This window comes from Equus quagga, chromosome 14 (genome assembly GCF_021613505.1).
Source record: "Equus quagga isolate Etosha38 chromosome 14, UCLA_HA_Equagga_1.0, whole genome shotgun sequence".
NCBI classification, from domain to species: domain Eukaryota; kingdom Metazoa; phylum Chordata; class Mammalia; order Perissodactyla; family Equidae; genus Equus; species Equus quagga.
This window is the reverse complement of record NC_060280.1, coordinates 54295737-54367825: the sequence shown is the minus strand read 5'-3', so window position 1 is coordinate 54367825 and position 72089 is coordinate 54295737.

Sequence of the window (72089 nt, the reverse complement as noted above, 5' to 3'; positions counted from 1 at the left end):
ATAGACGTAAAAAAATCCAGATTTTTTTTTTTTAATATTTCAGTTAATTCTTATTAACACAACACCTTCAGTTTAAACATCGCCAATGAAGTTGTATCATTTAGGACTCGTTTACTGGTGAATTCAAAAAATTCAAAGCAAACATGATTTCATGGCAAAAGGTATATGCTAGTTCAGACATGGTTAATCATTGACTCCAACAATGTCAAAAGAATTCAGTTTTTCTCCCCGTCTCCTATCATCTTTTTTCTATTTTTTATTTTATTATCAAAGAGGCTCTCTTCTCTTTGACACATGAGGATTGTTGCTGCTCTGGAATTGTATTCTCAGAACTCCACGTCCAGCTTGTTGTTTCTCATTGGCTTGACTTAAGTCATGTGCTCATCTTTGAACCAATCATTGTGGTCAGGTAGAAGGAATGTACAGATTCATTTCAGGTCTACGCCTGGGAATGACTTAAATTTGGCATCATTCAATACACATGGGCTGAATGATTGGGACCCGTAGCAAAAATGAAATTCTTTTACAAGAAAAACCAAGAGTGTATTCTAACTGGTAGAAAAAAAAGTTCTCAGAAAACATCAAATTATTTGATCTCAGATAAATTTTATTTCTGATAAAATGTTCTCTCTAAAAATATACAATAATTTCTCCATAAATAAACATATATCTAGATGGAAAGATAGTTCAGGCTGGAGTAAGCTTGAACTATGATCCCTAAAAACGTAATGAATGAAAAGGCTAGTGAAAAACTCAGGGCATTTCTGCTTATCTGCTAAAATCAATATACCTTCAGTAATTTATACTAGAGCTTGCCTTAATGATAAAAAATTGAATGAGGTAAGATAAGCATATGAAAAAATATGTCTACTGTTATTCATTAAAATAATAGATTGGACACTGCAAAACAATTAAAACAGTTTGTGGGCAAGTTTTCTTTTCAATTCAGATTTGACTAAGGAGAATATATTTGGAATTTAATAAAAAAATTCTAGCTTCCAATGATCTAAGAAATCTTCACAGGCTAACTCCAGCAGACTACAGCTGTAGTACAGGAGGCATAACATCTAGTCTCTATATTATCAACCTCACTTCCTAAATTATTTCAACCAATATAACATTAATAACAGAAAAGGAGACTTAATATCCTTAAAGGAAGAGAAATGTTCAGATACATGGGAAAGAGAGGATATTAAGCAGATACAGAGTAGAGAAACAGGAAGTGAAGTTATTTGTAATCAATAACCATAATATCATTTATCATTAACAGATTCTGCACATGCCTATACATTATTAGCTGAAACTTGAAACTAAATTATTCTGTAATTTTGTTAAAGACATCATTTCTGAGTGCTACTTAATTATAATTGAATTATAATTTTTAAAATTATTATGAAGTATTTTAGACATAGAAACAGACATGGAGGATGATACAATGAATAACCATGTATCCACTCCATGGAAATTAACCATTGCCTAAGAAATAAACCATTACCAACAGAATTTAGGTCCCCATGGACTCCTTTCTGACTTTGTCTTCCTTCTTCTTCATAGAACAAAATAAACAAAAACCTTGTAACTCAGTTACTTAGCTATAAAATATTTGTGAACAAAATATTTCAAGATCATTCAAATGAATTATTTCAAATGTGGGTTTACTGTGACTATAGTCAGTCCAACCTGGCACATGCACATGCACAGATACACGTGAAGGGAAGTTGAGATAAACACACATTTTATTTATACATCCTTAGCGTAGCCTCTTCCCTCTAATCATGTTTTACAATTTTTGGTAGCTATGACTTTTATTAAGCAACTTATTTTTATTGTTTCTTGCTGATTTCTCTCTTTAAATCTTTTCAACATCTTTATGAGGTAGATATTACTATATCCATTTGAAAGACAAGGGAAATTAAAGATCAGTGGATGTAACTTCCAAAAGCTATATAGAAAGAAAATGGTGAAGCTGAGACTTGGCCTTAGGTCTATTGATCCAAGTGAAAGCTCTAAACCTTATCATTTCTTTATGTTTGCTTCTCAGTCACAGGCTATTCTTTTCAAGGTTTCACATAAGCCTTTAATATCACTAAATGTTTCCCCTGCATTCTTCTTTGAAGATGACTTGTTTTATATATTTGTTGTGACATCAGTTGTCATCCTGACTGTTATCACCCTACAGGAACTGTGTCATCTTTCTCTGGCTGCTGTTATACCTTTAAAAAGATCTTTCGTTTCCACTAATTTATCTATGATGTGCTTATGTATGGTTTTACATACTTGAAAATTGAGATTCCAAAATATCCAAAACTTGTCTAATGTCAAGCTGTTAATTCTCAGAGTCAGGATTATAATCTGTGCCTCTATGACACAAATATTGGTCTCAGTAATGGGCTTTTCCTTTTGGCATTCTGCACAATTCTTTAACATCCCTAACACTTCCTCCAAATTCTATTTTCTTCTGTTATCATTCTGGGAAAGATATTCATGATGACAGGTAGCTTAGTCAATTACTTTTCTGTCATTATTGGCAATTAGCAAAATCCAGTCTATGTGAGAACTTTCTACAACAGAGGAATTGGTCTCCTTAACAGCAACAACAAAATGACAGAAAAAAGAGAGAGAACTGTAACTAGTAATTAAAAAAAAAAAAGACAAGCAGTATTTCAACCAATTGCAATACATAGATTTTATTTGAATTCTTAAACATTATATATATATGTGATAGTTTTGGAAAAATGAACTGACTAGATATTTGATTTTTAAAGAAATTATATAACATTACTAATATTATTATCAATATTAATAAATTATTGTTATTATTCAATACTAAAAGGCAATGAGCTATCAAGCCATGAAAAGATATGAAGAAAACAAATGCATGTTACTAAGTAAAAGAAGCCAATCTGAAAAGGCTACACACTGGATGATAGCAACTATATGACATTGTGGAAAAGTAAAACTATGGAGACAGTAAAAAGATCAGTGTTGGCCAGTGGTTAGGGAGGAGGAGTGGATGAATAGGTGGAGTACAGAGGATTTTTAGGGCAGTGAAACTATTCTGGGTGATCTTATAATGGTGGATGCATGTCATTATACATTTATCCAAACTCGTAAAATGCACAATATTAAGAGTGAACCATAATGAAAAATATGGTTTTTGAGTGATAATGATAATATCAGCATAGGTTCATCAATTGTAACAAATGTACCACTCTGGTAGGGGATGTTGAATGGAGGAGGTCATGCATGAGTGGGAACAGTAAGTACTTGGAATAACTCTGTACTTTGTTCTCACTTTTATTGTGAAACCAAAACTACTCTAAAAAACAAAGTCTATAAAGAGAGATTACTTTTAATTTACAAGAGCATGTTAATACTATAGTGGTTATGTTTATTAAGAGCTATTATAATTTAGAGATACATACTCAAATATTATTTCTAAAATGTTTAATGCCTGGGACTCCCTTCTAATTAATCAGAGGACAAGGAGTGTGAGTGAGGCTATGGGAAAAAATATTGTCATGAAAGAATAAACGCTGAGGCTGTGATGGGTACATGGAGGATCATTATACTGTGCTCTCTATTCTTGTATATATTTGAAAGTTGCTTTAAAAACTGAGATTTAAATCATTTTTCGTAAGCCTATCAAGATTTTCCACTAGACTCATTGGAGTTCTAACAGGCTCAGGCTTACTCCTTATATTTTTATTTAAAAAATAGCATTCTCATCACTGTCATGAGGAAGAACATGGAAATTATTTCATCTGTTCTTTCCTTCTCAGTAATACTTATGGGTAGACATAAAGAACAGGGCTAAAATAGTGGAAATCGACATTTATTATATAGTTCAACAAAAAATTGCTAAATGAAATTACATTTTGAGTTTCTTGTCAGCAATTTTTACCTTCAATTTTAGTTTTTGACTCTCATTATTTTGCAATGTTTTGAGAACCCTGATGTATTAAAAATTTAGTATTTAGTCATTTGTATTCCAGATCAATAAGATCAAGACTATTTGGATACATAACAGCTCTGACCAATACCTTCCAGAATACAGGAGAAATGTAACCATAGCTACTGCTAGATGTAAAACAGAAGGCTTAGTATATTCTAATGAAAATGACAGAAAGGTCAGACATCCTCTTCATTTGTGTACATTGTGGACATTCTTCTCTGATTACAATAGGCATGCAGAATGAAGTCTGACTTTGTGAAGCTTTCTTCCTTGCCGTTCCCCATCAAAGGAACTAAAGGCTACATGGGGAGGAAACTCCACCTCACTATTGTGCAGCTGGCTCATTAGGAGTCTATGTTGAGTGAAGTTTAAAATTGCCTCTTTTAATTGGAAGCTTCTGCTGGACTGCAGTAATTCATAGGCTGGGTGACAGTAAAAAGTAATTGTTCTCACATGGTAGACTAGAGTGTATTTTTATTCCACTACTAATATGTTACGAGCTAAATTGTGCCCTCCTCAAAATTTGTATTGTTGAAGTCCTAAACCTCGGTACCTCAAAATGTGACTTTATTTGGAGATAGAGTCTTTAAAATGGTAATTAATTTAAAATGAGGTCATTAGAGTGGGTCTGACTCGTTTATGACTGGTGTCTTTATAAGAGAAAATTTGGACACACACATCTAGAGAAGGAAGACCATGTGAAAACACAGGGAGAAGATGGCTATCAATAAGCCCAGGAGAGGCCTCTGAAGAAACCAACCCTGCCAATACCTTGATCCCAGACTTCTAGCTTCCAGAATAACGACAAAATAAATTTCTTTAAGCGAACCAGTCATAGCACCTTTGTTATTGCAGCCCTGGCTAACTAATACATAATGTTAAAAAAACAACTGCTTTTTAGTCTTAGAGAAAAAATATCATATACCTTAAAATACAATTTCAATGGCCGCAAATGTGAGTAGCTATAAGACAATGGAAGAATCCAATCAATCCTTCTGGTTGGATCCTAGTGTTACCCACCCTGGGCTAACAATTCAATGTTTTTAATAACTGGTTCATTAGGCGGCTTTGGTTGTGGCACCCTTGTTTCTCACCAATTGATTCCAATAATCATGTAGTAAGCCATCACCCATTGATAGGTACTATGCATGTGATCCTAGCACCAGGGCTTCCCATTGGCCAAGTAAGCAATTCAGGAGTTTGGAGTGAGTGTAGAAAATCCAAAAACTCTATTTTATTTTCATTCTTTTTGAACATTATCAAGATGTGAAGCTATATGAGACAGCATAAGAGTATAAAAAGTGTAAACAGCAACAGGCTGTAGTAATAACGGAGAACCACTAAAATCAAAGAATTTTATTCTCTTGCATTGATTTAATGAATTACAGGCTTACTCACCAATGTTTTGCATTGAGTCTCTCCCACACACACATGCAGGCAGACACGCTACAGTACAGTATACTGAATATGGTGCAGGATTCTGGAGCCAGCCCGCCTGGGATTATATCTCGATGTCACAATTTAATAATATACAAGTTAGTAGGAACTCTCTTATCATATTTTCTTCCTCATAAAATGAGACAAATATATCTTACTTAAAAAGTTTTGGGGAAAGTTAATTGAGTCTATAGATGTAAAATGCTTAGAACAGCACCAACCACACTGTGGGCAATTAATAAATGTTTACTATTATTATAGTAGATTGTGAAGAACCATGAGGACCACCAAACCATTACCCCATTGAACTACTGAATGTGTGTTTACACACTGATGGGCTTTCTCAAAATATTGCTAGAAATTAATTTCTTAGAGAGAAATATGTCAAGCTTTTTAACTTTCTTACACTTTAGGTAACTCTGTTGTACTAAACCTAATTGATCCTGCTCATTAAGCTCTCATGGTCCCCACCCATATCTACACTTACTATTGTTCTAAGATATTTCTTTTCTAAAGAAGTTTAATGTTTCTGCTTACTACAAAAATTAACAGTAGTAACAATAATAGTTGTCATTCGTGGAATAATTATATTGTGCTAGACACCAACAAGCTCTAAGCATGCACTATTGTGTTGAATATTCCTAACAGTCCTGTGAGGTAATTACAAAGAATATCCCCATTTTACAGATTTGGAAACTGAGTTCAGACTTCAAGTAACTTGCTTGAACTCACCTAGGTAAGTAGCAGATGTGATTTGAACCTGCGCATCCAGACTCAAGAGCCAATAAAATTAACTGCTTTACCATATTGAATCCACACTACAGCATCTTCCCTCCACTAAGAATCCACTGGAATTTTCTCTGCTCCTGTAAGCTTGTAAGATGCATTTACCCCCACATAACGCCATTTTAAGAAGACTTAAATCCCGGTATTATTTAAGTATAATTTTGGATATGTCTAATTATATAATATTACAACAAAGCGCAATCTTCAATAATTCTACAATTGAAACACATCTTAATAAATGTATTTCAGTCATTCATATGCATTTACAAGCTAAAGATATCAATCTCTTATCCAGATCTGCAGCCATTAATTACGGGTTTCATGAGCTAAATCTTTTTCTAGGGAATATTTAGAAATATCTGCTATTTTTCTGGGAAATGTTAGCTTCCCCACAGGCTTTCTTTGCTCATCTATTCCTTGGCCTCTAAGAAATGTTTCCTTTCTTTTTGAGTTGCACCAAGGAGTTTTTAGAAAATAAAAACACATTTCTCTCTCTCCTCGTAGGTTTATCATTCTGATGACTTTCAGAGCTTTCATTTAAGCTGTGAAATTATAAATTCTCATTATGCCTGCTTCTGGCTCTTTGGTATTATTTTGGTGGAACAGAGGCAGACCCCACAGGCTAAATCGATTTTAATTCTATCTTCTGTAATTTGTCTGCTGCACCTCTGAAAGCTGGTCTAGAAAAAAAATGCAAGCAGAGTTCCCCCTTCAGTCCCCTCTGGCACGTGAACTTTATGGATGTTGGCTCCACTGTTCTGTTTTCTGTGACCAATATTCTTCTTTTCAGAATCTCTACCACTTTCCCCTTGCAATTCATCTTCTAAACCACCTCCAAATGCTTTTTGATTACCAGCTCTATGCTTGAGCTCCTTGCTGAATTTTGAGAGGCTGAGTTGAGGAGATATGCCTCTTTAAAGCCGATGAGTACTTGTCTGAACAGGCAAATTCTGGGAGAGTTGAATGATAATTAGTGAATGGGATTGATCTAGATGTTTGTAGTGGATGCTGCGATGCCCAGGTCACATGCCCCCTGCTTTATCTGCACCCCTGACCCAGCTGCTGACTGCTCACAGGTGAATGCTCAGGGACAAAGCTTGGGCCCCTTTCCTTCGATTTAGTATAACTCTAAAGGGCTATTACACTCCCAACTCCCATGGAGGATCAACCGAAGGCCTCTGTGATAACTGGACTGCAGTTCCAATTCTCCTCACCCCCAATTCTTCTTTCCTCAGCTCCTTCAGCACCATTCTTGAGTGAACTCACCATAAACCTCCTTTCTGCAAATCACCAGCTCCGAGTGTCTTTCCAGTGCACTGGCCTAAGAGAAAGTTGAAATGAATCTTTGCTGACCACACTTAATTCTGTAAAACCTCACCAGTATTTTTTTTTCAACTAAGCTATTCATATAATTGCCTTCCTTTTCCAAATCCTATTTCCCCTACCTTCTAAAAGGCAAATAGGCTACAATGAAATATGGAAAATGCTGTTTATTGGACTTATTTAATGGTGATTTGATACTATTACGAGCTAATGCAATTTTAAAAAGAAATCAACAAGCCAATCTCTCTCTATCTCTTTCTCTCTACCACATGTACACAATTTTTCTCTCCCTTCATGACTCAGGTCATTGAGGCAAACAGGGATGTTGTTAGTTACAATTTATTGGTAGTGAACATCTCTTAATTGAGGGTATACCTTCTTCTTTCCTCCCATTAGAGACTCAACTGTAAAAGGTTAATGAATCCATATAATATTCTAATCCCAAGTATAAGGCCCTCAAATAATTTGATATAGATAAATGAATGATCTAAAATTTTTAACTTTTATTCAGACAGCTGGAAACAGCAATTATATCCCCGCTTCAAGGGTCTCTACTACAGAGAATTATTATATTTATATAATTTATAAACATCATATAATAAAACGATAATAGTCATTATTAATTTAAAAGTTATAAACCTGCCTTCCCCTTCCCAGCAGCATTTAGGGCCCAACTTTGCTGTCACATTTGAGTATGGTGATTGACATTCGATGGCTCCAGTTCAACCAAGCCTGTTTGTCTTTCTCAGGACCTATCTCCTGATCACTTTGGCCAAATTTTCCTTGCACGTTTATTCTCTTTAAGACAAACATAACCACAATAAACATTCTGCTAACTTTTTTTTTTTTAAGATTTTATTTTTCCTTTTTCTCCCCAAAGCCCCCCAGTACATAATTGTATGTTTTCAGTTGTGGGTCCTTCTGGTTGTGGCATGTGGGACGCCACCTCAGCGTGGCTTGATTAGCAGTGCCATGTCCGCGCCCAGGATCTGAACTGGCGAAACCCTGGGCCACAGAAGCAAAGCAGGTGAACTTAACCGCTGGGCCATGGGGCCAGTCCCTCTGCTAACTGTTAATTGAGTAAGAAGTAATCATCCTCTGCATTTGCTGAAGTGTTCACAGACAGCTTTCCTCCCAGCCTCCTGCAGCAGCTTATCATGGTGTTCCCCTGCCATCCCTGTCCCAGGCCCTTAGCGGCAAAGGTAATTATATTCTCACCGGCTTACCTTGCAGCTTCCCTGGCAGGCAAAGGAGTCAAGCTCTGAGGTGTGTGATTCCCCCGATTCACTGAAGGGCATTCTGCTTTACACAGAGTGTAGCTCCAGTAGAGACACACATGGAGAGGTGGCCAGGAGAGGACCCACAGCGGCCTGTGAGCCTTGGAGAGTCCCACAGAGGGTGGTGGCTGTCACAGAGAGACCACTTTCACGTGCTGGAATTTCCTCTATGGTGCCAACATTTTTTTAAAACTCTACCTTTACTCCACTCAAACCGATTTGCTTATTAATTTTGTGGCCTTTTAGGTGATTTGTGGGTTGTTCCCCTCCCCTTCTGACACAAGCTTTTTTTTTTTCTGTCAGGAGTTTTAGATAATCTTTCTGCTTTCCAATCTCTTCTTACAGGCAGCCCTGTGGTAGGTCATCCACCTCTCTGCCCCTCTGATCTTAAAGCAACCACTAACACACAATTCTTGCTAAAACGAGTCACTTAAAACAATTTCATGCATATTTATTGAGGTGAGCTCTAATACATTTTGACAGTTTACTTTCCTGAATTAGTAAAGCCATTCAGGTCAATAGCTCTCTTGGTCACACTTGGACTCAGGAATTGCTGAATCATAAAGATTATGATTATGTACCCCATGGTCAATCGTAAGCATAAGAATAGCTGACATGTAAGAGAAAAACCTAGAATCTTGGGTTAGGACAATCTCTGTGGGTGGATTCTATTAGCTCCGCTGATTATGTAAGAGTTAATTTCTAGCAGCCATGAGTGAAATACACACACACACACACACACACACACACACATGCTACTGCATTTACATACAACACACATTTATTTAACTTTATTGCTAGCCACTACTGATTTGTTTCGAATTGGCAGTCAACTAAAATCCTAAAGTCTTTTTCACACAAATTGATGTCAAGAACTTTTCAAATATTGTTATACAACATTTTACCTATTTTTTTTCAGCTTTTTGTCATCTGAAAATTTTATAAGCACACATTTTTGTCTTTATTCAAGTCACTGATAAAAATGTTAGACAGGACAAGGTTTAAGACAGAGCCCTCTGGGATCACTCTTGGGAAACCCTCATCTAGTCATCTGAACGGACTATCATTGATTTTTCTCTCATCTAGCCTACATTTCTCCAATTGGTAAACAAGTAAATTGTGAGAGATTTTAACACTTTTCTGAAACCCAGATAATCTTGTGACCTTCCTCTGCTTGGCCAGCCTTATTAGATACCATTTTATTTAAAAAGCCAATAGGGTTGGGCTATGTTTCCATATTGATTCTGCATCTATGCTGTTTCCCAGTTATGAGCCCTTCTTTATTTAAGTTCTTAGAACTCATTCAGTTTTTTTTTTTTTTTTTTTTAAAGATTTTATTTTTTCCTTTTTCTCCCCAAAGCCCCCCGGTACATATTTGTATATTCTTCGCTGTGGGTCCTTCTAGTTGTGGCATGTGGGATGCTGCCTCAGCGTGGTCTGATGAGCAGTGCCATGTCCGCGCCCAGGATTCGAGCCAACGAAACACTGGGCCGCCTGCAGCGGAGCGCGCGAACTTAACCACTCGGCCATGGGGCCAGCCCCCAGAACTCATTCAGTTTTACAGACAATTATTGAGCACCTGCTGTGTGTCATGTTCTAGTTAGGTTCCACAGTTATAAAGTTATCTACTCTATAACTCTGCTCTCAATATGCTCATTGTCTGCTCCATACGATGTTATAGAGTGGTTCCAGAATCTAATATTAAGCTCATGCATCAGTAGTTTCTGACATTAATTCTTTGGAAAATTGCGATCACATTTGATGATAACAGGTATTCTGGTGCTTATTTTCTATGACAACTCAAAAAGTATCAAGAGTGATATTGATGATATAATCGCCAGTTACTTCAGTAACTTGGTGTGTAATTCATCTGAAACTGAAGCCCTAAATGCATTTATAATAATTCTTACTATTTTCTCTGTATTAGGGGTCTCCAGAACCACCCTCAGGCTTGAGGATTTGTTAGAAGGAATTGCAGGATTCAGAAAAGCTGTTACATTCACATTTACAGTTTGTTATAGTCAAAGGATGCAGATTAAAATCAGAAACAGAAAAGGCACATGAGATGAAGTATAGGAGACCCCACCCAGTGAGTCATACAGAGACACACTTAATTCTTCCAGCAACGATGTGTGACAACACGAAAAGTATTGCCAACTGGGGAAGCTCACCTGAGCCTTGGAGTTTAGAGCTAGCAATATGGCAGCTGCCTTTCATCACAGGGAGCAAGTCAGAGAACTAGAGGGGGTGAGCATACAGAAGACAGAGTCTTTTTGTAACTTTATCTCTGAAGTGGCATTCCATCACTTTTGTCATAGACAATTGATTAGAAGCAAATTATTAAGGCCATCTGACACTTAGGGGGAGAAGATTACACAAGGGCATGAACACAGGTAGAGGTGAGCATCATTGGTGGTCATTTTAGAAACTGCCTACCACTGTCATGTATATAACAATATCGTAAAATACTATATTGTTTGAGTAAATATCAGTGGTTTCCAATTGATGTTTTGCCCTGAATATCCGGCAATGTCTGGAGCCATTTTTGTTTGTTCCAACTGCAGGGGAGGGGCACTAATGGCATTGAGAGGGTAGAAACCTGCAATGCCACTCATCATCTGACATTGCACATTGCACAACAGTCCCCCACAATAAAGAACTTTACAGTTCAACGTGGCAGTATTGCTGAGATTAAGAAACTCTGGTAAATATTAGGAAATGTTAAAACTTGTTAGATTAGTCAATATTAAATCCATAAAGCCTGGGCTACTCTTTAGGTAAAATATGCTCAAGCCTTAGAAAATAACAACGGGTATAATCCTTTACTTGGTTTATTTAATCAGAAAGACAAGTATTACTTGAAATAATTATTATAGATCCATCTATGCAGAAGCCAAGTCATCTCTATTTTACTGAAGAGAAAATTGCCTACCAGTCTCTGCCTCATAGACGTATCAAGTAATGTGCCCAAAGTCAAAAGTAAGAGGTGATAGAGTAGAAATTTTAATGAATGTAGTGTAAAACATCTACAAATAATTCAATAGTAAAATCTGACGATAATTAGAGCCATGGTTCTCCTCCCTGCCTATATCATCGAGTCACCAGTAGATTTTTTTTTTTTTTCAAATATAGATACTTATACCATATCCCCAGACTCACTGAATTTGCCACTATGGAGATGTGGCTCAAGTTTGGTAGAGTTGAAAAGGTCAAGTTATTAATTTTGAGAACTACTAAAGCAGAGTTTCTGCAGGAATTATTGAATCAATCTAGGTAACTTGCTAGTATTGGATGTGGAACTATTGAAATAAAGTTTTTTTTTCATCTCTGGTACAAATTAGCACTATAACAGAAATGTGGATTTTTAAACTCAATTTTTAAATGTAAAGCATTTATTCCAGGATGTCGTCAAACTGTGGCCAGTGGGCTAAATGTGGATCACTGTTTTTGTAATTAAAGTTTTATTAGAACACAACCATGGCCACTTGTTTTTATATTCCTATGGCTGCTTTTGAGCTACAACAGCAGGTTTAAGTATTTGCAACAGAAACTCTATGGCCCTCAAAGACTTAAATATTTGATATCTCTCCCATTAAAGAAAAGTTTGCCAAATTCTGATCTATTCCAAAATCAAGAAACTTAGTTTATATTGCATTTAGTCTTGATTTTTATTATTAGTTATTCCTATGCCCTCTTTTTATGGTATATTTCAACCATTACAGGGGGTAAAGTATAAAATAAGCAAGATTTTCTCTGTTTATTTATATTTATGTCACATTTATTGTGTACTATATTTTGTTATGTAAAGATGATCTCACTTGATCAATTTTCAATTACTTAAAGGAAAATGGTGCTTCTAGACTACAATTTTTTCCATTAAGTCAGTTGAAAGAGTTAGTGATTACTCTAAAGATAATAATAACTATCATTTATGGTAACTTAGCTATGGTTACATAGTAATATGCTGATTTAACTACAGAAGGCTATCTCTGGAGTCTGGGCTCTTATCCATGAAACAGAAAATACTTCTGCTTATAGGATGATCACTTATTTTAATCCTCCATATTCCAAAACTCCTCAAAATCTAAATTAGACAATTTGTATTCTTAAAGTTGGCTATTTAAATTTTATATGTAATTAAAATTTAAAAAAAATTTAAAGCCAAATGATATGTCTTTCCTACAAAACTAGACAGATGTGGATATCTTAGGGAAGGTCCTTTGGATTGCAAGTAGAGTCAGTTCTACTATCACACCTGTTTTGAAAACACTAGCTTGTTCCATTGCAATTCATCTATTATGGAACAATTTGAAAACAATGCAAATTTTGCATTTGCTTATATTCAATTTCACCTACAAGAAATATTGGATGAATACAGAAAACTGCCCCCAGCTGAAGTGAGCCACATAGGAATATACAAAATGCACAAATGCACACAGCTCAAACATGTCTTATATCAGCTCAATATTCACTGCATGTGTTATCCTAAAAGATTGTGTTTTGCTATTCTTTTGCATTTATGGACACTGATTCAACATCCCAAATATGACTAAGGGTCCTAGTTGGAAAACACCAAGTAGTACATGAGAAAAGAATGCTTTAAGTATTTAGAAAACACTTGAAATAATAAAATGTTTTGAAAGAAATGGGGGAACATGTGATAGCTCTCAAGCAACAAGTATACATGAATCCACTTTGGGGACCATTGGAGACAATGCTGTGAAAACAAAGGAAACATTTATGATGGGAACAACTTCAAGTGCTGCAAAGTCACTAAGAGTAAGGCTTAAAGAAATGCAAGTAATGGAAAGATTGTCGAGCTTATACGTTGAAGACCAAAAATTTAAAAAGTCAGGAACATCTTTTCTCACAATCAAATATAAAGCACTATCTATAAACTAAGACCTTAAAAAGAAATTGTCAAATCCTAAAGAAGCAGCTTCTAATAATACTAGTAGTGTCTGGTTAGGTGACTTCAAAAATCAGTAAAATTTCCAAAGCTTTCAGCTGTTGAACAAAGCCGTGAGTTAAGATTAAAAAGTAGCAAAGGAATTTCTAGAAGTTATACAGAAGTTAACTGAAGATGGTTAAACATCATATCAAATTTTCAATTTTGATGAAAGTGACATCTACTGTAAACCCATGCCTTGAAGGACTGGTATCTCACAGGCAAAAAAACCTAAAAAACACACAAAAAAATGCCTTGGGTTTTAAGGCTGCAATCACAAATTGCGCAACTTCTTCTACCATTTCACAATAACTCGCAAGCTTCAATCCATCTGATGTCCATTTACACAATCAAAGGTCAATTTTTTCCCCCAAGACAATATTAATTGTAGTATTTATGGTTTTCTTAACCATTTAACATGTATAAAACTGGGCTACCATTTTTTTTAGGTTCCTATCTTTACTTTGTATGTGTCATTGAGGAAGTTTTTGAGGGTTTTACTCCTAACTTCATGTTTATCATCAGCTCTGTGTATATCATTGCATGATTTTGCATAGTGCAGCGATTTGTAGGAATGCATGTGTTGCCTTACAGCAGAACTGGCTGTAAGAGGAAACCAGTCAAGTGAGATTATACAAGGAAGAAATGAATTAAGTGGTTCTTCATACAACCAAAAGCAGAAAGTGTAATCAGGACTCATGAGGCATCCTAATTGGACTCTAAAAAATTTTGAGAAACCAAGAAAGCTGCTCTCTACATCTCATCAGGGCCAAATGATCTCTTTTCTCTTCTTTCTGCAAGTCTGTTCATTATTTTGTTTGTTTGTTTCTAATTACTTATTAATGAGTTTTTTCTTCCTAACAAGCACATGGAGAAGATGGCTACCCCTCAGCCTCTCAGAGTAGGCAAGCAGAAGAGACTGACTATTGTGTATAAATATTTCTCCAATTTTTTGTGAGAGATAATTTGATTAACCCATCTTGGACTAGAAGATACTCCAAAATTGCATAGAGATTTTATTTTTAGTTACAACACCACAATATTGAATTCAATTATTAACTGAGATACATATAAATAAGTTGCAAAATGTGTTGTAAGATTGAATTGAGCATATCTGAAACTTGGAACACAATTTTGTTCTCCACAGTAGTAATGCTCGGCATAGGGGAGAAGCTTTCTGTTTGGTTTTATCTTATTTGTTTTAAATAAACCTCCCTCTGTATTTAACAATTCATAGAATTTTAGCCAGAGGGGATCTTGATCATCCAGACAACTATCTAATTCCCAAGATTATGACACTGAGCTCCAGATAGGTTTTGAATTGCCCAAGGCAATATTTGTTATAGAGTGACATGGGGACTGGAGTGGCAATGCTAATATTATCCTGAGTTATGCCTCCTGGCAGCTAGGAACCAGGTAGTACAATAAAAAGTAAAAGAAGAAAAATGTGTTCTGACCTTACCTTAGTGTATTTTTGGCCTTAAAGAACATCAATAATCAATAAATTGAGCATTTATTATTGGCTATTAGAAACAATATCAATAGTTTCTAGTCTCTGCATGGTGAGGATTTTTTTTTTTTATTATTGAGTTCATAATAGTTTACATCAATGTGAAATTTCAGTTGTACTTTATTTCTTGTCTGTCACCACGTAAGTGCTCCCCTTCACCCCTGTGCCCACCCGCCATCCCCCTTCCCCTGGTAACCACTGAACTGTTTCCTTTGTCCATGTGTTTGTTCATATTCCACATGTGAGTGAAATCATATGGTGCTTGTCTTTGTCAGACAGGCTTATTTCGCTTGGCATAATTCCCTCCAGCTCCTTCCATGTTATTGCAAATAGGATGAATTTGTCTTTTTTTATGGCTGAGCAGTATTCCATTGTATATATATACCACATCTTCTTTATCCAATCATCAGTCGATGGGCACTTGGGTTGCTTCCATGTCTTGGCTATTGTGAACAGTGCTGCAATGAACATAGGGGTGCATATGCCACTTTGGATTGTTGATTTCAAATGGTTTGGGTAGATACCCAGTAGTGGGATAGCTAGGTAGTATGGTAGTTTTATTTTTAGTTTTTTGAGGAATCTCCATGCTGTTTTTCCATAGTGGCTGCACCAGTTTGCATTCCCACGAGCAGAGTGTGAAGGTTCTCTTTTCTCCACACCCTCTCTAACATTTGTAATTTTTAGTCTTAGTGATTATAGCCATTTTAACAGGTGTAAGGTGGTATCTTAGTGTAGTTTTGATTTGCATTTCCCTGATGATTAGTGATGTTGAACATCTTTTTATGTGTTTATTGGCCATGTGTATATCTTCTTTGGAAAAATGCCTGTTAATATCCTCTGCCCATTTTTTGATTGGGTTGTTTGTTTTTTTATTATTCAGTTGCGTGAGTTCCTTATATATTATAGAGATTAACCCCTTGTCTGATACATGATTTGCAAATATTTTCTCCCAATTTGTGGGTTGTCTCTTTGTTTTGATTCTAGTTTCTTTTGCCTTGCAGAAGCTCTTTAGTCTGATGAAGTCCCACTTGTTTATTTTTTTTCTTTTGTTTCCTTTGTCTGAGAAGACATGGTATTTGAAAAGATCCTTTTCAGTTCGATGTCAAAGAGTGTACTACTGACATTATCTTCCAGGAGTTTTATAGTTTCAGGATGTATCTTCAAGTCTTTGATCCATTTTGAGTTTATTTTTGTGCATGGCATGAGATAGTGGTCTACCTTCATTCTTCTGCATGTGGCTGTCCAGTTTTCCCAACACCATTTATTGAAGAGACTATCTTTTCTCCATTGTATGTTCTTGGCACCTTTGTAGAAGATTAGCTGTCCATAGATGTGTGGCTTTATTTCTGGCCTTTCAGTTCTGTTCCATTGATCTGTGTGCCTGTTTTTGTACCAGTATGCATGGTGAGGATTTTTGAGCAATGAAAAGTGGAACCTGGTTTAAAAGACAAATATTAGATGGTAGAATAAGACTGAATATAGAGATAACACTCCAGAGAGATTTACCTCTGTGGTGGTATGTATTTACATTTCAAAAGAGGATAAAGGCTAGAACAGTGGAGATAGTCCAGGGATTGGAAACCAGAGACAGGTGTCTTATCTACCCCACTGAAGAGCTTTATTTTCTTTCCAAGGGGCAAGAACCAAGGGACCTTACTTTTTACTTTCTGTGAAGACTCTATTTTCTTTAGGGAGACTAGTTTTCTATTCCTTCCACAGGAATGGAGGAGGACGACTGTGCAAGCCATCTTATATAAATTCATAGATTCATAATGGAGGGGCTCCTCTCCAGTAGGACAATGCTCATACTGTAAGCCTAACCATTTAGCTCTGATCACATCTCCCTGAGATAGAAAGAAATGGGATGAGCAAATTGATATGGTTATTGCTATGAATAATAATAATATCCCTTGATTCAGACACCTCACATTTGCATTCAGGAAAATATAAATAAATACAGATGTTAAAAATGTACTATTAGGGATGGGTGGTATAGGAGTTCTGTGTACCTGCTCCCCAATGAAACAACTGGTGGAAGTTATAAAACACAAACAAACTGTGAACAAAAGTTAAGTGAATTTAGTCTTAGTAATCACCTTATGATAAATATGTAAAGAAATCTTTCAGACGGAAAGAAAGTAACACTAGAAGGTAATTTGAATCCACATAAATGAAAAAAAGATTTGATAAAACTAATTATGTCACTATACAGTATTAAGGTATATTTTTATTTCTTCCATTAACTGATTTACAAAGCAACTGTATATGTCGATATATGTGTGTATATATATATATATAATTATATTATTAGAATTATACAGAAATGTAAAATGTACAATAATAGCACAAAAAGGGAGAAGAGGGAATAGAGCTCTAACGGATTAGCATTTCTATATCTGCTGGAATTAAATGAGTAAGAATCTGAAGGAGATTCTGCTAAGTTAAGATGTGTATGGTAATCCCTAGAGCAATCATTAAGAAATAACTAAAAGAGTGAGAAATCATTAAAGGAATGAAAATATTACACTACAAAATATTCAATTAATCAAAAAGAAAGCAACAAAGAATGAATAAATGGAATTCTATATGTTTTAAAGTAGAAATATATAGAAAACAAAAAGTAAAATGGCATGCATAAACCTACATGCATCAATAATAATGTTAAATGTGAATGGATTAAACAATCCATTCAAAAGGCAGAGATTGTCAGACTGGATTTAAAAAAAGATCTAACTATATGGTATCTAGAGGGGATGTACTTTAAATCCAAACATATAAACAGGTTAAAGTTAAAAGGAGAGAAAAAGACACATCATGCAAACAGTAAGTATAAGAAAAGTGGAGTCTGTACTAACACTAAACAAAATAAACTTTAAGACAAAAACATTATAGAGATGAGAGGGATGTTTTATAATGACAAAGTGATGAATCCATCAAAAAAAGATAAAACAATAATCAACATATGTGCTTAACAACTTAACAACAGAGTCCAAAATATATGAAGCAAAAATTGACAGTATTTGAGGAAGATACAAATTCAACAATAGTTGGAGACTTCAATGTCCATTTTCAGTAATGGATAGAACAATTAAAAAGAAGATGAAAAAGGAAATAGAAGACTTGAACAACACTATAAATCAACTAGAGCTAATGTATACCTATAAAACACTCCACTCAACTGCGGCAGAATACACATTCTTCTCAAGTGCTCATGAAACACATGGATTATTGTCAGACCATAAAACAAGTCTCACTGACTTTAAAAGGATTGACATAATATAAAATATTTTTCTGAGGACAATGAAATTAAAAATTAATAGCAGAAAGAAATTTCACATATATTTGGAAATTAAAAACATATGCCTAAATAATCAATGGATCAAAAAGAAAAATTAGAAAATACTTTGAGATGAATGAAAATGAAAACTACAACATACCAATACTTACAGGATGCAACAAAAGCAGACATAGTGGGAAATTTAATGCCTTATGCCTAGAATTAAAAAAAAATGATATTAAACATAAAACCTACCTTGCCCCTTAATTCACTGTAAAAAAAAGAGCAAACAGAATCTAAAACGACCAGAAGAAAGGAAATAATAAATATTAGAGTCAAAAGTAATGAAATAGACATTGGAAAAACACAGAAATATCAATGAAATAAAAAGTTAGTTATTTGAGAAGAGCAACACAACTGATAATCTTTTAGTTAGACTGACAAGGAAAAATGGAGTGGAAATTCAAATTACTAATATCAGGACTGAATGAAGGAACATTACAAACCTTACAGAAATTTAAAAGATTATAAGGGAATATTATCAACAATCATATGCCAACAAATTATATTATTTATATGAAATAATGTTCAGGCAAAGACACAAACTATTGAAACTGATTCAAGAGAAATAGAAAATCTGAATAGAGCTATAACAACTGAGGAGATAGATAGAATATGTAATTTAAAAACTTCCCACTAGAAAAACCCAGTCTCAGCTAACTTAACTGATGAGTTCTACAAAGCAGTTTAGAAAAAATGAATACTAATTCTTCGCAACCTCATCCAAAGCATAGAAGAAGAGGTAACACTTCCTAGAGCATTTTGTGAGGGCAGTATTACCCCAAAACCACAATCAGGCAAATGCATTTTAAGAAAAGAAGATTATAGACCAATTATTTATTATAAATATAGACACAAAAGTCCTCAACAAAATGCTAACAAACAAAATCCAGGAATATATAAAAGGGGTTATATACCGTAATCAAAATGGATTTATCTCAGGAATGTTAAGATTCATTTAACTTAGAAAATCAACTGACGTAATCCACCATATCAATAGAAAAAAAACAAAAACCACATAATCATTTGAATAGAAATGTAAAAGCATTTGACTAAATCCAACACCCTTTAATGTTAAAAACATTTTAAAAATTAGAAATGGAGTCTACTTCCTCAACTTTATAAGGGATATCTGAAAAAACCATGTTAATAGTCATACTTATAGTGAGAGACTAAATGCCCAAGAACAGAAATAAGACAAAGACATCTAAGCTCTCACCTATTCTGTTTAACCTTGTATTGGAGGTTCTAGTCAGGAAAATAGGGAATAATGTGAAATAAAAGGCATCCGGTTTGGAAAGGGAGAAGTGAAGCTATCTTTATTTGCAGATGGCATGATTTGATATATAGATAACACTAAGGAGTCTACTAAAAAATTATTACAATTAACAAACCAGGTCAGTGAGGTTGCAGTGTCCAATATCTATATACAGAAATCAATTGTATGTTCATCAACTAGCAATGAATAATGTCAAATTAAAGTCAAGAAAAGAATTTCATTTAATATAGCATCAAAATTAATATACTTATGATAAGATTTAATATAAAGGTATGAAACATTTGCTCTGAAAATTACAAACAGTTTTGAAGGAAATTAAAGAAGACCTAATAAATGGAAAAACAGCCCACGCTAATGAATCAGAAGAGTTAATACTGTTAAGATTGCAATATTCCCAAATTGATTTACAAATTCATCACAATCTCTATCAACATTCGGGTAGCATCGTTGCAGAAATTGACAAGCTGATCCTAAAATTCATATCAAAATGCAAGGGGTCCAGAATAGCCAAAATCATATTGAAAAAGAAAAAAGTCAGTTGTCTCATGTTTCCTGATTTCAAAACTTAGCACAAAACTACAGTAATCAATATGGTGTGGTACTGGCATAGGATAGACATATCAATCCATCAGATAGAATTGCATGTCCAGAATTAAAATCCTTGTATTTATGGTCAATTGACTTTTGAGAAAAGTTCCAAAACAATCCAATGGAGAAAGAATAGTCCTTACAACCCATGTTGGTAGGACAACTGGATATCCACATGCAAAAAAACGCAGCTGATCCCCTTCACACCACACAGAGAAATTTACTCAAAATGGATTATAGACCTTATTGTAAGAGTTAAAACTACAAATTCTTAGAAGAAAATATTAGAATAAATCTTTGTTACCTTGGGTTAGTCAAAGCCTTCTTAGATATGTCACCAAAAGTATAAGCAACAAAGAAAAAATACATAAATTAATCTTCATCAAAATCAAAAACTTTTGTTCTTCAAAGACTACTATCCAAAGAACGACAACACAGTCCACAGAATGGGATAAAATATTTGCAAATCATACCTATGATGAGGGACTTGTATCTAGAATATAAAAAGAACACTTACAACTAATAATAAAAAGACAAAAATAAATGGACAAAGGCTTTGAATAGACACTTCACCAAAGAAGTTATACAAATGTTTAGTAACCACATGAAAAGATGTTCAACATCAATTAACCATCAGGGAAATAGCAGTCAAAACCATAATGAGATACCAGTTCACACCCACTAGGATAGCTATAATTAAAAAAGAGAGAAAATAGCAATTGTTAGCAAGAAATCAGAGATATGTGGAGAAATTGGAACCTTCAGATGTTGCTGATGGGAATATAAAATGGGGTAACCATTTTGGAAAGCAGTTGGGTAGTCTCTTAAAAAATTAAACATGGAGTTATCATATAACCCAGCAATTTCACTTCTAGATACATAATCAAGACAACTGAAAACATATGTCCACACAAAACTCATACATGAGTTGTACTTCAGCTTACACTGTTCATTGCAGAATTGTTCATAATAGCCAAATAGTGGAAGCAAGTCAAATATCCATGGATAAACAAAATGTTGTCTCTCCATACAACGGCATTTTATTCAGTCATACAAAGGATACTGATACATGCTACAACATGGATGAATCTTGAAAACATTATGCTAAGTGAAAGAAGACAGTCACAAAAACCACCTATTGTGTGACTCTATTTGTATAAAACATCCAAGATAGACAAACTATAGAGATGGAAAATAGATCAGTGGTTGCCTAGAGCTGGAGGGTTTGGGGGAAAATGTGAAGCGTCTGTTAATGGGTACAGGGGTGAGGAAAATGTTCTAAAATTGATTGTGGTTATGACTTCAAAATCCCGTAAATGTATTAAAATCGTTGAATTTCACACTTCAAATAAGTGCCTTTATTTGCATGTTATGTAAATTGTTTTTTAATAAAGCTATTACGTTTTTAAAAATTGCTAGTCTATATGCTTTCTATCACCTTTTTATAGATTCTACATTGGCATTTAGAGCACCAAGGTCTAAACCATTGACTAAAATGTCAGTGGGGTAGAAAGCGCCAGCCATTGCTGAATCTAGAACTTAAATGGCATCGTCACATCTCTCTCCTGTCTCTACTTGCTCTGAGTCTGTTCATTACCCAGGCTCAACACACAGCATTTCCCTTCCCAACTCTCACCTTAACCCCTAACCTCTAGCTCCAGGCTTTACCCTGCAGCTGAAGAAATGTGAGGCTGAAAAGACAAGAGCACTTCACTGTCAGAACATTCCCAGGAAAATTCATGTTACTGTGTTTGGACCAGTTTAGGTCATATGAATAGTCCCTCACTCTGAACCAATCTCTGAGGCTAGGAGAATGGAGAAATGTGTTGATTCACTTCGGCCCATGTAACACATCCATTGTCCCTGAAACAATCGCTGTGGCTAGGGGGATTTTCTAGGCAGATTGACTTCAATCAAGTCAATCTTGACTTCAATTGACTGCTCAGCCAGTCAGGTACAATTTCTCTCAGACCACATGGCTCAGAGTGGGAGAAGGATGGTTCTGAAAAGGAAAACGAAAATCTGGTTTGTGGCGGAAAACGGCACCACAAAAGCTAAGCAGGAACTAGCCAGGGAAACGGAGGGGGAAAAAGGAAATTGAAAAATATTGCAGTCTATTTTATGCAGGTCCTGGTCAGGTATGTTAATTGGTTTATATTTTATCCTAAGAAATATTGTCTGTAAATAGTTGTAAATATGAACATGAAGTGTTCAGAGATGTATTTCAGAAAATGTATTTTGGCTGCAGTAAGAGATCTATTCCTCTTAACTACTGGATTTCCAGCTTTCTCTAGACCTTCTCAATGCACCCTCCCACCCCAACAACTCTTTAAAATCTCCAAGGAATTTTACAGCAACTCAAAAGCCTCTGTTAATAAAAGCTTAGTTCAGGCTAAACATAGAGAAAGGGTCACATTGGGGAGAAAAAGTATAAGCCAGTAAACCAGGGGTCACCTCCACTTCCGAAGGTAATTTACTGACACAGAGCATCTTTTCTCTACCAGTAAGATTGCTTTATTAGTCATCTATCTACTGCATTCCAGATACTGTGCAAAGTGCTGTAAGGATACAAAGATAAATAAGACACTATCCCCACCTTCAGAGAGTTAATAGTGCAGCTGGAGGAGGGAAAGACACAGATTATAGACTTCAGCCTATGAAAACCGTCAATGGAAACTGTGTTTTCCATGAGGTCAGAGATCTGAACTTGTTCAGCACTTGTTCCTAGTACCTAGAACATTTCCAGGCATGTAGCAGGCATTCAGCAACTACTTGTTGAAAGGATGTGTGAAAGGATGATATAAACTTGGTGCAATGATAGTTTAGAGATGATCATTTCTGGCTCTGGAGGCACTTTGGGAACTAGTAGCATTTGCCTAGGTCTTGAAAGATAGGTTCATACTGTACAGCCAGAGAAGAAGCTAGAGGAAGAATGCACGAGAGACTTCCAGGAAAAAGTGCCATCAAAACCAAAACCAAAGATAAGGTGGCAGAAAAGAAAGGAATATTTCATAAACAGAAAATAAAATTGTCTGGATATGGATAGATAGAAAGTAGTGGAGAAAGGGCTATAGAAGTCAAATGGTGGCTTTTTTTGCAGGAGGAGGGGGTGACAATTTGCTTCCTGGCTAGAGTTTAAAGAGCTTGAAGGAAGAGACGCACGAATGGTGTAACAGTCTATTTCTTGTTCTGTTTTGTGCTGGTGAGGCAGTGGGTGCAGGAGATTGGCACTGGGAAGAGGAAATGCCCTTAGCTGGCCAAAAAGAATCAAAACCTACAGAAATCACATCATGTTTTCATTAAACTACAGGCTGTTCCCCTAATAAAATCAATAATAATTGTTATTCTTCCATGCACTGAACATGCCTTACAGAAATATGTCCCTATTCCATTGTTTTGTAATAAATAACCACCACAAATAAACACAAAAAAATTGAATGACTGAGTCTTTTTTCCCCAAGATTTTAGTGATATATTAACAAGTGAAAAAACCATGTTTCTCAAGAAGAAATATAATTACTTTTTTCTGAAATAATGACTTAAAGCATCTCTTTATTTTAAATATTTACAATTTTATTTTTGGTATTTATCTTATTAAATATTTTAACAAATTATTCAATGCATAATTTTAATAAATATGATAATTTTAAAGCTACTGTTGTACAATTTAAATAACTGAAAAAGCTATTGTCACTTATGCTGAATATAAGCAGATGTCACCATCTTTAAATGAACACTTTAATCACCATAATCACGTTATTAATTTTGCTACTTATTGCCTGAAGCACTGAAGTTGAAGATGGCCATGCCTTAGGGGTCTAGTCTGGTGCTATAAAGAACAAAATAACTGATAGCTGATTACTAAAAAAAGTCAGGGACTTGCTTATTATGTATTGAACATAGTATTATGTCCCAGATATATTTCAAATTTAACAGGCAACTTCCATTAGTTTTAGTCTTTCTCTTGGTTTATAAATTAAATTTAAGAATGACGATACTTTTCTTTTTTAAAATAATGTCTGATTCAAAATATGTTTGGGCTGCATGATAGCAGTGCATTTTGTATGGGTTCTCATAGGGGATGCTCTGAATTACTGATGCTGTGACAATCATTTCATTATGGAACAGGGAGTAACTCTTGTTTCCCAAAATGAAAAGAGTGTCTCCAGGCATAATTAGAAATCACTACTTATAAAGAAACAAATAGCCTAAGGGTGGCCCAAGGTCATTAAGCAAATCTAAAACCATTATGCAAGGTTATGTTTTCACTCTGGTTGCCTGGCCCTACCTGGTGTTTCTTAAGGAATAGTATGGGCTAACCTGCCTCACAATAGTCTGAGGAGGTTTAGATAAGAATGAAGACATATGAATTGAATCCCAGATCTTTAGAATCAGAATCTTTGAGCAAGGGTCCCTAGAATCTGCATTTTATTTATTTATTTATTTTGGTGAGGAAGATAGGCTCTGAGCTAACATCTGTGCCAATCTTCCTCTATTTTATACGTGGGACTCTGCCACAGCTTGGAGAGCAATGTGTGGCTCCACAACAGGTATGCCAACCTGTGAACTGCAGGCTGCCGAAGCAGAGCGGCAAACTTAGCCACTATGGCACCGGCCATTTTAAAAAGCTTTCTAATTTCCTAAAGCCTTAGAAACACTTCACAAGTGCCGATAATTACCATTGTTAAAAAGATTACCATTGTTAAAAAACATTATTTTTAAATTATTTTCCTTGGTTACTGTATTTAGGGGAGCACATTCACGTGGACCTTGTATAAGGACAAATAAAAACTGAGACTTAATTCTCCCTGTTGAAATAAGAAGACGCCCTTTCTTTAGAGCATTTACTTTAGAAAAATTTTCCTGGGTAAGTACTTTCTCCTCTTTTTGAAATGTATGCAAATCTTTTTAAAAACTAGATAGGGCCTGTGTCAGCTTTCTGATCCAGAGATGTCCTTCTCAAGGACTTGGGAGCCATCTTTTTGAAATGTAACATTAAGGAAGATGGGGATGCTATTTCCCAGTTCCTGTGGGAAGATAGCAGGCTAACTTCCTTGGGCGCTTGCTCCAATTTGTAAAGCTACCTCCTCGCAGAAGGTAGATTGCCTGTGGTGTGTATCACACTCTGACTTAATGCTCGTTCAATAATAAAAGTATTCTCTTTCTCTACCATCTCTGTGGAGACAGTATCTGCGCTGGAAGAAAATATTGGTTTTGATGACATTTCCCTAACACTTGCAACCTCAATCTTTCCACGTGAGGTGGTAACATGGATACGTAAAACACTTTAGTGTAAGGAAGTGTCAAGCGTAGTGGCCATAGCAAAATAGAGTGTGCATATCCCTGTTAACGGCATGACAATGCAAATTTTTAAGCACTAGCCAATATGAATAAAACTCCAGGTCATGATTGCCAGTTTCCAGCCCTGATTTATGTGTTACCTATATTCTTGAAAAAAAAGTATATTTGTGCTGTTAAAACAAGACAACAGGCCCAAACTAGTTGCTTATGTTAAGCTCCAAACATCACCAAACTAAGACTTAATTACAGTTTTGGCTGTCCCAGACACAGAATCTTAAACTAACCAATCAGGAATCACCTGACCAGCACTAGCATGGTAATCTGCCTGAAAGACCCCTGCCATCTCCTAAAAGAAAATAACTTTGCCATAACCAACCTGCATTTTTGCCTAATATAACTTCCTGTTCCACTCCCCTCTGTCTATAAGAGCCTTTCTATTTTGTAGAACTTCTTGGAGCTTCTTCTTATCTGCTAGATTGGATGCTGCCTGATTTGAATCAATTTTTCTCAAATAAACTCTTAAAGTTTTTAATACACCTTAGTTTATCTTTTAACAGGTCTGGTGTCAGAAGAGGGAACCAAAAGAGACTGGTGACAACCTCAGGAGCAACAAGCAAGCAGGCATAGGTACCTGCTAAGCCCCATAAACTTGCTGCTTCTGGAGGTTGTGGGTAAGTCCCTCTCAGATCCTAGCACTGTAGCTTTTGCATTGTGAGCTTTCAGACTTTATATTTGATCATTTCATTTCTGGACTGGGTCAAGAAACTGGCTGGAGTCAGACTGGGTCTGAGTTAAAAACTAGAACTGTGTCCAGGGTTGAACTGGGTATGACTTAAGCTGGATTAGGTACAGTGTGAGGCCTTGGGTGAATAAAATTTTGTTATAAGGCTGAAGAAGCAGGCTAACCTTACTAGAGATAATCTTGAATTACAGTGGCCACAGTGGGGATCGTTTAACCTAGACAAGCTTATCCATTTACGCGGTGCCCTAGAAAAAAAGGGCTGTCGACCGAGTACTCACCGTGAAGGGTGGAAAGAAAATTATTTTTCCTTCTTTACACTTTCTGGTGACCAGGATGAGACCTGCTGGGACACCCTACTTGCTCCAGAACCTTCAGACAAGATCCTGGAAAAACTGGCAGAAATCAGCAAAGGAGAGAATTCTTACTGAAGTCAGTGCTCCCAGATCTCTGTCTCTGGTGCCTGGTGAAGTGGGGAAGTTAAAATTTCACACTGTCTCTTCCTTTCCAAATTCAGACTGGCAGGTAAAAACATTTGTAAGAATTAGATCTTCGAACTGTGACTCGTGATTTTGCATTGGAGTATCCCCTGGTGGTTGATCCTTTCTCTCCCAGGGACAGCTATTGCCTTCTTGTTTGTCTTGTTTTGTGTCCTGAGAGCTTGGCTTGGCAACTGTCAGGTTGGGGGTCCCCAAAATATGGATGAACAGAAATGGGGGTTACACCACTCCATTTGCAGCTAGGGTCCTCCTGACCGTTGCCAGCTCTCAGGGGAATTGTCTGAGTCTTTCTTTCATTTGGTTATCTTGGGGCGTGGCTCTGAATCTTGGGAGGGTAGTATTTTTTGCACCCTCTTTGGAGACATCTCTTGCAAGCAAGGATTTATTCAGTAGTACCAGGAATATTTACTGTTTGTGCTGGCTGACCTGACAAGATATTTGAAAAGACTTTTTCTTTTTTTTTAAGTACCTCTATGATCAGAAGTTAGCCAAATTGAAAGCAGATATTTAGAGCTTGATAAACATTTTTTAGACCTTCTCCCCTAAGCTAAACTGAAACTATGTACCCAGAGAGAAAAAAAAAAAATTCTGAAGCTTTGTGGAAGGATTTACTAAAACTTTCCAAAGACTTGCAGCTCTAAATCTAGAACACAAGATTCTTTTGATTTTCATCTTAGCTGAAGATCTTCTTCCTGATATAAAGAAGCAAATTGAAGATAATATAATTGGATGGGTGGGGCAGCCTCTTGATATCATTCAAGTTGCTACCCAATTTTCTGAGTAACGATTCAAAGCCCGCTATCCTTTTACCAATCCTAAAATCTCCCCCATTCATCTCAAAAGGTTTGCAGATATTGGAAAAGATCTGGGCTTAGCGAACAAAAGCGCTCTTTGAAAGAACCCACATTCTTCCCCTGTGTCTTTTGAGAGGTAAGTGTTCTTCTACTTGGTCTTCTCCAGGAACCAAAGTAATTCTTATCAGAAAGAGAGAGAGAAAAAAAAGACAGGCTATTTGGAAAACTAAAACTAGGTCTATGAAAAATCTTAAAAGTCTTTTCCATAAATATTAGTAAAAAGCTTCAGCCATCTGAGTAGGTAAACTTAATTTATTCCATCTGCAAAAGTACAATTTGTATCCAACTGTTATTTTATAAGCTAGTGAGTTTTACATTATTGTACCCGTCTTATGCCTAATTTTAAAACGAAAGCCATAAAACCTCTGGTTGCATCTGTCTTTATGTTTATGTATGTCTACATACATATGTTATAAATGTGTGATTTTTTTCTACCTCTGGATGGTATTGTCAAAATTAATATGTAAAGAGTTCTATTTAATTGTCAAAGACAAAGAAACACTTTTACAAATCAAGTATTCTCTCAGACATACAGAAACTAACCCAAATGTTTTTCAAGTTCACCTTATCTAGGATAATCTTTGGTAAATAAAAGGTAGTTTAATTTTGTTGGTTTAATTAAAACAGGCATGCCCTCAGATATCATCATTAAATGTAACACTTTTTTTTCTACCTAGGTTTACTAAAATTCAAATAAACTCATGTTATCTCTGTTACAGAATTTGTCAGGAAGAAAGAACTTAAGATGTTGGTTAGCTGTTTAATGTTTCATGAAATTTTCATAAGTAATCTGAACATGCCTGTTAAGAGCAAGTAAACCAAATAGATGTCAGTGAAAGTTTATAAATAAACTTTTCAACAATAATTATGCTTTATGGAATGTCTACTTGAAAACAACTTCCAAAATCTTTTTTGGTAACTTGAAATCTTAAAGTTACACTGAGATTAGTTAAATGATGGATAGTCATTGAAATCTAGATCATTTCCAAATAAGATAAAATACTGAAATGTTAATTATTAAACATAAGTTTATCTACTTTTGCCTTCTTATTACAAAGGAACTAAAGGTATTTGGGATTATCAGTAAACATGTCTTGTGCTACACTTAAAAATTTACTATGAGGAAGAATATACTTCTAGAAATTATGAAATTTATTTATGAATTTGCCAATTCATAGAATGCTAGTTTTAACAGATAATCCACAGTTGCTTACTTCTTAGTTTTCACTAGAAATAAAGAATTCTAAAAGTTAAGAATTCTAATTAATATATATGATTAAAACTATTTAGAAATAATGAGTGAAAAGAAACAGCTGTGTACAAAAAGTAGGTAAGGGAGTAAAATGACTGGTTGCTCCAGAATGAAAAAAAAAGCATAGGATAAAATTTAAATACATAAAAAAAATTGTAGGTTTGTGGAAAAGGAATCTTGGGAAAAGAATATTATGTTTGGACAAACTGGCTAAGATTGGAATGGATTTATTTAAGTTTTTAAAGAATGAATTTTAATATGAAAAGTACACTGGTGCAAAATTAGAATTTGGTTTGCCCTCTTTTAAAAAGACAAAGGTTTCTTGGAATATTGGTCTGCTCTTGATAAGAGATTGTGAAGGTGTTTTTGTTTGACCTTTTGGGCAATCTACCTGAAAAGCTAAGATTTTGTGTCTTACCAAAATAACTTACTGTGCCTCACATTGTCTTCATCAGGTCTTTGATTACTTAAGAAACATAGTCTTCTCAATATTAAGAGATCCAAGTTTTGTTCATAACTATGTAACCTTCTGTATTTGCCTTTAATATCTTTTATTGTCACTTTGGTTAAATAGATAAATATTATTTCATAATTATCTGTGATACTATTAAGTCAAATCTCGAAGTCTTTTGATGTTTTGACAACTTCCCTAAATCAAATTCTAAATGGTGTCCTTTTGACCTCAAAGTATTTTTTCTCACCTTGTGCAGGAAGGATGTTAAACTAATTAGGTTTATTTGGTATGTTAAATTATATAGAAAGCATTGTCGAATAAAAAGTGATGACAAACATTCTTATGTTATATTTGTATGGATGCATGCTCTTCCAGAAATTGTATGAAATTTCTAAAAATCCGATATGTCTTGGTATAATGTTATCAGTCATAACTCCAGTTATCTGGAGTTTATAATAGTCATAGTACTCTCCCTGGTGAACTATAATCTCTCAAAAGCTTTAAATGCATGTTTGCAGCTGCTAAACACCATGCAAATGGTCTCCCTAAAACTAGAATATCATAAAAGGAATGAAGAGAATGATCGACTTAAAGAATGTGAACCTGACCTTGTGACCTGTGACTATCACAAAGAGATTTAGCAAAAACTGTCAGAACTCAAGAGCGGTAGCTAGTAGTAGTGCTAATGTCTTAGATTTTTATCAAATCTCTCAGGCTGAGAGTCTGATCAAAAAGGAAGAATTATTAAAAATAAGACAAAAGGCCCAAAATGGAGTTGCTTATGCTAAGCCCCATGTCATCAAACTGAAACTTAATTACAGTTTCAGCTTTCCTCAAAATGGAATCTTAACCCAGTCAAGGAATCAACCAATCAGCACTAATTAGATAATCTTCCTGATAGACCCCTGCCATCCTCCAAACGATAGTAATTTTGCAATAACCAACCTACTTTTCTGCCTAGTATAACTTCCTTGTGCCCACTCCCTTTTGCCTATAAAAGTCTTTCATTTTGTATGACTCCTTGGAGCTCCTTTCTATCTGCTAGATTGGATGCTGCCCAATTCAGATTGATTTTTGCTCAAGTAAACTCAACATTTTTAATATGCCTCAGGTTATCTTGTAACAATTCACATGCATAAACATGTACACAAACTATTTTTAACCTACACTTATAGATGTGTTAAAAACACCTCACCTTTAACTACTTTCCATTGTTTATTCCCTTAGAGGTCTTAGTCGAGTGTCTTGCACATAATATATGTTCAGTACATGATTAATGAGCAGTCCATCCAATTTAGGATAATATTGAACCCATAGATATACTTCTTTTTTGGATCACCAGAGTATAATCTTATATTTTCAGTTAAAAAGAATATTTTGATGTTTTTTTTCATTAATTAGTTAAGGGTATTTGGCTTGACAAATAAGCTGTTTAAAATGTGGAAATCAAATGTATATGTTTACTTACATCATCAGATAACAAGAAATAGTTTGCATTTTTAATGAAAAATGTGGACTACATAATTAAGCCATAATCTCAATGGAAAAGGTAAACGCCACTCCTAAAGAGTCACACTACCAGCTGACATTACTTAGCCATATGTATCTTCATAGACCTCAACCCCATAATTTGGCCTGCAATAGCACTTGCAATGGATTTAATTTCTAATGTCAACACAAACAACGGCCAGTGAAGTTTTCTATATACGGATAAGAAGTTCTTAAGCTACCTGATAGAAACCAATCCATCTCCTAGACAAAAACACTGTCAGTGGGCTTTAAGCAGGAAAAGACAAGAAAATAAACAAACTACTAAGAGACTACATGAGGGATAATGATAGGTACCACTTCAAGTTTTGAAATCAATAAATAATTATTGGAAAATAAATATACTTGTGAAATAGTTCTAGTCTAAAGAAAAGCAGTTTCCTATAAATTGCAGCAGCAGTATGTAAAAAGGAGAATACATAATCCTCAGTAGGCTTTATCTAAGAATGAAAAGCCATACTAACACTAAAAAAAATCAATCAATGCAATTTACCGTATTAACAGAACAAAGAAGAAAAACCATATGATCATCTTAATAGATGCAAAAAAAAATATGACCAAATTCAATACCTGTTCCTGAAAACAACTTTGCACAGACTGGGAATAGATGGAATTTCTTCAATCTGATAAGGTGCATTTTAAGAAAAACCTACAGTTAGCATCATACTTAATGGTGAAATATTGAGCTCTTTCCCAATAAGATCAGAAGCAAGTCAAGGATTCCATTCTCATCATTTCTATTCAACATTGTACTAGAGGTTTGTTTATGCAAAAAAATCCTAAGGCATCAAAGACACCTTTAAATCTAATAAATGGATTTAGCAAGGTCATAGGATATAAGGTTAATATGAAAAAAAAAAACCCTGTATTTTTATGTACTGGCAGCAAACATTTTGAAAATAAAAATAAAAGTAAAAATAAATTTACAGTAGAATCAGGAGACTTAAATTATTTAGGACTTTTTCACTTACAAATGTTTGTGGGTAATTCTATCTTGATGGTCAACATGCATGATGTACTTTGGGAAGTGTTTTATACATGATCTAATTTAATTTTCAAAACAACTTTTGAGATAAGTGATTTTTTCTGTATTACTTGTCCAAATGACACAACTACAGGGAGAGAAAAATAGAGTTCAGCTCTGGGTGGAGGATACTATAAGCCCATCCTGATTCTACTACACATACCTTGGGAAAAGATACAAAGTATTACACTAGTCAACTAACGTTCTAATGAATTTTTTTTCCATAGATAACAATAGACTCAAAATAACTTTGGTAAAATGTGTATATATCAAAGTACAATTATTCCTTATAAACAATTGTTGTTATAGGATAAAAGAAACTGATTAACTTAGGGAAAAAGTAAAACATGTTTACAAAGAAGAAAATGGTAGCAATCACCATAAATCCTTGCTTCCTAATAATGGGGCAAAAAAAGAAATATATCTTGAATATGATTAGTTTTTTTAAAATGTCCTGAAATACTGAAACTACCAAGTCACATGGAATTAAAGTGGAACATTAAAAAATGCAAGCATAGGGGCCAGCCCGGTGGTGTAGTGGTTAAGTTTAACAGGCTCTCCTTTGGTCACCTAGGTTCACAGGTTCAGGTCCCAGGCGTGGACCTACACCACTCATCAAGCCATGCTGTGCTGGTATCCCACATACAAAATAGAGGAAGATGGGCACAGATGTCAAGCAAACAAAGGAAGATTGGCAACAGGTGTTAGCTCAAGGCCAATCTTCCTCACCAAAAATAAAAAGCACATGTAATAAAACTATATTGCTGTCTTGGCAGTCCCACCTATTATTTTGGTGACTCGCTGGAAGGAACTCACATGGCTCAACATAAAGTTATACTCATGGCTAAGATTTGTTACAGCAAAGCATACAGGATAAGAACAGCAGGAAAAAGATAAGCGTAGGTGAAGGCTAGAAAGGTCACACATAGATTTTTCTTATCCTTGTGCGTAGATTGCACAAAAATGTATTTTTTCTTCAGCTGTAAAATGCAGGGACACATGAGAGTGATCTTTGCCCAGGAAAGCCCGTAAAGGTAGTTGGTCACAAACCTACCACATGATCAGCCATGGTGCATGCCCCAAACCAGGCATCAGGTGGATATCATGAATCCTAATGTTTATTTTCAACACGCTGACGACCTCCTTCATCTTGACCCACTGCTTCCAGACCTGCTACATTAATTCTTTCCTTGAGATTGCATAATGTCGCCTATAGGAAGAATGTTGGTAAGACTTTTGCTTGGGATTCTGATAAATGCTTTTCTTGAAAGTGAAGAAAGTCTTAGCAAAGTACAGATTGGGCTAAGAGACAAGCCTGTTCACGATTCTAAGGTCATGAGATAAGTTTTATTGTGGTTTTAATGAATCAGCAACATCCTAAGCAATAACTAAACTTCTCTCTCTGATAGACCTATCCCTACCAGGTGTCAAGATGCAGGGAGGCAGGCTGGGGACATGAATACAGCATAGGATAGGAGTCTGAGTGGCTCCTAACTGTGCACTTTTGGGTAGTTTCTTAACATTCATAGATAGATAGATAGGTATAGACTATGTCAGCTATATTTTGAACTTTTGATAAATATAAACATGTAATAGATGTGTGTCTTTTAAGCGTTAAAAAGCTTATCCTTGTATCTGATGCATCGTTATATACCCTGCTGTAGCTCAATACACACTTAATGTATATTTTGTAAATTGATGACTTTTGAGCACATTGATTGATATGAGAAAAAAAATATATATGTAAAAAATCAGTTTGATTTTGTACTTGAAAATGTAAATAACCTTTAAAATCTTTATTATTATTACAAAAAGGACATTCCTTATATGGTCCACAAATATGCATTCAGTTCATGTGGTAGGAAATGCCATAATCAAAACACCAACATTTTGGGAAAAGGACAGAAAGTTCTACAGCAGACTTTATTTAATGAGCAATAGCTGCAGAGAACAGAGTCTGCAACTGCATCCAAGCAAAGAGTGAAAACGCAGAAGTAGGACTCTGAGACAATAGGAAAAATTTACTGCTAAAGAACAACTGAGATGAAAATATTGAATGTTATATTTAATATGATTAAAGAAATTCTTAAAGGAAGCGTGTGTCATTACACTTTTTACTTAGTAGTGGATATGAATTTAGCGTTAGAGAAGCATAATCAATCCAAGTTGCATGCTTGAGTTAAATTGATTTTATTCATTAGTCATGGTCTAGTGAGAGTTGATGATATAATTTCATATTAAATGTAGCAGAAGTATAAGAAAAAACCCTCTTATTTCAAATAGTTGGTATACTTTGGGGAGTAAAGATAATATAATGAGGAAATAAAATAAAGAGAACCAGCAAAGTAAATTTTCAAAAGTGCTTCATGAAGGATATAAATATAATGAGATAAAAAATATAAAGAACACAGAATATTTTGATTGGAAGCAATTATATAACATAAAGAATAATGCCACATGGGTCAAAAATTTATTAATTTATCTAATAAATGTTCATTTAGCACCTAAAATGAGCAAGGCCTTATGCTAGATTCTGTGAAGACTGCAAAGATGAATATGTCATAGTCACTGTTCTCAAAAAGCTTCCATTATATTAGGTAAAGAAGAAAAATATATGTAATTGTAACATACGACACAATATAATAACACAAGAGAGATCAGCAAAGACCCATGGGGTTTTAGAAAAGAAATAAAGTAGTTTCTAGAGAGATGAGGAAAGTTTTATGAAGGTAGTAGCATTGGAGCAAGGTCTTAAAGGGCTAATAAATTCATTCATTTCACAGATATTTGTGGAATATCATTTGCATCGAATAAAATGAATTTTCTGTAATCTGTGAGGTCATAATCTACCAGTAAAATATTAAGCAACTTGCCCAAGCTCCTAAAGGGTGGAGAAAAGATTTGAATCTGGGCAGACTTGACTCTAGAGATCCTACTTTTAATTACTCCAAATAAAATGTATGCTAATAGTTGAGAGAATATGGGAACACACGAGAGAGAATCTATTATTCCTTTAGGAGCCAAAAAAACTTGCCCAAGAAACCTTTTTAAATATAATTTAGAATAAAAAGTTCAAATGTAAAATTAAAGATATAAAAATCTGACAATAATATATAGGAATAATTCATATTTTAGAATTTAGAAGTGGACGTCATTATATACGGAGATGATGAGAAACTTATTTTTCTTATTTTCATGTGTCTGTCGGCTATCTGTATGTCTTCTTTGAAAAATGTCTATTCAGGTCTTCTGCTCATTTTTAAATCAGATTGGGTTTTTTTTTATATTGAGTTTTATGAGGTCTTTATATATTTTGGATATTATTCCTTTATCAGATACATCATTTGCAAATATCTTCTATTCAGCAGTTTACCTTTTCGTTTTGTTGATAGTTTCTTTCACTGCACAAAAGCTTTTTAGTTAGATGTAGTCTCATTTATTTATTTTTGTTTTTGTTGCCCTCGCCTGAGGAGAGAGATCCAAATAAAGATTGCCGGGGCAATGTCAAAGAGTTTACTGCCTATGTCTTCTTCTAGGAGTTTTATGATTTCAGGTCTTATATTTAAGTCTTTAATCCATTTTGAATTTCATTTTGTATGTGGAGTAAGATAGTGGTCCAGTCTCATTCTTCTGTATGTAGGTGTCTAGTTTTCCCAATACCATTTATTCAAGACACTGTCTTTTCCCCATTGTATATTCTTGCTTCCTTAGCATAGATTAATTGACCATATATGAGTGAGTTTATTTCTGATTCTCTATTCTGTTCCATTGATCTACGTGTCAGTTTTTGTGCCAATACACTACTGTTTTGATTACTATAACTTTGTAGTATAAGTTGAAATCAGGGAGCATGATACCTCTAGCTTTATTCTTTTTTCTTAAGATTGCTTTGGCTATCCAGAGACTTTTGTGATTCCATATATATTTTAGGATTGTTTGTTCTAGTTCTGTGAAAAATGCCATTGGTATTTTGATGGTGATTACACTGAATCTGTAGATTGCTTTGGGTAGTATGGACATTTTAACAATTTTAATTTTTCCAATGCTTTCCATTTATTTGCATCTCCTTCAATCTTGCTTCCATCAATGTCTTATAGTTTTCAGAGTACAGGTCTTTCACCTCCTTGGTTAGACTTATTCCTGGGTGATTTTCTTTTTGACATAATTGTATATGAGATTCTTTTCTTAATTACTATATTAATTTCTCCCTCATGTCTGTTAATATTCGCTTTGTATACTTAGTTGCTCCTATGTTGGATGCATAGATATTTACAAGTGTTACATTCTGTTGTGGGATTGATCTCTTCATCATTGTGTAGTGCCCTTCTTTGTCTCTTGTAACAGTATTTGTTTTAAAATTGGTTTTCTCTCATATAAGTACTCCTACCTCAGCTTTCTATTTATTTCCATTTGCACTGAATAACTTTTTTCATCCCCTCACTTTCAGTCTGTGTGTGTCTTTAGATCTAACATGAGTCTCTTGTAGGCAGTACACACATGAGTCTTGTTTTTTTATCACTTCAACTACTTTATGTCTTTTTTTCTTTTTTTGAGGAAGATTAGCCCTGAGCTAACATCTGCCGCCAATCCTCCTCTTTTTGCTGAGGAAGACTGGCCCTGAGCTAACATCCATGCCCATCTTCCTCTACTTTATATGTGGGATGCCTACCACAGCATGGCTTGCCGAGTGGTGCCATGTTCACCCGGGATCCGAATCGGCGACCTCCGGTCGCCAAAGTGGAATGTGCGCACTTAACTGCTGTGCCACAGGGCTGGCCCCAACCCTATGTCTTTTGATTGGAATATTTAGTCCAATTATATTTAAAATAATTATTGATAGATATGTACTTACTGCCATCTTGTTAGCTGTTTTCTGGTTGTTTTTTGTAGTTCTTCTCTTGCTTTCTTCTCTTGTGATTTGATGACTTTTTGTAGTGTTATGTTTGCATGCCTTTCTCTTTATTTTTTGTGGATTGGTTATCAGGTTTTGGCTTGTGGTTACTATGACGTTCTTATATAAAAACCTACACATATAGCAGTCTATTTTACATTGATGTTTCCTTATGTTCAAATGCATCCTCTAAGTGCTACATTTTTACTTCTGCTTCCCTACATTTTATGGGTTTTTGGGGGGGGAGGGGTGAGGAAGATTGGCCCTGAGCCAACATCTGTGCCAATCGTCCTCTATTTTGTATATGAGATGCTGCCACAGCATGGCTTGATGAGTGGTGTGTAAGCCCACACCCAGGATCTGATCCCATGAACCCCACCCACCAAAGTGGAGCTTTTGAACTTAACCACTATGCCACTGAGCCAGCCCCTATTTTAGGATTTTGGTGTCATCTTTTGTATCTCTTTATTTTGTGACTCCATTAACTACTTATTGTAGATATAGATAATTTTACTACTTTCATCTTTTAACCTCCCTACTAGTTATATAGGTGGTTGATCTACTATCTTTACTACATGTTTGCCTATATCAGTAAGAGTTTTTTTTCTTTCATAGTTTTTGTATTTCTAATGATGTCCTTTTCTTTTCCATTTAAAGAAGTCCCTTTAACATTTATCATAAGTTCAGTTTAGTGGTGATGAACTTCTTTAGCTTTTGCTTTTCTGGGAAACTCTTTACCTCTCCTTCAATTCTGGGTGATAACCCTGCTGGAGAGAGCACTCTTGGTTGTAAGTTCTTTCCTTTCAACAATTTGAATATGTCATGCCACTCCCTTCTGGTCTGTAAAGTTTCAGGAGAAAAGTCAACTTACAGTCCTATGGGGGACTCTCTTGTACATAACTAGTTGTTTTTCTTTTGCTGCTTTTAGGATTCTTTCTTCAACTTTGACATTTTAATTATAATGTGACTTAGTGTGGGTCTGTTTGGATTCAACTTGTTTGAGACTCTTTGTACTTCCTGAAAGTGGATGTCTGTTTTCATTGCCAGGTTAGTGAAGTTTTCAGCCATTGTCTCTTAAATAGTTTTCTGTCCCTTTCTGTCCCTTTTCTCTTTCTGGAACCCCTATAATGCAAAGGTTAGTCTGCTTAAAGTTGTTCCAGAGGCCCCTTAAACTACCCCCATTTTTTAAATTCTTTTTTCCTTTTTGCTATTCTGATTGGGTGATTTCCACTGCCCTGTCTTCCAGATTGCTGGTTTGTTCTTCTGCATCACCTAATCTGCTATTGATTCCCTCTAGTGTATTTTTCATTTCAGTTATTGTATTCTTCAGCTCTGATTGGTTCTTTTTTATATTTTCTGTCTCTTTATTGAAGATCTCATTGTGTTCCTCCACTATTCTCCCAAGTTCAGTGAGCATCTTTATGACTGTTACTTTGAATTCTTTATCTTGTAGATTGCTTATCTCCATTTCATTTAATTTCTTTTCTGCGATTTTGTCTTGTTCCTTCATTTGGAACATATTCCTTTATCTCCTCATTTTGCCTATCTCTCTGTGTTTGTTTCTATGTATTAGGTAGGTTGGCTACATCTCCTGGTCTTGAAAGAGTGGCCTTATATACAATGTGTCCTTTGGGGTACAGTAGGTTGGTCCCCCTAGTCACCCGAACTAGGTGATTCAGGGGTGTCTCCTGTATGGGCTGTGTGCACCCTCCCATTGTGGCTGGGCTGCAATTGCTATGGATGCACTGGCCTGGCTGTAATATCTGTGGGTGTACTGGTGGGTGGGGCAGGCCACGACTACTGTGGATACTCTGGGGTACAAGGCTGGCCCCTCAGGGTGGAAGACAATTTGGGAGGATGCTGGTCCTGGCAAAGGCCACCTCCTGGGTGTAGTGAGGCAGGGGGCCACTTTGGAGAAGCACTGGCTAGGGTTGGTCTGCAGGGGAATGCCAGGGCAGGGCGAGTGGTGTTAGTAAGGTAGACAAGGAGAGTAAAAAATGTCTCCAGCACTGGGTCAGCTTGGTAGAAGGTAAGCAAAAAAAAATAGCACCCACCAGCGCCTCTGTCCCTGGAGAAAGTTCCAATAGATCCCTGCCCCTCCAGCACATGCCCTAAAATTATTTCATGAATTTCCTTCACATATAACCCCGGTGCTTTTCAAACTGCTGCCTCACGTCCTTTAAGAGCAAAATCTCAGCTTCCTACAGCCCTCTGGCTCTCCCAGATGTAAGCCCAGCTGGTATTCAAAGTCAGATATTATAGGGGTTTGTATTCCCGGTGCAGGTCTCTCAGGCTGAGGAGCCTGATGTGGTTCAAACCCCTCGCTCCTCAGGGAAGATCCTTGTGGGTGTGATATCCCACTCGCCTGTGGGTCACTATGCTGAAGGTGTGGATCCTGACCACATTGCATCTCCACTCCCCCTATTCATCTCAATGTGGTTTTTTCTTCATATCTGTAGTTGTGGAAAATCTTTTCTGTTAGTCTTCAGGTCATTCTCAGAGATAGTTACTCTACACGTAGTTGTAGTTTTGGTGTGTCCATGGGAGGGGTGAGCCCAGGAACTTTCTAGTCCACTATCTTGATCCCAAATCAAGAATATAGAAGTTTATATATATATATATATATATGTATATACATATCATATATTAATATATATTATTGTATAATAAAATATATTATTAATATACCTTATATTACAATACATAATAATATAAGTTTAGTCACATATACTATGTGATATATATTAATAATATATCAATCATAGTATAATATATAATAATACATAATATATCATTCATATTATATAATATTATAATAATACATAATATATCATTCATATTATATAATATTATAATAATATATTACTATATAGTAATATATATTATATATATGTATTAGATAGATAGACATTTAGATATTTTTTTGTCCTGCCAGTGGCTGGCAAGGTGTGTGGATATTCAATATATTTTTGTTGAATGAATAAGTCAATGAACGACTGTTCAATAACTTTAATTCCTCTGTAGCTTCTGAGAAAATTTTGGTTCATTCTATGTGCTAATATAAATATCAATCACACAATCTATTAATACAGAAAATGGCATCAAGAGAAGTGTGTAAGGGAGGGTGACTGTCATCCTGACATCAATGTTCAAGGTTAGCAAGCTCCCCAGAATATCCTGCTTACCTTTATGACCTCCTATGGATAGATCACCAAAATATATGTCTGTCTTCTACTTAAAAATTGGAGCTCCTCTTGGGGTAATAAGTCTCCAAGTTGGCTACCTAATTTATAAAAATATGTTTTTGGGTTTTTTTAATTTGTTTTTAACTTACATCAGTTGTTTCGAGGAGGCAGAGGGCGATAATGGAGTCTTCTTTTGAGACTATTATGATGTGACTTATTTCAATTCTGTTTTCTTGACTTCAATGCTTTTCAAAAGTACAGAAGGTAAAAGGAATCTAACCCCTTTAAGAAGTGGGGCAGCAGTTCCTCCAAAGCCTGACATCAAATGGAATGTCATCTCCTTCTCTCCCACTGACTCAGCCATGCTTCTAGTTTCTACCCAGTGACCACAAAATGCCACTCATTAGGAGTATCATGGTCTTTGCAACATGACTTAGTCCATTAAAATTCTACTGTAGCCATTACACTGAATAAGTGGGAGCAGTAGGATGCAATCAGAAATTACTTTTATTTTTCTCCCACGGATCATTAAAATTTATTCTGTAGTGCTAAGGCAGATCTCCTGGTTTCTCTGGGATCTTTAGGACATTAAAAATTCCTCTAGTCACATTTTTTTCTAATAATAGTCTCATTATAGTTACTGAAATACCCAATTTTGTGTAGTAACCATGAGTTCTTTGGCTATCTTATCACTAGGGATCTCTCATTGTTGCTGGTGTCAATGGGTTCATTCAGACTCCTAGTGACCCTGTGTACAGCTGAGTGGAACCCTGCCTGGTCTTTTTGCACCATCCTCTCACCTTCTGACACTATATCAGACAATGCTCCACTGCTATTTGTAGGGTTTTCATGGGGTTCCAATTTTTTTGGAAATGACTGGCCACTTCCTTATCCCTAGTCTGTCTTATTCTGGAAGCTCCACTGAAACCTGTCCACTGTGAGTGACCCTGCTGGTATTTGAAGTACTGGTAGCATAGCTTTCAGCATCACAGCAACATGCAGCCAACACAGTAAGAGCACCAACAGATGGGTGGTATTATTCACTGACTGGAAATGAACCCAGGCTGCGGTGGTGAGAGTGCTGAATCTTAACTAATAGACCACCAGGGATCTCTCATCTTTCCTTAAAATAATCAGTGTTTCTCCCCTAGTGAGTCAATTAGTGTTCTTCATTCATTTGCTGGGCTTCTGATGGCCCAGCCTGAGACTCTTTCTGTGGCCCCTTTAACTCAATGGCCCTCTCCATTCTTGGAAACATCTTTCCTGGAATCATGTGTTCTCTGCTTCAATCTATGTTAGTTATTATCTAGACCTGCTAAGTAGCTGTCAATTTTGACTTCACCTTCGTTACCATCTAGAAACCCCATTTGCCTCTCTCTCGTTGGATCTGCTGCTTCCTGGATGCCAGGACATTTATATCTTGTTTTGAAAGGTATATATTCATCTGAGAAATAATGTCAACCTTCTCTAAATATTTAACTCCAAAATATTTGCATACCATGCAAATATGAAAACGTATTCATATTTTGCTCATGCTGGATTGTGAATCAGGCTAGGTATAGGGTTGTAGATTTGGAAACCTGACTGCAATGTCTGCTACCAGGCTAAATGACTTTTGAAAAGTTTGCTATGAAGCGCACGTGTATGAGTGTATGTGTGAGGTGTGTGTGAGTGATTGTATTCTAGAAGTTTTTATGATCTTCTTCTTATTCCTACATGATGTTTCAAAATTTTCTTATTATTTGCCTTGATGCAGATCATTTTCCACTTACTGTGCTGAATTTCGTTGCCTTTTCAATTTGGAAACTCAGGTTCTGGAAAATGTTATGTTACTTCATCTTTTAAAATTTCTTCCCTCTCCAATTCCTCCTTTCTTTCTCTCTCTGGGTCTACTTTTGGAAAGCTATTAAATCCCCTAGATTGATACACTAACTTTTTATTATCTCTAAAATTTCCCATCTCTGTTTTTACTTTATACCCTGGAGAGCCTTGTTGCTCAAAGAGTGTCTGAGACTGGCAACATCATCTGCAAGCTTCTTAGCAAAGCACAATCCTAGGCCCAACTCTAGAAATACTGAATCAGAATCTGCATTGTGTCAAGCTCTCCAAATGATTTGTATGTGCACTAAAATTTAATAAACAATGCTCTAGAATCACTGAATTTGTGCCTTATTCATTATGTTGAATTTTTTAAAGTTTGCTGTCATATTCTTTATTTCCCTGTCTTCCCTTTTATTCTCTGGATATTCCTTTTTATAGGAACATTCTCTGCTTGTTTTGTGAATAAAATATCTTATTTTATCTCTCTGAAGATATAATTATACATTTTGAAGATTTTTCTCCTACTCTTTGCATGGTCTCTCTTTCTCTAAATATCTTTAATCCATTCATTTGTTTTGTCTCTGTCATTCATGTTAGAGTTGTTTTTCAAATATCTGGTAATTTCAACTGTTTATTTTTCAAGTGAGACAATAATAAGCTGAGTGGCAGCTTTGTGTGTGTTTTGACTTGTTGAAATGGAGACAAAGTGAGTACTTGGCCTTATCATATCAATACGTTGAAGGGTTTTTTTTTTTCTCTTAGATCAGTCCATTTCTACCAGGACTATGAGCCTGAATGTTATCAGAATTCTGGTGACTTTTGGAAAGAGAGCTCAGAAGCCGTCACCAGTCAGAATGCAAATTTTACTTCAGCTTTTTTGTGTGCCTAGTATTCCTAACTTCAAAGGCTATTACATCAATATGTATAGAGATTAAATCCCCCTGTTGTCATAGAGGAGGGGTAGAGAAAGAGAGCTTTGCTGGTTGGCTGTTGGAGCTGGTCACTTAACTTCCCCATGTACCAATTGTCCTGTGTTTAGCATTCCTGGCATCCTCATTTTTGGAGGTACTATCTGTCAATTCCAAAATCTTTCTTAAGTTTTTGGGAGGACAAGGCATCTTCGTTCTTAGTTTTTCTCCTGCAGATACTTAATCTTCAGCTTTCTTAACTCTAATAAAGCAGTTGCTACTCCTATCTCAGCTTTCCAAATTCAAAAATTTTCTGGCATCTTCTCTCCTACCATTTGTGTCCTTGTGAATTTATACTTTCTGTTTACTGTCATTTCAGTTAGGGTGTTGGATGGGGTGGATTTTTAAAAATTGTATGTCCTGTGAGTCCTGCTTACCAGGATGTCTATGTTCTTTCATTTTTTTTTTTTATTAAGGTTATGAAAGTTAACATCCTTGTGAAATTACAGTTGTACATCATTATTAGTTATGTTATAGGTACACCACTTCACCCCTACTGCCCTTCCCCCAACCCCCTTTCCCCTGGCAACCACTGATCAGTTCTCTTTGTCCATATGTTAACTACCACCTATGAGTGGAGTCATACAGAGTTCGTCTTTCTCAGTCTGGCTTATTTCACTTAACATAATACCCTCAAGGTCTATCCATGTTGTTGTGAATGGGACGACTTTGTCCTTTTTTATGGCTGAGCAGTATTCCATTGTATATATATATACACCACATCTTCTTTATCCAATCATCAGTTGCTGGGCACTTAGGTTGGTTCCATGACTTGGCTATTGTGAATAATGCTGTGATGAACATAGGGGTGCATGAAACTTTTGGAATTGCTGATTTCAGGTTCTTAGGATAGATATCCAGTAGTGGGATGGCTGGGTCATAAGGTATTTCTATTCTTAACTTTTTGAGGAATCTCTATACTGTTTTCCATAGTGGCTGCACCAGTTTGCATTCCCACCAACAGTGTATGAGGGTTCCCTTTTCTCCACAGCCTCTCCAACATTTGTCACTCTTGGTTTTGGATATTTTTGCCATTCTAACAGGTGTAAGGTGATATCTTAGTGTAGTTTTGATTTGCATTTCCCTGATGACTAGTGATGATGAGCATCTTTTCATGTGTCTATTGGCCATCCGTATATCTTCTTTGGAGAAATGTCTGTTCATGTCCCCTGCCCATTTTGTAATTGGGTTGTTTGATTTTTTATTGTCAAGTTGTGTGAGTTCTTTGTATATTATGGAGATTAACCCTTTGTCGGATAAATAACTTGTGAATATTTTTTCCCAATTAGTAGGCTGTTTTTTGGTTTCAATCCTGTTTTCCCTTGCCTTGAAGAAGCTCTTTAGCCTGATGAAGTCCCATTTGTTTATTCTTTCTATTGTTTCCCTCATGTGAGGGGTTATGGTGTCTGAAAAGATTCTTTTGAAGCTGATGTCAAAGAGTGTACTGCCGATATTCTCTTCTAGAAGACTTATTGTTTCAGGCCTAATCTTTAGGTCTTTGATCCATTTTGAGTTTATTCTAGTAAATGGTGAAAAAGAATGGTTGATTTTCATTCTTTTACATGTGGCTGTCCAGTTTTCCCAGCACCATTTGTTGAAGAGACTTTCTTTCCTCCATTGTAGACTCTCAGCTCCTTTCTCAAAGATTAGCTGTCCATAGACGTGTGGTTTTATTTCTGGGCTTTCAATTCTGTTCCATTGATCTGTGCATCTGTTTTTGTACCAGTACCATGCTGTTTTGATTACTCTAGCTTTGTAGTATGTTTTGAAGTCAGGGATTGTGATGCCTCCAGCTTTGTTCTTCTTCCTCAGGATTGCTTTAGCAATTCAGGGTCTTTTGTTGCCCCATATGAATTTTAGGATTCTTTGTTCAATTTCTGTAAAGAATGACATTGGAATTCTGATTGGGATAGAGTTGAATCTGTAGATTGCTTTAGGTAGTATGGACATTTTAACTATGTTTATTCTTCCAGTCCATGGGCATGGAATGTCTTTCCATCTCTTTATGTCATTGTCGATTTCTTTCAAGAAGTTCTTGGAGTTTTCATTGTATAGATCTTTCACTTCCTTGGTTAAATTTATCCCAAGGTATTTTATTCTTTTTGTTGCGATCGTGAATGGGATTGAGTTCTTGAGATCTTTTTCTGTTAGTTCATTGTTAGCATATAGAAATGCTACTGATTTATGTATGTTGATTTTATACCCTGCAACTTTGCTGTAGTTGTTGATTGTTTCTAATAGTTTTTGTATGGATTCTTTGGGGTTTTCTATATATAAGATCATGTCATCTGCAAATAGCGAGAGTTTTACTTCTTCGTTGCCTATTTGGACTCCTTTTATTTCTTTTTCCTGCCAAATTGCTCTGGCCAAAACCTCCAGTACTATGTTGAATAAGAGTGGTGAAAGTGGGTACCCTTGTCTTGTTCCTGTTCTGAGAGGGATGGGTTTCAGTTTTTGTCCATTGAGTATGATGTTGGCTGTGGGTTTGTCATATATGGCCTTTATTATGTTGCGGTACTTTCCTTCTATACCTATTTTATTGAGGGTTTTTATCATAAATGGATGTTGGATCTTGTCAAATGCTTTCTCTGCATCTATTGAGATGATCATGTGGTTTTTGTTTCTCATATTGTTAATGTAGTGAATCACGTTGATTGACTTGCAGATGTTGAACAATCCCTGTGTCCCTGGTATAAATCCCACTTGATCATGGTGTATAATCTTTTTGATATATTGGTGTATTCGGTTTGCCAAAGTTTTGTTGAGGATTTTTGCATCTATGTTCATCAGTGATATTGGCCTGTAGTTTTCCTTCTTTGTGTTGTCCTTGTCAGGTTTGGGGATCAGGGTGATGTCGGCTTCATAGAATGTATTAGGGAGTGCTCCATCTTCCTCTATTTTCTTGAATAGTTTGAGAAAGATAGGTATTAAATCTTCTTTGAATATTTGGTAGAATTCTCCAGAGAATCCGTATGGTCCTGGACTCTTATTTTGGGGGAGGTTTTTGATTACTATTTCTATTTCTTTACTTGTGATTGGTCTATTCAGATTCTCTATTTCTTCCTGATTCAGTTTCGGTAGGTTGTATGAGTCTAGGAATTTATCCATTTCTTCTAGGTTGTTCAATTTGTTGACATATAGTTTTTCATAGTATTCTCTTGTGATCCTTTGTATTTCTTCGGTATCTGTTGTGATTTCTCCTTTCTTGTTTCTAATTTTATTTATTTGAGACTTCTCTCTTTTTTATTTTAGTGAGTCTAGCTAAGGGTTTGTCGATTTTGTTAATTTTTTCGAACAACCAACTCTTTGTTTCATTGATCCTTTCTACTGTCTTTTTTTGTTTCAATATCATTTATTTCTGCTCTAATTTTTATTATTTACCTCCTTCTACTGAATTTGGGCTTTGTTTGTTCTTCTTTTTCTAATTCCGTTAGGTGTCGTTTGAGGCTGTTTATGTAAGATTTTTCTTGCTTATTGAGGTGAGCCTGTATTGCAATGAATTTCCCTCTTAGGACTGCCTTTGCTGCATCCCAAATCATTTGGTACGGTGTGTTTTCATTTTCATTTGTCTGCAGATAATGTTTGATTTCTTCTTTAATTTCTTCAATAATCCATTGTTTGTTCAGTAGCATGTTGTTTAGTCTCCACATTTTTGGCCCTTTCCCAGCTTTATTCTTGTAGTTCATTTCTAGTTTCATAGCATTATGATCAGAAAAGATGCTTGATATTATTTTAACCCTCTTGAACTTATTGACGCTTGCTTTGTTTCCCAAGATATGGTCTATCCTTGAGAATGCTCCATGCGTGCTTGAGAAGAATGTGTAACCTGCTGTTTTTGGATGAAGTGTCCTATATATATCTATTAGGTCCATCTGATCTAATTTTTCATTTAATTCTATAATTTCCTTGTTGATTTTCTGTCTGGATGATCTGTCCATTGGTGTTAATGGGGTGTTGAGCTCCCCTACTATTATTGTATTGCTGTTGATGTCTCCTTTTAGTTTTGTTAATAGTTTCTTTACAAATTTTGGTGCTCCTGTGTTGGGCGTGTATATATTTATAAGTGTTATGTCATCTTGGTGGAGCGTCCCTTTTATCATTATATACTGCCCCTCCATGTCTTTCTTTATCTGTTTTGCTTTGAAGTCTACTTTGTCTGATATAAGTATAGCAACACCTGCTTTCTTTTGTTCATTATTAGCTTGGAGTATTGTCTTCCATCCCTTCACTTTGAGTCTGTGTTTGTCTTTGGGGCTGAGGTGTGTTTCCTGGAGGCAGCATATTGTTGGATCTTGTTCTTTGATCCATCTTGCCACTCTGTGCCTTTTGATTGGAGAGTTCAATCCATTCATGTTTAGAGTGATTATTGAAACGTGGGGGCCTACTGTTGCCATTTTATCACTTGTTTTCCAGTTCTTTTGCATTTTGTCCTGATGGAGAGCTGTTACTTTGTGTTATTGTCCTTCTGCTTATCTCCTTTGTTCTGGATTTTGTAACCCCTTTCCTTTTTTTGATTTTTCAGGAATGAGGTTCTTCCTGAGCATTTCTTGAAGAGGAGGTTTTGTGGTGATGAACTCCCTTAACTTTTGTTTATCTTGGAAAGTTTTTATTTCTCCATCATATTTGAAGGATATTTTTGCTGGGTAGAGTATTCTTGGCTGCAGGTTTTTGTCCTTCAGAGTTTTGAATATTTCTTTCCAATCTCTTCTAGCCTGTAAGGTCTCTCCTGAGAAATCTGCTGATAGCCTTATGGTGTTTCCTTTGTAAGTTTTCTTCTGCCTGTCTGCCCTTAGTATTTTCTCTTTGTCGTTGACTTTTGCTAGTTTCACTACTATATGTCTTGGGGTTGGTCTTCTTGCATTAATAAAGTTTGGAGATATATTGGCTTCTGTGACGTGAAGTTCCATCTGTCTTCCCAAGTTTGGAAAGTTCTTAGTTATTATTTCTTTGAACAGGCCTTCTGCCCCCTTCTCCTTCTCTTCTCCCTCTGGTATACCTATAATCCTTATGTTGCATCTCCTAATTGAGTCGGATAATTCTTGGAGAGTTTCTTTATTTCTTTTTAGTCTTAGTTCTCTCTCCTCCTCTGTCTGCAGCATTTCTATATTCCTATCCTCCAAATTGCTAATTCTGTCCTCCATATTATTGACCCTACTGTTCAGAGAGTCCAGATTTTTCTTAATCTCCTCCATTGTGTTCTTCATCTCCAGTATTTCTAATTGGTTCTTTTTTATAGTGTCAAGCTCTTTTGTGACATAGCTCCTGAACCCATTGAGTTGTCTATCTGAATTCTCTTTTAACTTGTTGAGTTTTTTAATAATGGTAGTTTTGAAATCATCGTCATTTAGGTTATGGATTTCATTGTCTTTAGGATTGTTTTCTGGGTGCTTGCCATTTTCCTTCTGTTCTGGAGATTTAATATATTTTTTTCATATTGCGTGATGGTGTGGATTTGTGCCTCTGCATAGGGACAGAGTTTAGTTGCTGCTTCCACTTGTTGCGACTGCTGTGGGGGGGGTGGGCAGCTCTTTAGACTACACCAACCAGGAACCCTGTCAGCTGTTACTGACTGGACCTGGGCCCCTCCTCATAGTCACAGTGGTCCTGTGGAGTCCCTCGTCAGTTGTGGGGGCAATCGCAAGGGGGCCTCAGGCTCCTGGTGCCTACTGTTGCAGCCCACTTAGATGCACTCCCTCCTTGTGGTCTGCAGCAGTGTTGTGGGCTTTCCAAGCAGCCAGGAGCAGGATCACCTATAATTGCCGCTTTGTCCCTAACAGAGCCCACAAGATCACACTTGTCCACTATAGGTCCCAACAGAGCTATGGGTATCTTCTGCAGTCTGTTGTTAGCTCACCTAGCTGTGCTACTTTTGCCCCAGGGCCATCCTGCCTTGCGATTGCCAGTTGGGACCTCTCCACTAGTGCTGGGCAGAGGCTTTTGCTGAGGCTGCTGTAGGAACCTGGAGTTCCCCCATGGGCTACATAGCCATTTCACTGGAGCTCCACTCTGCTCCACTCCACTCTCACGGGATCTCTGGGAGCCCCTTGCCTCATCTTGGACATGGCCAGAGTCCATGGGCCTGGTGGTGGCTTGTAAGCTGCTGCCTCGTGGGGAATTCTGCTCTAGGGAGCTTCCTGGTGTTCTGAATGCTGGGTGGGGCCTCCCAGCTAATGGTGAGCAGAGGCTTTCCCTGCCAGGGTGTGCGGAAACCTGGAGCCTCCCCCCGAGCTGCAGAGCCAGGCGCTGGAGCTCCAACCCTGTCCCCAAGCACGTCCACAGGAAGTCCGGGCACCCCCTGCACCGACCCGTGGTCCAGAGGCCATGGGCCCAGCAGCAGCTTGCAGTCTGGTGCCGTGCCGGGTAATCTGCCTGCCAGGAGCTTCCCTTTGTCCTGGATTCTGGGCAGGGCCTCCCTGCTAATGGCGAGTGGAGGCCTTCCCTGCCAGTGGGTACAGGACCCTGGGGATTCCCCCCCCGAGCTTAGGTGTAATCGTGGGGTCTTGAGTAGGGCTGTTGTCACCTGTTTCCACCATCGCTCCACTGGTGAGTGCACACTCCCACCCTTGGTGTGTGGCCATGCTATGGGGGAGTCCGCTGGAAGAGAGCCTCCTGCAGGAACTAGGCTGTTCGGGGGTCAGAGAGTTTTCACCTATTTCCACCTCCTCCCGGAGGGAAGTCCGTCTGCCTTCCGATGTATAGTAGTACGAGACTCTTAGGCATCTTGAGATGCTATCTGGATATCCTTTGTTAATTGGTGAATGTCCAATTAGTTGTAGATTAGATGGGGGAGAGATAAAGAAGACCACTCACTCCCCCATCTTGGTCCTGCCTATTAGCACACTCTTATTGCAATTGTCCTCTTAATTTGGTTGGTACCCTGTGTAGCTGGTTGCTAGGCTCAGGGGTGTACAGTTGTGATACGCCTGAGGCCAACAAGGCTGATGTCAGTTCTCTTAGGAGTGCAGCTGAGTAGGGCTAGCCCTTGGCATGGAGACACTCAGTTGTTTCAGGCTTTGGAAGGTGGGGCTGATCCTTTTTATGGCTATTTATGAAACACAAGTCTTCTGCCGCTGACAAGCCTCACCCCCCTCTGGACCACATACACTGTCAGCACAGTCCTGGTCCGTGTACACTTCTCAACCCCCTGGAGCGTACCCCACCGCCACACTGCAGAGGCTCCCACCTCTGCCCCAATGCCCCCCCCCAGTTCACCAGGTCCTCACACAAGCCCTGCCCCACAGAGGCAGACACCTTTGCCTGCCTATAGAGGATCAAGGCATTCAGTCAATGCAGGCTGAAAAGTAGCCTGAGGGCTTGCTGTTAGGTGAGGCCAGTCCCTAGGGCAGTTTGCCTGCCCTGGCTGAACTGGATTAAATCTGTGCTCTAGTGGGTGTGGCAGACCCCTAGGCTAACAGCCCAAGGGATGCACCTCAATGGCCCCCACCGGCGTCCGTATCAGTGTGCCTGGACCAGCTCAGAACAACAGCCCCTACCAATGTCTCAGTCTCCGGAGAGGATCCTCCTCTCACCAAGATGCCCCTAGAGCCCACCAGGTGAGTCTCGTTTCACCAATGGACAGTCAGCCTTCTCTCTGGTGATTTTAGGTTGCTGCAATGAGTGAGTTTGTGTGTGGGCCCTTTAAGACCCGGATCTTTTCAGCTTTTGGCCGATAGCTTTTCTGGGGTGTCCTCACTGCAATTAATAGCCAGCAAAGCCAGACAGTAAGACCCCCCCTCTCAGTTGGGCTGAGTCCGAAGGATGGTTACAGCAGTATTGCCCCCATTCCGGACCTCACTCCTCCAGGGAGGGCTGCGTACCTGAGGTTGGCTCCCACCTGGCCAGCTGAGAATCTCCGCTGCTCCCAAAGGTGGCTTTCCTCTCTGGCCGGAGTTACTGCCTCTTCTGCCTTCATCAGGACTGTCCCTTGTTGTGGGGGTTCTTTTTATCCAGTTTTCAGTTTTCAATCCAGGGTGATTCTTCCTAAAATTGTTGTAACCTGGTTGTGTTTGTGGGAGGAGGTGAGTTCAACGTCTGCTCACAGCACCATCTTGACGAGAACTCCTCTATGTTCTTTCTTTTTATCTTTATAGCAATTCTGTCCCCTACTGATTATGTTGTGATGAGCTGAGAAGGAAGGTTCAGAAAGATAACATGCTTGGCCAAGTTCAAAAATCTAAAGAGCATCAACTTGAAACCACATTTACTGACTTCAAGCCTTCTGGTCTTTCTACTATTCTCTATGTCAGGGATGGGTCAGCAAACCACAGCCCATGGGCCAAATCTGGCCCATCATGTGTTTTATAAATAAAGTTTTATTGAAACACAGTCAATAAATTTGTTTGCGTATTATCTGTGCTTCCACATTAAATGGCAGTGTTGAAAATTTTCCAAAGAGACTCCAAAGTCTAAACTATATCCCATCTAGACCTTTACAGAAACAATTTGCCAATCCCTGCTCTAAATCCTCACATGGATGCTAATCATCCTGCTCTACTAACCTTGTCTGCATCTCTGCACACAGTCCCACCTCCGGAAAATGTATATCTCTATCCCACTGTATTGTGCCCTTTTTAAGAATTGTGTGTGTGTTTAACCAGCTCCTTAAATAATTGTATAAGATATATAAATTCCAGGCTGGCCCTGTGGCTGAGTGGTTAAGTTTGCATGCTCCGCTTCAATGGCCCAGGGTTTAGCCAGTTCAGATCCCGGGCAAGGACAATGGCACTGCTCATCAGGCCATGCTGGGGTGGCATCCCACATGCCATAACTAGAAGGACCCACAACTGAAAAATATACGATTATGTACTGGGGGACTTTGGGGAGACAAAGGAAAAATTAAAAAAATCTTAAAAAAAATAAAAATATATAAAATCTGGTTGTATTTACTCCCCAAATTACCTAGAGGGAATTTTTTTTCACTTTGGTTCAGAAAAATATTTGTAACTGTCTAGGTACCTGGTAGATTTTTGGAAATGGACATTTGGACTCTTTCTTCAGCCTTTTGATCCAAAATGGTTTGTACAGTTGATGACTTCAGACTGTCACCTTAAGCTATATGAATACATCTGGATTTGGTCAAACAGTATCATTACGTCCTTGTTAAACAAATAGAAGCATCTGTCATGTCTGTGTATCGAATTAAATCCTAATTAAAACAGGTTTTGTTAGGTATGGAAATTCAAACAAATTCTTAAGCTCCATCTTGTAATTCATTTATATGTATCTCTGCACCCACAACATAAGTGAATATACAAAGGTAATATAGTGGCACAAATAAGCAATTCTCCAGCATGAATTTAGCTACTTTAATACTTTATTATGTTTTTAATTCATGTCTCATTAGGAGCACTGTTTTTAATTCAAGGCATGGCTGTGACGAGGAGTCTTCGTGTGTGTGATTCAAACCAAAAAAAATCATCATTTCCAGCATGATGGAATTTACTGTGTTACCATCAAAGACACATTCTTTGGAGATTAGCTACCATATAATAAAACCTCGCATTCAAAAATATGAAAAAATAACCCAGCAATGTTGGAGTACATTTCAAACTGAAAAGAACAACCAAAATACATTGAAATAATTCTGTTTCACAAACTGTTACCAGAAAAACACTTAAGCAGGCTCAGAAAGAATAAGCAGATGGTATTATATACAGGACTATACAAAACAAAGACAGGATGATGCAGTGCAAAAGCCCTGGTACTAGGCATCAAAGGTCCTGATTTTCTACCTTGATGTTTTGTTTCTGTTTGTGCTCCTCTAAAAAACACCTATATCTTCTAACGCCTCTCCTAATAATTCCAGTATGCCAGACATGATGCATGTAGAGATGATCTTCACAAATCCACACTCCATAGAGTAACAAGCCTAAGCAGCATTTAAATACTTACATCTTCATACTAAGTAGAAGAACTATTGAACTGCAACATTAAAAAATGAGCTCACTATGAATTCCCAGGACCATTGTGTCAATTATCAGTACTTTGTTGAGCCACTTGTACAGATTTTGATCAGGCATCTCCATTAGCTGAGTATTGTTAAGAAGATTAAATCTGGAAAATAGGCAAGAGAAACATTTTCCAAGGGGGTGAAACCTTAAAAGAAAATTGATTGCTATCTCACAGAAAAGATGTATATTCACTATTCCTTCAAGAGAATACTCTACTACTTTCTCTTTTACTTACACTGGTTACTGGGAACTAGAGAAAAATAACTCTAATAGCCGGCTCATGTTGCACATAGCCCCGGAAATATTTACAGTTTTATCATGTCTTAAAGGAAATTTTTAGCAGAGAAAAATCCTTCCATTCAAAATCCTGAGTAGAAGATAAAAGAATACTTCTTAAGTGAAGAGAAATTAGTGAGTTGGCCAACTCAGAAAGCAGCTTCCACAAGTGCCCCTTTGAACAGAAACCTAAGAGAATGGTTCTCTGATTATAATATCCCAAGAGGAAAAAATTGGAAATTGAACATCTTTGTTTGAGCCAAGAGTGTCTTGATGGATGGCATATGATTAACCAAATGTACATTAAAATACCCTGGAAAGCAGTTTGAATTGTGTTTAAAAAGATATTTTTTAAGACTTAATTTTTTTAGAACAGTTTTAGGTTCACAGTAAAATTGGGAGGAAGGTACAGAGATTCCCACATATACCCTGCTCCCACAACATGAATAACTGCCTCCATTATCCATATCCCTTTCAAGAGTGGTACATTTTTTGTTACAATTGATGGACCTACATTGACACATCAAAATCACCCAAAGTCAGTAGTTTACCATAGGATTTACTCTTGTTGTTTTACATTCTATGGATTTGGACCCAGTGTATAATGACATGCATCCATCACTGTACTCTCACACAGAGTATTTTCATTGCCCAAAAAATCCTCTGTGCTCCAGCTATTCCTCCCTCCCATGCCCCCCAAACCAAAACCCTGGCAAGCACTGACTTTCTTACTTTCCTTGTAGTTTTGCCTTTCTCAGAATGTCACATAAGTGGAATCGTATAGTATGTAGTCTTTTCAGATTCACTTCTTTCACTTAGTAACATGCATTTAAGTTTCCTCCATATATTTTTATGCCTTGATAGCTACTCTCTTTTTAGTGCTGAATAATATTCCATTGGCTAGATATACCACAGTTTATTTATTTCCATTTCCCTACCGAAGGACATGTTGGTTGCTTCCAAGTTTTGTCAGTTATGAATAAAACTGCTCTAAACATCCATGTGCAAATTTTGCATGGACTGAAACAATATTTTGACCAAATTTTGGAGTTACAGCCTGTCCTTCTCAGATGTTTAATTCATCTTGATTACCTGATTCTCAGCATTAGGCATTAATTTCAGAGAAATTGGATGGACAATATTGTTGTGGGTTGAATTGTGTCCATCAAAAAGGCATGTTGGAGCCCTAACTCCTGCTATCTATGAAGGTGACCTTATTTAGATATGAGGCCTTTAGAGATGAAATCTTGTTACTATGACATCATATTCTATTAGTGTGGTCCCTAGTCCAATTGACTAGTGTCCTCATAAGACAAGAAAACAGATACACAGACACAGACACACAAGTAGCACACCATGTGAAGATGGAAAAGAGATTGGAGTTATATAGCTGCAAGCCAAGGACTAGCAAAGATTGCAGGCCACGATCAAAAGCTAGAAAGAGATAAGGAAGGATTCTACGCAGACTCTCAGAGGGAGTGTGGCCTTGCCGACACTTGATTTCAGACTTCTAGGATCCGAAACATGAGAGAATAAATTTCAGTTGTTTTAAGCCATCCAGTTTGTAGTACTTTGTTACAGCAGACCTAGGAAGCGAGCACAAATGTGAAAATTAAGTTAAAGACATTCAGATCATCAGACCTACCTTCCACATAAGAATTTTTTGGTTAATAATAACTACCTTGATTACAGAGACAATAGGGTGACATATTTGAGGGAAATAACATTTGAATTAAGCAAATCTGGAAAGTTATTTCTTTAATCTTATTTCTTCTCACACAACATAAACAGTCGGTTTCTGTGGAGGAGACTATATAGGAATTCAAACTGCAAATAATAAGCTTGACTTTTTCTTTTGTCTAATAAGCATTGATCAGTCTCATTTTAAGGCCAGACTCTCGTGCACTGCCTCCCTAAAACTTGGAATAAGCCTGGGTTTCATAGTCAAATATATTTAGGCATTTTCTTCAGATTGGTTTTGTCTGCCTTCTGGAAAACATTAGTGTAAAATATTTCTGATCTTATGTGGAGACTAAAAATCCATCATGTAGAGAACAGTAAGGAAATTTTTGGTTGGGCAAAGAATTTCTGGCAGCAGGTTTAATGAATGTGCTATGTTAGTCATGCTTGGTTGCCTATGCTTTAGTACGTATAGCTAGATGCCATTAAATTTCAATGTTCTGCAAATTTAAGATTTTGAAATCCTTCTAAGAATTATAGCCAAACCTAACATGGGTGATACTGGCAATATACAGTGAATGCATAAGAGCAAATAGGAATAAAATAACACAGCTGCTTGTTCGCCAAGCATCTGGAGTTCTGTCATTTGTGGAAGATAATAATGTGGTCTTTAAACAACTGGGATTATAAGGTTTAAACTAGAATACGCACATTTGTTTCAGAGCTTTGATCTTTCCAGCTATTGTGAAAAGTCCTTGACATTTGAGTGGCACAGTGCAAAGAACAATTGCCTAAAGAATTTTACTTAGCAAAGTAAACCACACATAATTTACCACATCTGGGGACTAGAGAGGAAGTTAATATTCGTTGAATAATTATGACCAATATCACCAGTATCACTGATAGATAAGTCACTAAATGTAAGGACTGTAATTAGGAAGGGATGGAGATTATTTCCTCTAATTTAATCCCATAAGAATATGATAAGATATTTACTCAATGCCATTTTATAGATGAGGAAACCAAAGTAAAAGACTTTGTGTCCGCGGTGCTAAGATATAGTAGGAGTTCAATGAATGTTTGTAAATGGAAAGAAGGAAGGAACGAAGGGAGAAAGGAAGCAAAGAAAAAGTAAAGGAAGCAAAAAAGGAAGGAAGAAAGGAAAGAAGGAACAAAGGACTGGAAAGAGGAAGGAAGAGAGGGAATAAGCAGGGACAGTTGGTTGATTCTCAATAATATGGCTAAAATTTAAAGTTCTGAGATTCAGAATTAGCCAACTTACTTCCCAAAATCTTGTTCTTTCCATTCTAACATATTCATTTTCTTTATTAGTGTTTCCTTTTTGTTAAAGCCTTATCAATATTCATCTTTCTCATGTCTAAAAAAGGAATCCTCCCCTTCTTCCATAAAGACAGAGAACAATGTTGAGATCTTCCTGTGGTCATATATGTTTTATTCCCATATTCTGTGGAAATTTTCACATCCAAAAATATAAAGTGGAAATAGGAGAAGAAAAATGACTAAGGGAGTTAAGTAATATAAATAACAGAACCAGAACAAAGGATACTGGCTAAGTGAAATTATACCATTATAAGATTCTTATATTTGATATGAAATGATACAGTATTAAATGTAAGTAGATTACGATAAGTCACAGAGCATATTTTAATCCCAAGAATAACTATTTTTAAAAATAATGAAAGAAGTTATATTTCAAAAGCCATTAGAGAAATACTACAAAAACATTCAATTAATGCATAAAAAGACACAAAAAGAAAAGGAACATATAAAAGATCATATGGGACAAATAAAAATAAATTAAGAACCACTGCAATGAATATATAAAATTACTTTTATTTACATTACATTGAATATAAATGTATTAAACACCAAATTATGGAGATGCTGTCTAACTAGTTGAAAAACCAAGATTCAACATTATGTTCTCTATAAGAGATGAACTTTAAATATAAATACAATTTCAATTGAAAGCAAAAGTATGGAAAAAGATATTCTATGCAAGTATTAAGCATAAGAGTGCTGATATGCCTATATAAACATCAGACAAAATAAACTTTAATACAAGAAATATGTTTAGAGATAAAGAGTGCCATTTTGTGAAGATAAAAGGATGAATCCAAGTGGAAGACACAAAAATCCTAAAAGTGTATGCATTAAAAAGTACCTTCAAAATATGTGAAATCAAATTGACAGAATTAAAGGGAGAAAGAATAAGAGAAACAAATAGAAAAGTATAGTTGGAAAATTTAATATTCCTCTTTTACAAGTTGATAAAACAACTATACAAAACTCAGTTAAGTATATATAGGATCTAAACAACAGTACCAAACTAACCTAAATGACATTTATAAAGCATTACAACCAATGATTGTAGAATACACTTTCTTTTCAAGGATATATGGAATGGTCACCAATGTATATTCTCCGACTAGAGCAGAATTAAAGTAGAAAGCTTCAAAATAAAATATCTAGAGACCCTCCAATATGTAAAAATTAAATAAGTCATTGATATATGACCAGTGATAGATCAACCAAAAAATGAAAGGGAAATTATAAAATATTTCAAACTGAGTAACGATGAAGGTTTAACACATCAAAATTTATGGGATGCAACTAAAGCAGCAGTGAAAGAAGAAAGTTATAGTTTTGAAGGGCGACATTTGAAAACAAGAAGGGTTTAAAAACAACGGTCTAAGTTTTTACCAAAAAGAAGTTAGTGAAAAATGACCAATTATACTCAAGGTAAGTAGAAGGTAGGAAATTGTCATTATAATGGCAGACATCAGTGAAACAGAAAGTGATGAATAGAAAAAAGAATCAAAACCAAAAGTATTTTTTTGAAAAGAAAAGTGTTAAAACTGATAAACCTACAGAAAATTTAGAGAAAAAAGAGAGAAAACAAATGATCAATCCCAGCAATAAAGGAGGAGATATGAATGAAGCTCCTACAATCTTTAAATAAGGGATATAACGAAAAATCTATGTCAATACATTTGATCACTAAGATGAAATGGACAAATTCCTTTTAAATCTAATTCAACAAAAAGAGGCCAGTCTTGTGGCATAGTCGTTAAGTTTGCATGCTCTGCTTTGACTGCCTGGGGTTTCCAGTTTGGATTTTGGGTGCAGACCTAGAGATCACCTGTCAAGCCATGCTGTCGTGACATCCCACATACAAATAGAGGAAGACTGCCACAGGTATTAGCTCAGCAACAATCTTCCTCAAGCAATAAGAGGAAGATTGGCAACAGATGTTAGCTCAGGGTCAATCTTCCTCACCACCACCACCAACAACAAAAGCTAACTTGAAAAGATGAAATAGAAAACTGGAATAGATTTTTTTTACAAAAAAGTTGAAGCTCTTGAGAGAGGATCTAAGATGGTGGATTGGGAAGAACTTAAACTCACCGACTCCCATGGACACACCAAATCTACACCTACACAAAAGCAATTCCTTCTGAAGAAGAACTGAGGGCTGACTGAACAGCTTCTGCACAAAAAACAATAGAGGGGCTACATAGAGATGGCTAGAAGAGATGGAGACACAGTATCAATGGGAACCCCATCCCTGATGCAGCAAAAAAGGCTATCACTAGGTGTCCCATGTGCACACTTGCCAGCCCTGGGACACAGTGAAAAACCACTGGTGTAAAGTGCACCTTTACTATATGGGAAAAAAATCCATTTATTAACTCTAGAGCATCTGCTAAATGGGTGGGAAACTGCTGCAACTCTCCAGATGTAAAGGAGCCAGGAAGCATCATTGTTTGCATTCCTTTTCCACCTTGATAATGCAAGACAGAGCACAGTCCAGACACTCCAGCTGGCCTGGTAAGGCTGACAGTGTGTCCCAGATCCCTGGTCCACACGAGCTCCAGGAGTACCCTCAAGGCAGCCCTGATGCAGGGCACTCTGGAGCCCCCTAGTCTGCATGTGTGCTAGCTCCAACCATTCTGCCAAGGTGGCCACTGAGTGGTACACCCCAGGACTCAACCAACCTGTGGCAACTCCAGCTCCAGCCATCAGCCCAAGGTGGCCCCAGTGCAGCACGGTGTATCCATGCCCACACCAGCTCCAGCTGTCCCACCAAAATGACACCAGTGCAGTGTGCAATGTAACTCCCTGGCCCAAGCCCACACCTGCTCCTGCCATATCACTAAGTTGGCCCAGAGTGGTTCACCCTGGGAATCCCCCAGCCTGCTCCCACTCTAGCTCCAGCAAACCTATCAAAGCCACTTGGCACATGCAGTTGACACAAGAGACACTACTACAAAGACCACTCCTTTAAGACTGGGAGAGGTAGGTGTTCCACCTAATTTGCAGAAACAAGCACAGAAAGCCAAACAAAATGAGGAGATAAAGTAATATGTTTCAAATGAAAGAACAAATAAAACCTCAGATAAAAACAATAATGAAAATGGAGATAAGCGATTTACTTGATAAAGAGTTCAATGCAATGTTGATAAAGATGATCACCAAACTCAGGAGGAGTATGGAGGAACACCAGGAGAACTTCAACAAAGGGATAGAAAATGTAGGAAATAAACTCAGAGCTGAAGAATACAGTAACCGATATGAAAAACACACTAGTGGGAATCAACAGCAGATTAGATGATGCAGAAGAATGGATCAGTGATCTGGAAGACAGAGTAGTAGAAATCACCCAATCAAGACAGTAAAAGAAAAAAGAATTTTAAAAAATGAGGATAATTTAAGAGACCTCTAGGACTACATCGAGTGTAGTAACATTTGGATTATGGGTGTCCCAGAAGAGAAAGAGAAAAGGGCAGAAGATTTATTTGAAGAAATAATGGTGAAACTTCCCTATCTTGGGGATAGAAATAGACATCAGGTCCAGGAAGCACAGAGAGTCCCCAAAATGATGAAGCCAAAGAAATCCATTTGAAGACATTATAATTAAAATGGCAAAATTAAATACAAAGAGAGAATCTTAAAAGCAGCAAGAGATATACAATGAGCCACATACAAGGGAACCACCATAACACAATCAGCTGATTTTTCAGCAGAAAATTTGTAGGCCAAAAGGGAGTGGCAGATATGACTAAAGTGCTAAAAAGAAAAAACTTACAGCCAAGAATACTCTACCCAGAAAGATTATCATTCAGATTGAAAGAGAGAGAAACAGTTTCCCAGACAAGCAAGAACTAAAGGAATTCGTTGTCACTAATACAGTCTTACAAGAAATGTTAAAGGATCTTCTTTATGTGGAAAAGAAAAGGTCGCAATGAGAAATAAGAATATATAGAAAAGAAAGAATCTTACTGGTAAAGGCAAATATTGAGACAAGACAATGGATCAGTAACTTAAAAAGCTAATATGAAGGTTAAAAGACAAAAATAGCAAAATCAGCTTATAACTACAATAAGAAGTTAAAGATACACAAAATAAGAAGATGTGAAATATGTCAAAAACATAAAATGGGGTGAGGTGAGTAAAAATGCAGTGCTTTTAGAATGTGGTTGCATTTAAGCAACTATCACCTTAAAATGATTGCTATATATATAGCTTGATACATATAAATCTCATGGTAACCACAAATCAAAAACATACAATAGATACTCAAAAAATAAAGAGAAAGGAATCCAAACATAACACTAAAGAAAACCATCAAATCACAAAGGAAGAGACCAAGAGAAGAAGAAAGAAAAAAAGAACTACAAAAACAACCAGAAAACAACTAAGAAAATGGTAATAAGTACATACCTATCAATAATAACTTTATATTTAAATGGACTAAATGCTCCAATCAAAAGACATAAAGCGGCTAAATGGATAAAAATACAAGACCCATCTATATGCTGCATACAAGAGACCCACTTCAGATCTAAAGATACAGACTGAAAGAAGGGATGGAAAAAGATATTCCATGCAAATGGAAATGAAAAGAAAGCTGAGGCAGCAATACTCATATCAGACAAAACAGACTTTAAAACAAAGACTGTAACAAAAGACAAAGAAAAGCATTACATGATGAAGAGAGAATTCAACAAGAGGATATAACATTCGTAAATATTTATGCACCCAAGTGTAGGAGCACATAAATACATAAAGCACATATTAACAGACATAATGAGAGAAATTGATAATAATACAATAATAGTAGGGGACTTTATAACCTCTTTTACATCAATGAGTAGATCGTCCAGACAGAAAATCAATTAGGAAATAATAGACTTAAATGACATATTAGACAAGATGGACTTAATAGATGCATACAGAACATTCTATTAAAAATGCAGAAGACACATTCTTTTCAAGTGCACATGAAACATTCTCTAGAATAGATCACATGTTAGACAAAAAACAAGTCTCAATATATTCAAGAAGATTGAAATCATATGAAGCATCTTTTCCAACCACAGCAGTGTGAAACTGGAAGTCAATTTCAAGAAGAAAACTGGCAAAAACACAGACAAACATGTGGGGACTAAAAAATATGTTATCAAATAATTAATGGGTCAATGAGCAAATTAAAAAATATCTTGAGATAAATAAAAATAGAAACACAACATTCTAAAATACATGGATGCAACAAAAGCAGTTCTAAGAGTTCATAGCAATACTGGGCTATCTCAGAAAAAAATTTCTCAAATAAGCAATTTAACTTTATATGTAAAGGAACTAGAAAAGAATAAACAAAACCCAAAATTTGTAGGAGGAAGGAAATAATAAAGATCAGAATGGAAACAAATGAAATAGAGACTAATAAAACAATAGGGAAAATCAATGAAATTAAAATCTAGTTCTTTGAAAAGATAAGCAAAATTAATAAACATTTAGCCAGATTCGTCAAGTCAAAAAGAGAGAGGGCCCAAATAAATAAAATCAGAAATGAAAGAGGAGAAGTTACAGCTGACCACAGAAATACAAATGACCAAAGAGACTGCTATGAGCAAGTATATGCCAGCAAATTGGACAACCTAGAAGAAATAGATAAATTCCCAGAAACATAAACCAAGACTGAAACATAAAGAAATAGAAAATCTGAATAGACTAATTAGAAGTAATGAAATTGAATCATAATTTAAAAACTCCAAAAAAGAAAAGTCCAGGACCAAATGGCTTCACAGGTGAATTTTACCAAACTTTTAAGGAAGATTTAATACCTATCCTTCTCAATTTATTCCAAAAAATTGAAGAGGAAGGAACGCTTCCAAACTCATTTCATGAGGCCAGTATTACCCTGACACAAAAACCAAAGAAATAAAAAAAAAGAAAATTACAGGCCAATATCCCAGATGGACATAAATGCAAAAATTCTCAACAAAATATCAGCAAACTGAATTAAACAATACATTAAAATGATCATACACCATGATCAAGTGGGATTTATTCCAGTGATTCAAGGATGGTTCAACATTCACAAATCAATCAATGTGGTACCTCATATTAACAAATGAAGGATAAAAACTATGATTATCTAAATAGATGCAGAAAAAGCATTTGACAAAATTCAATATCTATTTATGATAAACAATTTCAACAAAATGGGTATAGGGCTACATACCTCAACATAATAAAGCCATGTATGACAATCCCACAGCTAACGTCATGCTCAATGATGAAATGTTCTTCCTCTAAGGTCAGGAATAAGATGTGGATTCAACATAGTATTCGAAGCCCTAACCACAGCAATTTAGGCAAGAGAAAGAAATGGAAGGCATCTAAATTGCAAAGGGAGAAGTAAAACTGTCACCATTTTATGATACTATATAAAGAAAACTCTGAAGACTCGACCAAAAAAACTATTGCAACTAATAAATAAATTCAGTAAAGTTGCAGGACACAAAATTAACACACAGAAATCAGTTGCATTTCTATGCACTAGTAATGAGCTATCAGAAAGAAAAATTAAGAAAACAATCCCATTTACAATTGTATCAAAAGAATAAAATACCTAGGAATAAATTTATCCAAGGAAGTGCCAGACCTGTACTCTGAAAACTGTAAGACATTGATGAATGAAATCGAACCTGACACAAACAAATGGAAAGATATACTATGTTCATGCATTGGAAGAATTAATATTGTTAAAATGTGCATGATACCCAAAGCAATCTACAGATTCAATGCAATCACCATCAAAATACCAATTTTTCACAGAACAAGAACAAATAATCCTAAAATATATATGGAACCACAAAAGACCCCAAATAGCCAAAGCAAACTTGAGAGAAAAGAACAAAGCTGGAGGTATCCTGCTCCCTGATTTCAAATTATACTACAAAGCTTAGTAATAAGTAGATACTTAAGACAGTATAGTATTGGCACAAAAATGGACACACTAATCAATGGAACAGAATAAAGAGCCCAGAAACAAATTCACACATATATGGCCAATTAATCTATGACAAAGGAGGCAAGAATATACAATGGGGGAAAGACAGTCTCTTGAATAAATGGTGTTTGGAAAACTAGACAGCTCCATGTACAAGAATGAGACTACACCACTTTCTTACATCATATACAAAAATAACTTCGAAATGGATTAAAGACTTGAATATAAAACCCAAAACCATAAAACTCTTAGAAGAAAACATAGGCCTTCAGCTCTTTGACATCAGTCTTAGCGATATTTTTTGGGATCAGCCACCTCAGGCAAGTGGAAACAAGAACAACAACAAAAATATCCAAATTTTTTGCATAGCAAAGGAAACCTCAACAAAAGCTATTGAATGGGTGATGATATTTGCAAATCACACATCCGATAATGGATTAATATGCAAAATATATAAAGAATTTGCACAACTTAATAGCCTAAAAACAGACAATCCAATTAAAAAACAGGCAGAGAACTTGAATAGACATTTTTCCAAAGAAGACATCACAGAGCCAACAGGCACATGAAAGGAAGCTCAGCATCACTAATCATCAGGGAAATGCAAATCAAAACCAGAATGAGATGGCACCTCACACCTGTCAGAATAGCTTTTAGAAAAAAGACAAGATATAACAAGTATTGGTAAGGACATGGAGAAAAGGGAACCTTCATACACTGTTGATGGGAATGTGAATTAGTGCAGCCACTGTGGAAAATAGTATGGAAGTTCATCAAAAAATTAAAAATAGAACTACCATATGATCCACCAATTCCACTTCTGCGTATTTACCCAAAGAAAATGAGAACACCACTTTGAAAAGATTTACGCATCTCCATGTTCATTGCAGCATTATTTACAATAGCCAAGATATGGAAGTAACCTAAGCGTCCATCAATAGCTGAATGGATAAAGAAGATGTAGTATACATATATGTATATACAATGGAATATTACTTTGCCATAAAAAGAATGAAATCTTTCCATTTTCAACAACATAGATGGACCTAGAGTGAATTATGCTAAGCGAAATAAGTCAGACAGAGAAAGACAAATATTGTATGATTTCACTTAGATGTGGAATCTAAAAAAACAAAACAGATGAACGAACAAAACACAAACAGACTCATGGATATAGGAGATAACAGAGGCCAGAGGGGTTGCTGGGTGCAGGTGAAATAGGTGAAAAGGAATAAGAGGTACAAACTTCTAGTTATCAAATAAGTCAGTCATGATGATATGATGTACAGCATAGAGAATACAGTCAATAATATTGTAATAATTTTATACGGTGACAGATGGTAACTATACTTATCATGGTGATGATTTCATAATGTATATAAATATTGAATCACTCTGATATACATCTGAAACCAACAGGATATGATATGTCAATTATACTACAATTTAAAAAAATGAGTAGGAATATTTTAATGGTATGTATTCTGACATTGTTTTCCAAAAGGATTTTATGTAATTTACATTTGTAAGTATACTAATTTTACCTACAATACTAAACATTATTTTTTTAATATTATTTAACTTTTTCAATGAGGAGAAGTTTCATGAAAGAAGAAAAATAACAATCATTCAACCCAAAGATAATTTTACTGGTTAGCATATTAATGTATTTTCTTTCTCTTTTTCTATGTATATTTGTTTAAACACATAGTTGAAACACATACTTTCAACCTATAGTTGAAACCATAATATAAATGTAGCTTTGGTTTCATATATCATAAGCATTTTCAACAAAGTTTAACGCCTGCAGAGTATTACCTCATGTGAATGCACCATAAAATAGTAGTTAAGAGTATGGGGGCTAGAGTTGGAGGTCTGCCATTTACTAGCTGTGTGATCAGGAAAGTTATTTAACCTACGATTTTTGGTTTGTATTATCTTTAGAATGATATATAACAGGGCCCAATGTCTGCGTTGAAGATTGAATGAGACAATGCATGTCAAGCATATTAGCATGGTGCCAGACATATAGTTATTATTGAGTAAACATTGACTATTAAAAATAATATTAACAAACATTACTTATTTTTGAATATTTTAGTTATTTTCAATATTCTACACTTGTAACTAATATGCAATAAATATGTTTGTGCTTAAAAAAAAAGGTTGAATTATCAAAAATCTTCCCATAAAAAAACACCAAGATCAGATGGTTTTACTGGTGAATTCTAAGATTTACAGAAAAAATATTACCAGTTGCATATAAACTTTCAGAATATACAGGAAAAGAAACATGTCCCAGCTGGTCTTATATGGCTGGCTTAAACATGATACCAAAACTTGACAAGACCATGGAAGAAATTAAACATTCAGACCAAAATCTCAAAAAGTGTAGATTTAAACATTCTTAAGAAAATATTTGCAACAAACATACAATAACACGTAAAAGAATAATGATCATTACTAGGTGGAGTTTGTAAGAATGCAAAATTTGTTTAAAATTGAAAACCATTTAAGGCTAATCACCACATTAACAGAATAAAGGTGAAAAACATCTCGAATCATCCCAACAGATGCAGAATAAAACATTTGAAAAAGTGCAATGCCTACCAGGATTTACCTAAAGAAAAAGATGAAGGAGGGAAAATATCTTAGGAAAAAAGACGAAAAGGGAATAAATAAAAACAAATAAAAAGATAAAGGAATTATAGCTAACAAAAATAATTATTGGTAAAATATTGAATGTGCATCCACTAATATCTGGAACAAAGTAACGATGTTAGTACAGCAATTCTCTTCAACATCTTACTAGAAGTTCTATCTAGTGTCGAGGGATAAGAAAAGGAAATAAAAAACTTAGTTTGGATAGAAATAAGTAAAATTTCACTGTTCACAAATGATAATTATGCAAAAAATTCTAAGGAACATATAAAAAACTACTTGAATCAATATATGCATTTATCATATCATAGGAAAAACAACTATATTTCTAATTATTAGTAGCAAATAATTGAAAAGTAAAATTAATTCCGTTTATGATAGCTTCAAAAACATAATATAAAATTAAAGAGTTGTTCAAGATCGCTACACTATAAATTATAAATCATTATCAAAATAAAATGAAGAAACATAAATTAATGGAAAGATATACTGCTTTTTAACTGGAATATTCAATATTTTTAAGATGTCAATTCTCCCATGATTAATCTATAGACACAAAATTATCTCAGCCATAAGCATAGCAGATTTTGTAACAGAAATTAATAGATTGATTTAAATTTTATGTAAAATGCAAAGAATTTAGAGTAGATAAAAAAATAAAAACTTAGAAAAGAATAGTAAAAGTAGAGGACTTGTAATACCTGACTTCACTGCATAATTTAGAGGAACAGTAATCCAGAAAGTATGATATTGGCATAAAGTGAGTGAAATTGATGGATAAGCAAAATGATGATTCTGGAATAGACCCACACATATATGGAAATCTGATTCTTTGCAAAGGCATTATATCCACTGACTTATGAAACGAAATTATTTTCAGTAATTGATGCTGGAACAATTGAATATCCATATGTGAAAAGAAAACCCACACACATCATATACAAAACACATTTGAGACGGGTCCTAGATTTACACAAATATGTCAAAACTATAAAGATTCTAAAGGAAAGCATGGGAGAATATTTTTGCCATCTTGGGTTAACAAATGTTTATTAGATAGAACACAGAAACCGATAACTAAAGAAAATTGATAAAACATACTTTGTCAAAATGAAAAACTTCTTCTCAGGAAAAGACATCAATACCACACAAGGCAAAGACCTGGAGAGAATATTGGATAGTCATATCTCATAAAAGACTTGAATCCAGAATATAAGGAATTCCTACAACTTGGAAAAATATTACTTCGGTCAATAAATGGACAAAGAACTTGAACGAACACTGCACAAAATATAATATATAAACGGCCAATGACACATTAAAAAGTGCTAAAGTTTTGGTTTTTAAGGAAATTAAAATTAAAATCACAATGAGGTGCTACTACACATACACTAGAATGACTAAAATCAGGATTCACATGATGATTGGTGGTGGTGTAAAATAATACAACTTGTTTGGGGAAAGATAGTTTCTTTTAAATATTCTTCTGCATACAGCCCAATAATTACGTTCCTAGGTATTTGTATAGGGAAATAAAAACTTGTTCATAAAAATTGTCTAATTCTCATGGCATCTTAATTCACAATAGCCAACAAATACAAATGTCTATTAAAAGGGAATTGAATAAACAAATAGTGGTTTATTCATTCCATGAAATATTATTCAGGAATAAAGAGAATGAACAACTAATACCCATAACTATATCAATGAATCTGAGTCATTATGGTGAACGAAAGAAGTTTGACGTCAAAGAACGCATTATTATTTGACTTAATTTACATGACATTGTAATTTAGGCAAAGCTAATCTATGAAGAAAATCAGAAGAGTGGTTGCTTTTAGGGTGGATTCAGTCACAAGAACACAAGGATGTTTATGTCTTATGAAATATTCTGTATCTTGATAGGGATGTGGGCTACAGAAGTAAAACTCACCTCTAAATTCTAAAACTGTAACCCTCAAGACACATTGAATTATAAATTGAAGATTTGTGCATTTCACTTTATGTCAATTTTACCCCAAAAAAGGAGTTGTACACAAATATCAACTCTCCTTACTAACTATGCTTTTCACAGTGATACGACTTCAAAAAGCTGAAACTAACTTCTGTGTCTTCTAAGCTAAAGCAAAGAAATCAATACATTGAGAATAATGGAAGCCAGTTTTCTCACTGTTGAGGAGGTAGGAATACAGAAATGACAACAACTAGAATGTACTTACTGTTATTGGACTGAAATAGTAGATGGTATAAAATTATGGATGTACATGAAGATACAGTGTGGACGTATATGAATATATGTTAGTTCTCTCATATGAAAAGGCCTAGAAGCAATGGCACACTCACAGTTATGAGCATATTTAGGACTCAGATGGTGTCTTGTACATACCATTCAACACGAAAAGGAATCAAGGGTCTTTGTAGAAATAATCAATTCTGGGGCTGGGGAAGGAAAAGTCCAAGATGAGCCTGGATCATCTTATACCAGAAAGGCAGTACTCAAAGAATCAAAGAGACATGGAAAAATGACACTTAAGGCTTTCTTCAAAGGACTTCCACTGGCCAAATCTGGGGTAATTTTAGCAATAAAATAATGACAGTAATATATTATAAATCATTGAATAAAACAAGCAATGAGTACATACTGATATAAAAAATAAAAGAATAAATTAATTAATGGAAGGTTGGGAAAGTTATTACTCACAATAGAATGCCAACTAGTAAATATACAAAGAATAACGGTATTTGAAATTTGTCAATTTGCTAAAAGCAGTGGCTGGAAATTTGAGAATCAGATATTTACATTAGATCAAAGCATTTTCCCTCATATGGCTAGTGTGGGGACATCACCGTAACTAAGTGACAAAATTAACATTGCCAATATTGTGGTGAACTTGCATCATGTTCCTCCTAATAAGATGCAGTGGGAAGCACAGAGTATCTTTTCAGTGGTGCCCTTGCCACATGAATCTAATTATGAGGAAAACTCAGAAACCCCCAAAGTCAGGAATAGTGTTCCAAAAAAATAAACATCTACACTCCTCAAAAAAATTAAGATCAAGGAAGAAAAACAGAGCTGAGGAATTATTCCAGATGAAGAATGGCTAAAGAGACATACAATCAATCTGAAAGGTGATCATGGACTGGATCTTTGACCAGGAGAAAATTGAGCTAGAGACATTATGTGACAATCCATAAAATGTGCATATTGGAATGTTGTTTAGATAGTAATGTAGCAATGTTAAATTTCCTAATTTTTATAATGGTTCTTTGGTTTTCTAAGGGTGTTTCTTTGATTTTAGGAAATAGACTCAAAAGTATTTAGGGGTAGTAAGGACCATGATGTCTCCAAATTACTCCTACTCTGTAGTGGTTTAAAAGTTCTTACACACACACACACACATGCACACAGTGAGAAAGAGAAATGGTAAAATGTAAACAGTTGGTGAATCTCGGCAGGTATATAGGAGTTCCTTGTTCGGGCAACTTCTCTGCAATTTTGATACATCAAAGTAAAAAGAAACAGCAAAAGAACTTTTAAGATTTCTACAAAAGTGGATTGGTAAATTTAAAGCTACAATTGCTTGAAAGATGGGGCCAATTACTTAGGAGAGCGGATTTTTATAGAAGAGCCATCTTTGTCTCGAGCAATTACTTTGCTGATACAGTGAGAATAATTTCAAGGAGTCTCACAATAAACATCCCAAAGCTACCTAGAGGTTATGTTCGTGCTAACTACAAACTGGCTTTCACTGCAAAAAGCAAGAAATCCTTTCATTTGAAAGTCGGCTTCAAAGTAATTCTTCACATCCAGCTGACTACCCCACATCCTACTTTCCTAAAATAGGTCATCCATAACCCTTAACTCTGTGATTTCCCCCCAACTCTACATACCTTTATTTCACACTCAGGATATTCTATGCCATCAACTATCCAGAACTTCTTCCTGCCTCAGAAGAAAAGTTGTTCTTTTTTCCAAAAGCAGCTACCTTCTTTCCTAGAACAACCCTTTTCCTCAACTACTGATCTCATCCTGTCCGGCCTCCTAAATAAAGATCTCACATTGTCAAGAAGCCCCCAAGCCTCTCCCTTCCTTTTGCATCTTTACTCTAGCTCTCATTTCTATTGATACCTGTTCCATGATATATGGTACCTATATATTAGCCTATACACACACACACACACACACACACACATATATATAGGTATTGGCACCTATATATACCTATATATAGAGAGAGTGTTTTGGTTATTTTTCAAGGTAAGGATATGACTATATATATAGTACACGGACTGATGCCACAGAAGGGCCTTGTCTGCTGCACCTCCCAGGGCAAGAACTGCCTCTTGTCTCAACAGCACTATGCCCTGGTGCAGGAGGCAGGCAGTGGGCATGGTTCTCCTCTGAGAGTCAACTCTCCTTTTCTTACAATGTGTAAATAGTTTATTTATAGGAGTAAGAATGTTCTCACACCATTTCTTTTGTCCTCTGCCATTCTCCTCTAAGCAGCCTTGCACAGTGTCTCAGACTGAAGCCATCCCTTTCAGTTCCCTTGAGTATCTCAACAACCAACACCATTAGCTTCTCCTTTTCATCCCTAACAACCCAGGGACACATACGTGCTCCCCCTTCCTCTGTGCACCCCCAACATACATACATCCACTCTACTCCCCAGCCTGGGCTCACTGTCTTCTGGTCTTCGTGCTACTGAAACCGTCACCTGAGCTTGAACCGTGACTCACCCTCAACTGCAAGGCCTGGGAACACCACCAGGCCTGAGACTTTTGACCAGGGCTCCTCTCAAGGCCCCATGCCAGGGCATGGGCAGTCTGGCAATCGCCTCTCCCTGGAGAGAAGCTGTGCAGCCAACCCCTGTGCCGAGCTGCAGACCCCAGCTTGGAGCTGCATAGAAGCTGGGGAGTTTCATTGCTAACTTTGGTGGTGATCCCTCCCTGACTGAGATATCTGTGGTCACTGCATCCACCCTTCCTGTCAGGACTATTCTGGGACTTGCTGTTGGACATGAAGTCTGTCTCATGTACTGAATAACCCCACTAAGGGTAGCTGGGCCTTTTGTCCATCTTTGGCTGGGCTACTTTCTAATGCTTCTCTGGATCTTGTACCCATTCTCCCCTCATCGTTCAGGGAAGGAGTGCTACCTTCACCTAATTGCCAAACTGTACATTCTAGTGTGGTATACACTGGTGGGTGTTTGTTGGCGACATTGTTGTTATAATTTTTTTAACAATTTTCTCTGTAGACTAAGGTAAGAATTGCTTGTACTTTTAGGAAGTGTGATGTTTTTCTTTGACTATAAAAGTCTTTTATGAAACATATCTTTATATAATGCAAATATATATATTATATATATGCATACATATGTAAATAGTCATATTCTTACCTTAAAAACTAACAAAAACCTGAAACCCAAAACAAAAATTCCCCTGAATGTGTTGTCTCTTTGAATGATCTCTTCTTGTACCTCTTCCTTTCAGCACTATAACTTCCTTATCCCTCTACAAAGTTGGGTTTTTTATTGAGGTTTTATTTTTTATAGTAGTTTTAAGTTTGCAACAAAATTGAGAGGAAGGTACAGAGTTCCCCATATACCCCAGACCCCCACACATCTATAGCCTCCCTCATTATCAACATCACTCACCAGAACAGTACATTTTTTACCAAGGGTATACCTACATTGACAGATTACAATCATGCAAAGTCCATAATTAACCTAAGGCTTCACTCTTGGTGTTGTACAGTCTATGGGTTTGGACTAAAGTATAATGACTTATATCCATCATTACATTATCATACAGAGTATTTTCACTCTCCTAAAAATAATCTGTCTCTACCTAGTCCTCTTTCTCCCCAGAAATGAATGGTTTTTGAGTAAATGTGTTTACTGTGTGCCTGGACGTTTACCCACATTAATTGATTTAGTAGTCACCATACACCCCAGAATTCAATGCTGCTATTAACCTCATTCTACAGAGAAGAAAAATAGAAACTCAAAGAAACTAACTTGCCCAAAGTCACATAGCAAATTGGTGGAGGAGGTAGGTTTTGAATGAGGGAGTCTGACTCCAGAGTTTATAGTCTTAGTATATTACGTTCTATAATCCTAAACTCTTTTACTGCTTGAAATATGATGTCCCCCCTCAGTACAGAATTGGTAAAACTCTCCTCAAGCTGCCTATGGCTTTTCTAATTGTTCCAAGGGCTTGACA